This window comes from Delphinapterus leucas, chromosome 5, assembly GCF_059928025.1.
Source record: "Delphinapterus leucas isolate spDelLeu-1000000601 "Yukka" chromosome 5, BTC_Dleu_Yukka2, whole genome shotgun sequence".
NCBI classification, from domain to species: domain Eukaryota; kingdom Metazoa; phylum Chordata; class Mammalia; order Artiodactyla; family Monodontidae; genus Delphinapterus; species Delphinapterus leucas.
In genome coordinates, this window is record NC_143133.1 from 89,616,533 (window position 1) to 89,688,621 (window position 72,089).

The 72,089-nt window shown below is 40.4% G+C and overlaps 1 protein-coding gene across 1 annotated transcript; it reads right to left on the minus strand.

Annotated features, from left to right (window-relative positions):
* Positions 1 to 552: 552 nt before the first annotated feature.
* BTC (betacellulin) lies at positions 553 to 41,509 on the minus strand. Its single transcript, XM_022599543.2, has 6 exons — positions 41,200 to 41,509; positions 18,075 to 18,173; positions 11,107 to 11,224; positions 5,659 to 5,805; positions 3,780 to 3,890; positions 553 to 2,344 (listed from the first exon to the last, which is right to left on the minus strand). The coding sequence occupies exons 1-5, from the start codon at positions 41,261 to 41,263 to the stop codon at positions 3,782 to 3,784; spliced, it is 537 nt and encodes a 178-aa protein (XP_022455251.1). The 5' UTR covers positions 41,264 to 41,509; the 3' UTR covers positions 553 to 2,344; positions 3,780 to 3,781.
* Positions 41,510 to 72,089: the final 30,580 nt, after the last annotated feature.

Genomic DNA, 72,089 nt, shown 5'->3' on the forward strand with positions numbered 1-72,089 from the left:
TGAATCTAAACTTTGAGAATGCACGGGATACGAACTCAGACTATCGGGAAACTCACCTCTCACCTCTGTTCTTCTCTCACCAGCTTCTTTTGCTTTTCTGGTCCACACGGAGCAAAATATGACTGCCAAAAGTGTCAAAATGCACGTCTGTATACCCCACGAACCCAAAGAAGAGTAACTTTATTTCAAGTTCCCAGTTTCCCTGGGAATGACTCCAATTGGCCCAATTTCATCAAGTGCCCGCCTTAGACCAACCAAACGCAGCTGGAGGTGGGAGCTGAGGTTAAAAAATATGGCCAGGCTGTTGGACAGACAATCTCATAGGTGTCTACCACACCTCCAAATTCTTTAGTTTCGAAGGAAAACACGTGGTCAGAGTAGACTATTTCAAACGTATTAATGATAGTTGCTATAATATATAAGGTTTTTTAAGGCAATAGTGTTCAAATTTATTTCTATTAATAATTCATGGTAACAATAGAAAATTCCTAAGTAAACATATTTGCTTTGTTTTAAAAATAAATTTATTTTATTACATGATAATACTGACAGTTTACATAAACAAGGTCATTTAACGTAGGCAAAACAATTATAAAATACATTTTGAAAAGATACGAAAATCTCTGAAGTACTTTCTTGGTAGTTCGATCTACCAAATTTCAAGAGACACCATTAATATTTTAGCATCAAAAGAAAATTCCCAAGCTTGAATTGTCTTGAGAGAATCCACTGGTCAACCAACCTCTGTTTGTTTCAAGCACTCTTACTATCAGTGAAGACTGAGAAAGAGAAAGAGCGTGAAGGAGCTCAGAGGAGGCTTTTGAAAATAAAGTGTATACAACATGGATTGGTTGAAACTGATCCTATTTCAAGAGTGGTCACTCTCAGGAGAAAAAACGGATTTAGAAAATTATCAGTTGTCTCCGTTAGCTCTCATGGATATTTGAGCTATTTCTGTGTTCTACATAAGCACAGCCTCAGTCTCACTTGAAACATGACATGTGATAAAAGGTGATAGACAACTTCACCTTTTCTCTGAATTCTCTGATTCACTTTGGGTGTGGAGTCTACACTGCAAAGTAAAATTGACAAAGATTCTGGAAAAGCTGCTTTTCTGACAGGCACAACAGCCAAAGTGTAGCAATTTGAGGACATCTCATCATTTTTTATAAAAAGGTAGGAAATTCCATATTCTATGGAATATTGGCTCAATGTGCATTCTGCTTTTTCAGGTTTAAAAAGAATCTTTATTAACCGTAATCTGGAGTTGAAGGAGCATTTGGCAAGATGATCCCAAGTGATAGATGACTATGGTCATAATTTGATTGCACCAAAATTCACCTGAGAGCAATCACGGGTACTGTTTTCTTAGAAGAACAAATGAGGGTATGGTCACAGCCAGTGTCTGCTTGGGCTCTGCTGTACTGTCACTGACCATTTACCCCGGGATACATAGCCTCTTCCAGTGCTATTATCTATCCTTTAGCGAGCATAGACACTTACCTGGGGCTTAAAGACTTCAGGCATTTACTTCCCATCTCTGCTCATTACCCTAGCTATGGGGCAAATCTGTTTGCTTTAGAAATGTAAGAATGTATGCATATCACTGAGAATTTATAAAGGAGCAAAGAAGCATAATGAAAGTCAAGACTATGGAAAGCATGATGGTAACAATAACATATATCCAGGACTCTGCATTCTGAGTTTCTGCAGGAAAATGCACCAGTGTCTCAGAGTCATGGCAAAACACAGTTTAGTGTGAAGTCTTGGGTTATATTGTGAGTTAGGTTGCAACAACTCCAATGAAAAAAAATGATGGTTAAGAGCACAAACTTTGAACTTGGGTAAATCTTGGTTCCAGTTTCAGCTCTACTTATTCCTAACTCTGTAAAACTGGGTTAGATTACTTAACTTCTTAGGGCTTGTTTCTATACATGAGAAATGAGGATCATAGAACCTTAAAAGAATTAAGGAAATAATGTATTTCAAACTCTTAGCACATAGTAAGTTTTGGATAAATAGTAGCTTTATTATTAATTCAATTCCTCGGATCTAAACTCCTTCCTACTCTTCTTTTTTGTTTGACTAGTAATCCCGGTGACAAAACTTAAGTGGAAGTTTATTAAAATTTCCCTTCTTAACTGGGTGCTTTTCCCAAATACTATATAATAATAAAATTACTTATTATTATTATATAAACAACACAAATTAACATTACAAACAAAAAGTAAATACATTATTTAAAATTCATTTTGCTAGCTGTTTTCCTGAGACACAGTCTGTCCATTTTCAAATGAGTAAGGTATTTTGTAGCTTGCCACCAGCCTGGAGGTACCTTCATAGACTGCAGGAAAAAGGAAAAAAAGAGCAAGCCATTGAAAAGAAATGTACTACGTAATTACAAAAAATATCTAGAGCCAGCATTTTTGTTTTCAATTCATTCGTGTCATTCTGGTAATAAGTTAGGAGAATATTATAATTTCTTGATAAGCATTTACTATGCCCTATTAACCTGCTGGGCATTCCTGGGAAAGGAGATTCTTTGCACTGTGGGGCGAGCTATAGAAAGTCACCTTTCTCACTTGCTGGGTGGGAACAAGAAAGCATGTGGCCTTGATTGTTACCAGCCTCTTCTATGACCTAAGAGGAATTAGCCAAAGATGAAGCCAACTCTTCAACTGGTGAACAGAAGGACAGAAATAATTGTTCTCTGCATGGGAACTCTGGTACAAGCAAGTGTGAATGCTACCTTCCCTCTGGACTGCCAGTGCATGTGAGCCAATACACTTCCTTTATTTTAAACTAGTTTGGTTGTGCTTGATGCCTTACAGACAAAACTACCCTGTCTGACTGAGCTAGTTATGCTCCGTCTGCCCCCTTGAGTCTTCCTCTGCGCTGCTCCGCGCTCCGGGGTGGGGCTGACCTACAGATTGCATCACAAGGACTCCCTTGTCCTCTGGATTCTCATTGAGTTTGGCTAGTGGGAGGCACCTGCCAAAGATCTGAAGGCAAGAGGAGAGAAGGTTTGGGGGCATTTTTCTCCACTTCCTGCCTCCTTCATTGTTTAGGTGCCAGCTGTGGCTATTTCCATCCACAGCTACAGCTCCTGCCTGATGGGGTCTTCCAGCACAGCCAGATTCTCAATGCCAAGGTAACTCTTCCCCAGCATTACAGCCTCCTGCAATTGCTAGACTCTGGGAGCCTCAACGTTCCTATGGGTGCCCTCATCCCTGCACTCCCAGCCCCTTCATCGAAATGTCTTTTTTTGGATCATCCGAGAGGATTTGTGATTCCTGCTGAAATCCCAAATGATAGAATATTTAAAAGAGCTTAGAACAGTGCTTGGCATGTGGTAAATGCTCAATAAATGCAGTTATTAAAATATTGCTCTTGTTATTTCCTTTCAGTGTGAGATGTCTAAACTAAAATTCTTCTTTCTTGTGATATATTGGAAAAATATATCAAGTATCTTATAGTATTTTATAAGAATATAAAATAACGACCACAGCCATGCAGAACTAGAAAGCAGACTGATCTCAGTACGTTAGAAAAAGTATATAAAAGTCCACATTCTATCTCTGTGGTAGAGTGACATCCAAAAGAAAGATATGAGAAAGTCTTTTATTTGGCTTCAGATTCTATGAAAAAAAAAAGGCAATTTATTTTAGATGTTTTTAAACATAATCAAATTCCAAACAATGATTTACTTGATGTAGTTAAGCCCTACTTCACCAGGTAAATGTCACCTGTTCCCCATCCACCAAGTTTATCACACTTACCATTAAGCAATACTAGTCTCTTGAATGTCATCATTTATAGGAGTTATATCTTTACCTAGAGTTTCCATTTCTTCTTCCTTCTTTATTCTTTCTCGATGTTTCCGAAGAGGACTTGGAAAACAAAGCGTTAGAAATTAGTGTGGCCCTATTAGTTAATGCAATCACAAAATTAATCAAGAGAGCCTATGATCTTATTTCTAGACTGTTAAAAATGTATAGGTTCCTTTTTTTAAAAAATAAAATTTAGGTTCTCTCTTTATCCATCCCTTTCTCTAGGCTCACATGATAGCTACAATAGCATCAGTGTGGATAGGGTGTAGTTATAGATACATAGGAAGAATATGGTACCTAATTGTTGATAGATCTTGGTGAGCACAAGAAACTTTTTCAGGCCAAGCCATTTTACAAAACAGGCTGATAAGTATTATTTAATGTGTAAATAAGAAATAGTACAAAATGGAAACAGACATAAGAAAACCAAGAGAGTGAGGGTAGCCTCTGGATATGTTAATTAAGTTTCTAGATATACTAATTAAGAAGTGTGTTAGATATTCTGGGCTGCAGTCCAGTTTTCTTAAAGTAAAATTAATGTAATAAAACAGGGCATTTCCCAGCTCTGCCCCAAACTTGGCCTTATAAAAACTCCTTTTTGCCATAAAGTAGGTAAAATTTTAAAAAATACCTTTCAATTTTATACCTAGGAGGAATCCTACAGATTATTTGGTTTAATCCTCTGTCTTACAGAAAATAAAATTAGAGTTTAAAGAGGTTAAGAAACTTGTCCAAGGTCTCAAAGATGTCTAATGACAGAGCTGGGACAAAAATCACTCTAGACTGCCGATAGCTATGCTAATGCCTTTCTACCCAGAATGTTGTAAAGAAAGGAATCATGCAACACCCTCCTCTAATAAATACCACAGCCCGAGGGTAAGTGTAACAGTTTAGGAGGCTTCTCAAGACAAGAAGGTAGCATTTTAGAAAATGCCTTTTTAGCATGCTATGTGGGAGTCCTGGCCTGATAAAAAATTCGATGAGTTTCCAAAACTAACTTAAGAATTATACCAAGCCATTCTGTCTCAGAGAAAAAACAAGGTTTTTCTTAATTACCAAAGATGAGGTATATAATGAAAAATAAAGACAGGAGGAACAGTGCAGTCATCTTTCATAAATAAAATTCATTATTTTAATGTGACCAAGAAAAAAATATTTTTGTTTGTTTCCATCTTTCAAAGTTGTTGTGTCATGGTACAGTTTAAGAAAATAAAAGTATTGTTTAGCCTATTAATAAACCCACATAAAATATGTGGACTTTAGGACTAAATAATTGACTTAAATTGAGATATAACTGATATATAGCATTGTATTCATTTCGGGTATGACTTGATATTTGTTTATATTACAAAACGATCACCACAGTAAGTTTAGTTAACATCCATCACCACACATAGTTAGAAAAGTTTTCTTTCTTGTGATGAGAATTTTAAGATCGCCTCTCTAAGCAACTCTCAAATAAACAATACTGTGTTATTAACTATAGTCACCATTAGTACATTACATCCCCATGACCTATTTATCTTACAACTAGGAGTCTGTACATTTAGGTCGCCTTCATTCATTTTGCCCACCTCCTTTTTTTTTAATTAGGAGATTTACATAAATTTTTATTTTAAATTATAATAATTATGCTCAGAAAATGACAAAAAGTATATGTCCTGTGTTTATTATAAATGCTTCTAAATAAATGATGGCAAAGTGTGAAAAGTGATTTAAATCGAAGCAAAAAGGAAAGAGAAAAGGTAGGAAGGAGGGAAGGAAGGAAAGAAGATAGGAAAGATAAAAGTTTTCAGATTCCCTTAAAATTAAATTTAAAAGTACTTACTGACAGCACGTGCAGATGCCAACCACCAAAATGATAAAAATTACCATAACTGCTATCAAACAAATCACCAAAATCTGCCCTCTATCTCCTCTTAGGTAAAACAAGTCAACTCTCTCACATCTCGCCCCAGCGTAGCCTTCATCACAGCTATAAAAGTGAAACAAGAAGAGGGCAACAAGGTCAAAAGTGAAAGACTTTTAAGAATCTTTACTGTTTCTTTTTGGAAGAAACTAACACTGTATTCATAACTTGGAATTAAGAAAGGGTGTAGTTCCTTAAAAAATGTTAAGTTGTAAAACCACTGTGTTCATGAGAAATTTCATTCTTTGCTGAAAACCTGTCATCCCTTGAACACCATTAATAATATGCCTAATATCAATAAACAGGGATGATAACAATTTACTAAAATCTGTCTTGAAAGGAAGGGGGTGATAAAATTCCCTACACAGCACTCCCAAGTGTTTAAATACCCCCAGAACAGGGAATTCAAAAAGCCCCAGGATTTCCCATTTCATCATAGGACAATACAAAGCGTTTCAGTGTGCCCAAATTCTCCTATTATCAATTACTTTTAAAGTATATGGTCTTATATGATCAAACATGGAACACATAGAAAGCTCCATAAATGTTATTCTACAGGATTTCTCTCCCCCCAACCCCTAGCCCCCTGGCCTCTCTTTTTAACTTCCATGCATCCGTTCTGGTTCTACTGCGTTCAGGAGTAACAGCTAGGTAACACTCTTCCCTTCACCACCTTCCCAACTGCATCCCCTCAAAATACAATAGGTCTCGTCCTCTCCAGTTCCTTTATCTGACCCTCTGAGGCCACATATTCAGAACTGTACACCATGCCCTCCACTCTCCTCTAAATGCCCCTTTTTCCTATGGCCCAAGTAAAGTGCCGTGACCAGAAATCAACAGACTCTCCAAACGGCACTATTCCCCCTCGCATTCTTCCAACTCCGTCAACACAGTCCTGAATTCACCTCAACTTAGCATATGTCCCACTTCTGAAGGTGCAGATACAGAGCCATTTGACCAAGCCGAGATTTGTCCAAGCAACACTCAACCCCCTACAGCTCAGTGATTTAGGGACCATCCATAGTATTCTCTGAATTGTGTAAGATGCATAAAAGATGACTAAGAAGTTTGTCTGAGGCTACTTTAAAACCAAAATTATGTGTTGTAACATCAACACCTCTGCACTAACAAATATTCTCCCTTTTTCTTCTCCTCAGACTCATTCAAAACACAAAGAGACACTGGTCATATACATAATTATTGAAATCTCAGAAAGATGAAGCTCTACTTCTTACAAAGATTCCTGTGCAACCTCATTTTTGCTTGTGTTTGTTTCTTTTATGAAAGGATCTATTGCCAGGCCACTCAACAGTTTATGTTTGATAAGAGCTAAGGCAATTAATTCCCACAAAGCTTTATTTCTCAAGTAAGGAGATCCCTTACTAGCTGGCAATATTGTAGCTGATACAACGCTTAAAAAAAAAAAAGCCTCGCTCAGTCACAACCATCAATTGAAAGGTGAGGCTCAATGCAAGCAAAGGAGCAAAAACACCTAATGCCATCTATTGCAAAATGACCCCAGGATGTATGAGGGAAAATTGCTTCCTGCAAGATAGCTAGGCTGTTCATTGCAAGGTCAAAATAACAGGAAGAGAGCTTAGAAATATCTTGAAATATCAAAAATCTTTTGCACATAGGACTGGAACTGGGGGGAAAAAATCACTTTTAATTGCATGTGTGGGAGGGAGGTCTTTAGGGTTTTGTTTTTTTTTTAAGGTTATAATTAAAATCTACAAATAGAGTCTCTTCCAATTAGCAGAAATGTTTCTCTAACAAATTTACTAAATACAGCATTTTTAAACAAATAACTGTGCCCATAAAGTACATAGCAATTACTTGCTGCTTTTAGAATGTTTCTCTAATTATAAGTTCTGGGTTCAGTTGCTCACCCATGCTTTAAATGAAGTTCTCAGTAAGCAGTCCTTCCTGTAAGTTATAACCCAATGAAGCCATGTAGCTGGTCAGACTCTTACACAGCCAGTTACAGTGGCTCTCCCATTGTTTCACTGCTCATCAGATTAATAACATATCAGCTGATGGTCATTTCAATGGGAGAGGAAGAGGCAAAGGGTGAAAGATGCTAGTAGATGTTTAATAAATGCTGAGCAAATGAATAAATGAGTTTTTATGTAATAAACATCTTATAAATTAAAAATAACATTTAAAGATGCTATGACCCTTGAGGACTCTGAAAAATCAGGATTTGGGATCGCTATTCAGAAATAATCACCAGACACTGTTCTAATAGATGTATAAGTATTAACTCAATTGATCCTTATAACAACCTTTGAAGTAGGTGCTATTATGAACCCCATTTGACAGGTGGAGAAACTGAGGTAAAGAGAAAATAAGTGAGTGGGGTTGGATTCAAATACAGGAAGTCTGGCTCCCCAGTTCGTGCACCCACCCACATGTAACACTACCTAAATGAATTGTGCCATGTAAATAAATCAGAGTTATGTACCTGGAAACAAACCATCTCCATTCCACAAAAATACTGAGAAGACTAAGAAGGGACTTGAGTTATTTGAAACACACTTTGGTTTTTTATGTAAAGACAGGAGTCCACAAACTCCTATGATCCCAAGCAAAAGGAGATATTTATGGTTTCCCAAGATAGCGTAATCACCAATTACAAGACAGCTTTGCTTGACCTGTGCTACACCAAGTCACCTAAAAGGTCAGGCCTAAGATGTATACTTCCCATTCACTTGAATGGTACAATTTATGGAACATTTACTCTGTGCTGGGTATCACAATAAGTACTTTTGCCTGTTGTATTATTTTGCTTAATTTTCAACACTTGAAAGGAAGATGTTATCTTCTTTTATAGATGATAAAACACTCAGGGGCTTCCCTGGTGGTGCAGTGGTTAAGAATTCGCCTGCCAATGCAGGGGACACGGGTTCGAGCCCTGGTCTGGGAAGATCCTACATACCGTGGACCAACTAAGCCCGTGCACAACAACTACAGAGCCTGCGCTCTAGAGCCTGCATGCCACAACTACTGACCCCTCCTGCCACAACCACTGAAGCCCATGCACCTAGACCGCGTGCTCGGCAACAAGAGAAGCCACTGCAATGAGAAGCCCGCGCACCACAACGAAGAGTAGCCCCTGCTCGCAGCAACTAGAGAAAGCCCGTACGCAGGAACCAAGACCCAATGTGGCCAAAAATAAATGTAAATTAAATAAATAAATTTATTTAAAAAAAAAACATTCAGGAAAGGTGACTGACCCATTGTTAATGCTGCTTATAACTGGCGGAAACAAAATCTTGACTTAGGTCTGTCTTGCTCCAAAACCTGAGTCCTGATTCGCGTATTCTTCCTCCTCCCCTTGATTTTTGTATCATTCCACCACTAAGAAGGTGTTCCTGGTTCAGATTAAGGTCTTGGATTTGACATCTAGTACAGCACTAGATGAACCATGACAGAGGGACTTGTTCATTTATTCATCAGACATTTCTTGCGCACCTAGTAAATTCTAGGCACTGTGCTTGGCACTGGAATATGAAAATGAATAAGCCATCATCCCTGGCCTCTAGGAGCCCACAGCCACAGAAAGGATGTCCAGAGAAATCAACAGTGATGCTCCGGGGAAAAAAGCTTTCACAGAAGTGTGACTGAATCACAGAGGAAGGACATCGAACTCAAATCAACGCAGGGGTCCAGGAGGAGCTGATGTTTGAGTTGTATCTTAAAGTGTCAGTAAGAATAAACTCTCAGACTATGAGAAGAGCTTGTCTAATAAGTCATGCAAAGGAATGTAGGATTATGGAAGAACATTGGGGAATGTGGTGACAGACATGGCTAGAAAGTCAAGCCAGCATCAGAGAAGCTAGGGAGAAAATGGGTTTTAACGTCTGACTGAGGGGGACAGGCTGTGTATTGATCTCAGGCAGGTAGATTACACCCTGTGGTTTTCATTCTAGAAGGCAGCAATATTAAAGAACAGTACATCTACAGACATAGGGACCAGTTAAAGAAATGTACTGGGTTAAAGGGCATTAATCTTTTAAAAATTCATGATATTCTCCCAAGTCAGTGAGCAATTAAATGAATTTTTTTTAAAAAATCAACTCCTGGACTTCCCTGGTAGTGCAGTGGTTAAGAATCTGCCTGCCAATGTGGGGGACACAGGTTCAAACCCTGGTCTGGGAAGATACCACATGCCGCGGAGCAACTAAGCCCTGCACCACAACTACTGGGCCTGGGCTCTACAGCCTTTGAGCCACAACTACTGAGCCTGTGCGCCTAGAGCCCGTGCTCTGCAACAAGAGAAGCCATGACAGTGAGAAGCCCGCGCACCACAATGAAGAGTAGCCCCTGCTCGCCACAACTAGACAAAGCCCGCACGCAGCAACAAAGACCCAACGCAGCCAAAGATAAATAAATACATTTATAAAAAAACAAAAATCAGCTCTATCTTTCCCAACACATGCACATTTTCCTTATTTCCTTACATTAGTCTTTTTTCTTATTCCCCTCTAAGTATTATCTGTGTATATTGATTTTTTAATTAAATTTAATTATAATCAAACTTTGAAGAAGTCCATGACTCTTCAATGTTCCACTATATCAGGGCTTGGAATCACTGTTCTGAGATACTTGTGAAAAAAAAAAAAAAAAGAATACTAGGGCCACTACACAGAAGAACACCAGCGCTCTATGACTTGAGGTCAAAAATATACTTAAGAAATCACCTTGCTCCTCTACGAGGCAGGGTCTCAGGCAGCACTTTACAGAGACATCTTTAGAAGAAAATAAATATTTAAGATATGCAAAAAATTTGTTTGTGCCTGAGTAAAATTAAACTTGGACTCAATCTACCAAGAGTTGGAAAGAGAACTTTCCTCCCAGTTCCCTGCTGTACTAAACAAGCTTTGTGAATCTCTGAAAATAGGACTGATTTCCATGCACTTAATTGTCACCTGCAAAAGTAGCTTGTAATTTGGCAGAAATTCTTTCATATTTACATTCACCATGAACCACCTAACACACGCCAGAAGACTGTGTTTGCATTCGAGTGCAAGAAACCCCTGGGAGTTTATTTGAGCTGAAAAGCATCCTTAACACTGGACAGAAACAGTTTTGCTTGCGCAAGGCAGCAGAAGACACAGCCCTGCCTGGAAGGCGATCTGGACTCTCGCATGCTCATATTTCAGCAGGAAAGTGTGCGTCAGTTTCTCCATAAGTAGCTGTCCAACGGGGCCCCTAAACAAGCGGCGCAGGGAGCGGAGGGGGTAGGACCAGGGGGAACTGCATCCCCAACAGATGGCTGGATTAGCTCAGACTTTCCAGTCCTGTCACCCCCCAAACCGGCACCAGTCTGTACCCCTTTGCTTGTCGGCTCAGCGCTTCACTTACACGCAGGAGGGCGTCTGCTCGGCCACCACGAAGCGACATCTCCCTTTAATGCAGTAATGCTTGTACTGTTTGGGGCACCGAGAGAAGTGGCCTCTTCGCTTTGGCTGTGTGGTCGTAGCTGAAGAATGAGAAATGATTCAATAAATCAACTCACTTTAAATATACATTTGTAAGTAGAATCATATTCCTAACTGTGCTACCAGTTTTTCTGTGGAATATACTCCAATCTCTCATTTCTCCTTCTCCCCACACTGGCATATGTCGGACTTTTGTGACCCGAAACTAGCCCTAGAGATTGGCTAATGGGGATTGTGACAGGAACGTCTCATATTCTAACTAAGATTTCTGTCCAAACTACCTCTCAGAAACGTTAGTGTTGTTTAAAGCGTAAAGCATAATTGTGGTAAGAGAGAAGCCTCTTCTTTCCATGAAGATTGTCAGAGACATGGGGCTGATGGCATTGAAAAGAGAGGAGGGTTTTTTCCTTTCTTTTTCTTTTTTTAACTTAAACACAGCACTTAGTGCCAAATGCTGGTCTGTAGCTTTACAGAGAGAGTCATCCCTCGGTATCTGAGGGGGATTGGTTCCAGGACCGCAGGTGACACCAAGATCCGCAGATGCTCAAGTCCCTTGTATTAAATGGCATTTACAGTCGGCCCTCGGTATCCCCCAGTTGGGATCCGTGGTTGGTTGAATCTGCGGATGCAGAACCCGCAGATTCGGAGGGAGGGCTGTATTTACTCATTTCATACTCAAAAGAGGCTTGTGAGGGAAGCACTGTTCTAACTGCTATTTATGGATGAGCAAAGCACAACTCAAAGCGGCTAAATCACTTTCCCAGATCATGCAGCTAATATGTGGCAGACCTGGGACTCAAACCCAGGCAGTCCTGTCCCAGAGTCCATGCTTCTGCCTGCTCCACTCTGGTGCTCTGTCAGGCAGGTAGCTGTCATCTGCTCTCAGCCTGCGGCACCCAGAAGTCCTGCTTCTCTGAATGGGAGATTATCCCTCTCATCTGACCCCTGGAGGGTTTCTCTTGCCCTGAAGGAGGAAAACACTGTAAGCTTCATATCCAGGATTTCACTCCTATGCTGACTTCCTTGTCTTACCTTTCAGAATCTTAATTGCCTAATTTTTCAAAGTTAATTTTTCACCAGGGGGTGTAATATGGAGCGATTTCTCCATCGTTTACGTGTAGAAAGTTTCAAGAAACAAGGATTGTCAAGAGAAACAGTAAAGAAATTCTAACTAGCTGTTCCATGTGTTGCTTCACAACAGACACCCAGAGAAAACTGCTAACTAGCCAGCTCCAGCCCAGGGTCGGCCTTTCCATAGTCATGGTATGACCGACAGCTCGCAGGACTCAGACACCTGTGGACCCAGAAAGCCTACAGTGGTCACTTCAGAGGGCATTTCACACTAGGTTTGGTATGGCGCCTGGCACCCCAATGACGTTACACAATCCCTTTATAATTAGCGGTGACTACTAAACTTCTTAATTAATATTATGAAATGGGTATATATACATACGTATACCTATATAAAAAAATTGCAAAGGACTCTGGATGATCTACACACAGCAAATTTCTGTGATGCCAGGTCACAGACTTTCGGAGGGTGACAGAATGTTGTTGAGGCACTGGCTGACCTGGTTTTGGTTGGTGACTTGATTACCAGCCATGCGGACTGCCTGTACGTGCCAGACATTTGCTCCCACGCATGCCGATCAATGGGGCTCTTAGTGAAATTTCTCGCAGAAAGAACTGCAAAATGTCTCAAAGGCAAAGATCTGTGTACTTTGGCAAATAAATTGATCAAATGAAGGTCAGCTTCCATCCATCAAGTACTTCCTCTTTCCATAGCCCTGTAGTAGGCATTGGAAAACATCAAAGAAATAAGAGATATCCTATCTAACTATCTACATTGGTACAATAGAACAAATTTAAGTCAATAAAAAGCAACAAACCAGTAAAAACAACCATAGTAACCATGGAAACATGGAAACAGTGGAAAAAATACTGGCTTAGGAGGAAGGAAATTAGTGTTTCATTTTCAGCTCTGCCTTTCATGAGCCCTATGGGTCCAGGCAAGCTAATTAAGCTGTCTGAGCCTCAGTTTCGTCATCTGGAAATTGAAGATGATAACATCTACCTTAAAGGGCTGTTGAGAGGCTCAAGTAAAAACTACATGTGGAAATTCCTAGCAAAGTACCTGGGACAATAAAGTCCTCGGTAAATGAGTTGATTCTAGAATCTTGAAAATCTTGACAATTCTAAGAGAAATCTTGTGCCAGTACAAAGAGGGCTTATCTAATTAAAGAAAATTTCTAGGAAATGTAGACGTTTTTAGGAGGAGGTGAGCAAGCAGTTGAGTTGTGGATAATGTCAAGAGCAAAAGCTCGGGGTTGGGAATATGCCAGCCTTATGCAGGAGGTGGGTGGTAGATTTAATGGCTGTGGAAGAGACCTGAAGGAGAGTAGCCAAGGATGGCTGTGAATGGAAGTCAGAGACCACAAATGTCAGTGGGCTGAAGTGTTTACCCTTGAAATACAAGGTGGGAGAGAGCTGAAGAAGGTTCTTATGGATTAAATTACATGAAATATGTAAAACCTAAACTGTGAAGTGTTTTATCAATGTATTAGACAGGAAAGTGCACAACGGATTAAAGTAGGAAGATGCCAAAGGGAAAAAGAGGAATCCAAGGCATATCCGAGCCATGCAGACATACATGATATAGACCTGGGGCAGGGAAATGGAGGGCAAGGAGATGAATTTAAGAATACATGATCAATAAGGACCTACTGTATAGCACAGGGAACTCTACTCAATACGCTGTAATAACCTGTATGGGAAAAGAACCTGAAAAAGAATATGTATAACGGAATCACTTTGCTGTACAACTGAAACTAACACAACACTGTAAATCAACTATACTCCCATAAAGAAGCAGTAAGACGTACTGACTTACTTGCTCCAGAAAGGTCTTTTCTACTTTGCAAAGCACACCTGACTTTAAATATAAGCCATATGGCTCTGTATCCTGAACTTTACTAATTCCTCTGGCTGTCACGCCCCTTTAAACATAGCCAGTCTTTTAATAAACACCATACGGAGCAAGATACCAGAGAGCGCCTTAACCAGCAGCTGCTGGATGCGGTGATTTGATCAGCCATGGTTCATCCAAGCAACACAAATCCATGCCAGGGAAATGTTTGCCAGGCCCTGTTTTGATTGCTCACAGAGTTCTCTCCTTTGTAAATAAGCATGCCCTTAAATATTCCCAGCATTATTTGGATTTAAAAACCCTTCCATGCCACCAAGCAGAAAATGTCCTAAGATTTCTCTCTGGAACTTTAAAACCTGGAAGAAAAATTAATCACACATACCGCGTTCCCCCCCCCCCAAAAAAAAACCCAAATGGGATCCTCTCTCTTTCTCATGGTAATGAGAAGGTTTATCATCATTCCCCCTTTTGAAATGCACCAAAAATTCCAGTTGCTTTCATCTAATAGTCATCAAGGTCACATTATCTGAACATTGAACAGCTGTGAAATCTAACATTTTCTGACGATCATGAGACCTGATGACATAGGGCAGGGGATGGCAAAATCTACCCTTCCATTCCAGAGGTGTTTACCAAGAAAAAGGAAAAGTTAATCTTATGACAAAAGAATGATTAGTCCCATGTATTGTGTTTCTCTTTTGAGAAGTAAATGGTATGGTCTTGAAAATGTAACAGCCGTGAAGATTTCCCTGATACTGGGGGTGGTGGAACTTAACTGATCTTTTTCCCTCCCACCTTACTCTTTTCCAACCCACATTCCTCAAACCAGAGCCTTCCTCTGGGAGTGAGTTTGTCCCACAAAATTGCTGGAGAAAATTACAGGTACCAGAGGATCAGATCGCAGCACAATCTTATAAGCAGATGGGCACCACAGGTAACATATCGTAAACTCTTCATGAGACACTGTATTTCAGAGATTCTACAACCAATTAAATAAGAAACCACCAGGGCTACTGCAGGTCAGTGATGTCAAAATTTGATTCTAAGAGTTAGTAAAAGGGATCAGGAAAAAGAATAGCTTTCACTGATAGTATGGGCAGATACATAGGAAGTGGTCACCTTCTTAGGGTCATATGAATAATTAGATGACATGTGATGGATTCCCTTGGGCCAAACTAAAGTGGAGGAATACAGCAGACACCCAAATAATCTAGTTTAAATATGGAATTTTCCTCAATTTGATGGATGCTTTGATTAAACAGTGTGATTCCTTAGTCTTTCTGTACATGGTTCTTATCCTCAAGCCAAAACAGGCTTTGTGATTAAAACTCTTCACAATTGATACATTAGGTTTACTTTTCAGAAAACCTTCCCTTATTTATTCCAATAATGCTCATGAAAAATCTATTTAATGATTTTGCAAATGATATTAATATCAGCAACTCTTCTGAAATCAACTCTAAGGGTAATACACAATTACTATGACAATGCTTTTTTGGTAAATCTCATTACAATGTTTATAACCTCTTGTATCTCTAAACCTTTAGTTAGATACATAGTTCAATCTCTGTGTAAGAGATTTAAAAAGGGATACTAAATTTTGAGATAGAAGTCCCACAAGTGTTATCAAGGAGAGAGAGGAAGGAAAACAAATACCTATAAATTCATCTTCTCACACAGATATCTGACCTAAAAAATAGGGGGAACAACCAGTGCACAGGAGAGTTCAAGTGGTCACAGCAGAGTCTGGAGAAACACTTCCTCCTATTCTATGAAGTACAGCCTGAGGCTTTAATATTCTAAGCATCTTCCCAATAAGGGTTTCTTCATTTTACAACCTTCTTAAGCCAGGAGGGGAGGAAGAAAGTTTTATACTTTTTAAGCTAATTTTCCTTCTTATCTTGCCAACTATCTCTGTGGGACAGGGGAATGTAAATTCATGATGCTCTTGAAAAAGTGCAAAATTGGAAAATTTTTTGTAATTGAGGATTCCCATTTGTCTTCCATTCAATGCAGTTTCCTGTAAAACTGTGAATTGGTCTGTTTCTCCAGGAAAAGAAGAATAAATCTCACAGATGTACTTATTACCTTCCTGGTTTACTAGGATATGCTTACACGGGGGGCCAATCAGGTCTGATCAGCATGTCTTTTAACCAGAAGGACTGTGCCAACCATTTCTGAGCTTACAGGAGTGAACCTTCACTTAGAGCTGCCCTTTTCATTCCAGCCCTTTAAAGGAAGAAAAAAGAATCCAGTATTGAGATTTGAGTGTATTTCATGTATCTAAAATTATTCATGGCTAGGAGACAAAGAAGAATCGACAGGGAAAAAATTGTATTTCCTTTTGTTTTTCAAGAGTGCGTGTGGAAAAAACAAACAAAAAAAAGAATGCATGTGATACCTCCTTTGCTCATTCTCCCCTGCTGGTTTGACCTCAGCTCCCCTAACCTCTAAATTCTGCAATGCATTGAGGCTCAATGCTTTCTCATCTCTTCTCCTCTCTCCTCTTAAAGTTTCAGTTCTGTAAGATAAATAATTTCTAGAGATCTACTATACAACATCGGTTGCCATAATTAATAATATTGTACTGTACACTTAAAATTTTGTTAAAAGGGCGGATCCCATGTTAAATGTTTTTACTACAATAAAAAATATAAAAATACATTTAGGAGGATGAAGAGGAAGATTTTTTTTAACACTGTCAATCATCAGATTATGGAATAATCTCCCAAAGGAAATGTGAAAATGCTGTCATTTAAGACGTTTGAAACCAGACTGAAGAAAAGCACACAAACACATAAAGTTGGCTTTGTCCTTCTCACTACATGGGTGACAAGACCCGCACAAGCATGACCTAACACAGCGATGGACTCCACAGACTGTGGGCACTCTCCAGACCACCCACTAGTGGGAGGGAAAGAAAGATGAAGGTTGGGCTGGAACTGATGACTCACATCAGGATGACTTGCTCAGCGTGTTCCTGGCTCAGTTACAACATTCCCAGGGTGCTAGGAAAGGAGCACTTACACCACGTCACCATACTCCCAGCTCAGAGAAGTTTCCAGGGAATACAGGAGGCTCTTCTCCACTCTGCCCTACTTTTGGAATTGGCCTGTGTTGTGTTTTGTTTTGTTTTAAAATAAGAAACAACTCCTGTAGAACACCAGACCATGCAATTTATAAAGGACAGACAGACCTTAGACCAGGAGTCAGCCAACTATGGCCCCAAAGCCAAATCTGGCCCACGGCCTGTTTCTCTAAATAAAGGTTTATTGGAAGACATCCAAGGCCATTCATTTGCATAGGTCTATGGCTGCTTTCATAGTTCAATGGCAGAGCAGAATAGTTGCAACAAAGACCGCATGACCCACAAAACCTAAATTCTTATTATCTGACTCTTTACGAAGGCTGATCCCTGCCTCAGACTACTAAATTTGAGAATACTAATTCAGGAATCTTCAAGGTAAAATATGTTTTAAAATTGTTGCCTTCTTCCCTTCTTCTAAGTTATAAAATAGAAAAAAATAATTTTTTAATTTGAATAGAATATGCCAGCTTTCTATGAATCTAGTCCAAGACATCACATGCTAGAGGCTGAAGCACACACACATCTACGATGCCCAAAATAGTATAATGATGAAGAACGGAAGCACTAGAATGAGAAAGACCTGAGCGCGAATCCCAGATTTGTGATATATCAGCTGTGTGACCTTTGGCAAGTTACGTATTCTTTCTAGCTTCACCTTGAAATAAAGTAAAAAATATTATCCAGCTCATAGGGTTCTTGCAAGGAGTGAATGAATTACTGTATGTAAAGCCCAGAGCCTGGTACATTAACATGTGCTCAAAAAACTACCTAGTTTTATGATTATTATATTATCAACAACTTAAAATTTAGGGGGGTCAAGTTTCTGAGGCTGAATATGAAGCTGATAAAAACAAATGCATCGCTTGTTATGCGTTACCTGGGCAATTTTCTCCACGATCTCCACAGAGAAGGCCATCATTTTCAGGACTCCTGGTTGAATTCCCATCTGCCACAACACAGTGGAGGATCACTAGACCTTCAATTTTAAAACAGAACCAAAACAAACATGAAAACTTGTTCAATGAAAATGTGCTCAATGTGAAAGCTTCTATCAAAGTCATGACGATTTATGAAAATAACAAGCCTGTGGCTCCCATTTCCAAGTCATTCTCCCGCAGCAGGGGAGGGCTACACAGGCCAGCGTGTCTCATTTTTTAAGCTCAGGGCTCAAGACAGAATTTTCAAGCCAGCATCACTTACATCTGACAAGGCCTGGCCCCTTAAATGAGGAGACTTGACCATAGTTGTGATGGAGCCTTATCCTACAAGCAGAAGAACAGAGGGAGTTCTCATCCAGCGGGTGAATACACTGATGAATTTCCAGGCAGAAGGGATGATGAACCTGTGTAGCAATGTATTTTCTCCATGCCACACGGACCCAGTGTTTTTCAGGTATAAACTGTTGAGTGTGCTTCTTTCTGGGGAGATGCGAACTAGATATTCAATTCATAGGAATTATTTAAAAATTTCAAATTCCTCCAGCTAAGTACCTCTGTCTCTGACAAGGACAGGCTTCATAGAAAGGCATGGGGAAGAGAGGAACACTGTGTTGAGGTTAGGACAGCTTAGAATACAAAGTGTAGTCCTTGCGAGGGTCCTGATTCAAACAAAGCAACAGTAAAAATCACTTATGAGATAATTAAGGAAATCTGACATTGTCTGGACATTAGAGAATATGAAGAAATTGTTACAGTTTCAAGTGTGATAATGATATTGTGGTTTGGATACAAAAAACAGAGTCCATATCTCTTAGAGATATGTATTTAAATACTTATTAAAGAAATTAATGAATCTCTGATTTGCTTTAAAATAATCCAACCAGGGAAGAGGGCTGTGAGGTAGTGAGGGAAAGGCATAGATGAAACAAGATTGGCCACATATTGGTAACTGTTGAAGCCGGGTGGTAGGTATATCAAGGGTCACTCTGCTGTTCTCTCTACTTTTATATATATTTTTAAATATCTATAATAAGAAGTTGGAGAGGGGAGGGCAGTGGAGGAGAGATAAGACGGCTTGGTAGTTAACTTTTCCTGAGTTCACAACCTGCTTTTGCCACTTGACAGCCATGCACATTGGGCGAGTTTTATAACCTCTCAGTTTCCTCAGCAGCGAAGTGGAGATGATTATTAGCTCTTCTTGTGAGGAGCATTGTGAGGATTCATCCAGGTAAGTGTGCAAAGCACTTAATACACTGCTGGCACATAATCGATGTTCAATTAAATTCTCATTATTATGTAACTGGTAGGAACAGAGTAACCTGCCCACGGATTGTATTGACATTTATACATCTAGACAAGGTTCTAAACTATACATGTCCTCCGGTACAATTCAGTCCAACCAATGTCCACGAGCACCCAGAAACACACAGGTGGATAGGACATGCTCTACCCTCAAACTGCTCCAAAGCTACTAAGGCAGGTAAAGAGCCAACCAAGTAACCAAAACACAAAGTGATAGTATTGTACCAGAGAACAATAGTATTCAGAAAGGTCAAAGGCCAAAAGGTCTTCAAAAAGAGCTTTTCAAAACAGAGATTCTTTTCTATCTCTATTGAATTCGAAAAAAATTTTTTTTAAAAAAAGAGGTGGTAACTAGCATTGGAAACAGTGAAGAGAAATAGAAACTCATATCCATTGGGGATGGGTAAATTAGTATTACTTTTCTGGAGGACAATTTAGCACTATGTGTGCTAAAAGCTAAAAGCTTAAAATTGTACATGCACTCAAATCCAGTAATTTCATTTCTAGTAAGTTTGCCTAAGGAAATAATTTAACATACATAAAAAGACTTCGCTACAAAATTTCTCCACGTGACGTTGGTTATAAAAAATTAGAAATTACTTAAATATCTAACAATAGAGAATTGATTAAATATAGGGAATACTTCCATGCAATAAAATGCTATTCAGCCATAAAAAATGATTTTCAAACATTTCAAAATATTCCTCAGTAAGAGAAGCAGGCTACAGAATAGTGATGTAGTGGGATCTGAGTGTTTGCGTCTGTTTGTGATAAGTATAAAAATATCCATACAGATAAATAGTCAAAAAAGTTGGGTAAGTAAGTAGGTAGAGAGTTGCCCACAATGGTTAGAAGAAGACTTTTTCCTTAATTTTGTTTATTTGCACATTCTTATTTTTCTATCTGAATATTCTGTTGATTGCAACAAGAAAAAAGGAATAGCTCAAAATTTAAAAAAAACAACAACAAAAATTTGGCAACCAAATTTCCAGATTTTTCCTATCTTTTATCCCAATACCTGGCTCCCTCCTTTCACACTTAGAAGGAACCAGAAACAATCATTTATGACTTCTCAAGCACAGGATTGTATATTAATCTGTTTGGTAATCCTGGAATCTAACACAGAATACAATGGATATTCAACAAATGTTGAAAGATGGACCAATCTTAGGTCAGCCTATAAACAAACAAACTAAACAATCAATTTCTAGTGGAAAATTTTAACCATCTTCTTTTTTACTATAAAAACAGATTTAAATCATTTTTAAAATCCCATACATGGGCTTTCTTCATGGGCAGATTCAAGAGGCATTCATTCTGCAGTTGATCTGTTCTGATGATGGAAATTGAAAAATAAACTAAATCTCGTAGAGATTCAACATCTGAAGATGACAATATCTCTGCCTCAGGGCTATTGTAAAAACTAAGTTGAGTAACGTAAGAAAAGGCACACACAGGGCTTGGCACATAGTATACAATTTTTACTCTTCTTCTGCTCCTTCCCACTATCACTTATGATTTAACACATGATTCTTTATTTCCACATAACAGAGGAAGTCCTGATTCCATTGAAACCCTGCCTGGCCCTCCTAACCTTCTGGCAGGCTGAGCCCAGGCTCTCTTCTGCTAGGGTTCACTCCACATGCTGGCATCAGCTGGCAAAGGAATTCCACTGGGTAGAGCCCCTGTGGAGGACCCCTTGCGGTAGAGACATTCTCAGGCCAACCAGACGCCAAGCTCAAGGCTCTGGGACAGGGTCCACAGTCCCTCCTACTCCCACCTAATAATCTTCATCAGCTGGGGCTCATGAACCAAATCGAGCTTGAGCCTGAAGAACCATTTACTTAGTCTGCATAGTTTTAAAAACTTGAATCATGACAGTTCACATCAAGCCTGGATTTTCCTGTTTCTATTTAAAAAGCAGGAAGTCTGGCAACACAGATCTGAAACACCTTCATGGCAACAGCTGGCTAGAGCCTAGTAGCACGTGACCACTTTAAATGCCACAGACCCCCTCAGGCTTGCTGCGTTCATCTATTTTAACCGCGTAGACCCTGACAGGCGTTTGAGTGAGTGATCTGCATGGAGCGACTCAGGAATCAGAGAAATGCTCACAAAACCATCCACCCAATATTGAAGGCTGCTTCAAAGACGAAGGCCACTCCTGTTCCATCCATAATCCAACAGATATTTATTAAACATTTTGTGTTTGGCACCGGTGCACAACGCTGAAGGTTCAAAGATAACGTATTATCACTAACCTCGAGGAGCTCACATTTTGACAAGGAAGATAGACACACAGATCTCTAAGGTATAGTGTGATGAGTACGAAAGAGGTAATACAGGAATAACACAGAGCGGAGAATCAACTCTGCCTGCCAGCAAAGACTCACTGAGAAGGCGGGAATTATGGTGAGTTTTTAATGAGTAATAAATGATTTTTTAAAACATCAATTAATAACTTCTAGAAAATGAAAATTGTGTAAGCAAGTAATTATGTTATAATGTTCTGTGACATAATTATAGTACATTATTTGTTTCAGCAGTGGACAATATTTATATGGTAATGATAATGTAAATACTGATAATTTAACAAAATGTGTCGTAAAATCAGGACCAGTAATTAGCCAACACAGACCATGTGGGGAAAGTGGTTGTGATTAATCATAATTTGTGCTGTGCTAGTTCTTAAGTGTTTTGAGTATCACCCCTATAGTAACTATACTAGAATTAGAAGAGAATCTCAATAGGTCAAAGTCTAAACTTGACAAGTCAAGAAACAACATTATAAGCATACTGTTTAGCAATACAGAGATAAACACAGAAGAGGCACCTGAAGGAGTCAAAAGTGGTTGATTCTAGGGCGGTGAAGAGGCAGGAAGGCAGGTACAAAGATCTGCTATTCATCATTATAAACTTTTTAGTACTATTCGATTTTTTAAAATTTGTGTATATTTATTACTTTATTAAAAACAGAATTAATTTTTAAGAAAAGGATAAATAAAATTGTAATGAACCAGGTCATTCTAAATAAAAGGGACAACTTATAAAAAGACATGGCATGAATAACTTGTCTAGTTCGCTTGGAGGGTGATTGAGGCTTGTGATGGAAGAGGAGACTGGAGGGCTGGTAGGTCACAAATGGCCTAAGAGCCATGTTAGTTACTTTGAGTTCTGTTATTTCGCTAAAATGGGGTCATTGAAAAGTTTTAAGTGAGAAGCAACATGATCATCTTCTTTTCTTTCAGTTTGAAAAGTTTGCTTTAATACAAATACAGGTGATTTCAGACATACCTAAATGAGGTGGTAGCACACAAATCTGTATGGAGAAGAAGAAATTAATGCGAGAGATATTCACAAAGTGAAATACAAAAAAAGACTTGGTGACTAATGGGCTAGAGTGGGAGATAAGGAAAAGGGAGTCTAGGATGACTCCGGAGTTTGTAACTAGAGTGAATGTCTGGATTGTGGTACCAATCACAAATATAAGGTATACAAGAAGACAAACAGGTTGAGGATTACCGTAGACTGAATTTCTTGTTGAAACCTAATCCCTAATGGGATGTGACGGGCCTTTGGGAGGTGATTAGGCTGTGAGGGTGGAGACCTCGTGTACGGGATCAAAACCCTTGTAAAAGACACCTCACAGAGCTCCCTTGCCCCTTCTGCCATGTGAGGACACAGCAGAAAGATGGCTGTCTATGAACCAGGAAGCAGGCTCTCACCAGACATTGAATCTACTAGGCCCTTCATCTGGAACTCATCAGCCTCCAGCACTGTGAAAAATAAATGTTTGTTGTTTACAAGCCAATGTTGTTACAAGTCTATGTTATTTTATTAAAGCAGCCCAAACTGACTAAGACAGGCATGGAAAAAAATCAGTTTTAGACACTCTGAATTTGAGATGACTGTGTCTCATTTAGAGACAGTAAATGGATATTAGATCTGGAGCTGTGGAGTGAAGTCATAGCTACGAGTTCTACATTTCGGAGTTATGAGAAATAAACTGGTACTTAACGCCACACATATTGATCTGTTAGAAAGAGCCATGTGAAAAGAGAAAGCTGATTATGGATAGAATACTGAAAAAAATCAATATAATAGAGGGGCAGAAAGAGAAGAGTCCTCAAGGGATCAAGAAGAGCCACAGGGCTTCCCTGGTGGCGCAGTGGTTGAGAGTCCGCCTGCCGACGCAGTGGACACGGGTTCGTGCCCCGGTCCGGGAAGATCCCACATGCCGCGGAGCGGCTGGGCCTGTGAGCCATGACCGCTGAGCCTGCGCGTCCGGAGCCCGTGCTCCGCAACGGGAGAGGCCACAACAGTGAGAGGCCCGCATACCGCAAAAAAAAAAAAAAAAAAAAGAGCCACAGAACTAAGAAGAGAGGTTTTCTAGAAGCATTTGGTCAACTGTATAAAAACTGATGGAGAATTAAAGATAAGAACTGAAATATATGCAGTAGATTTGACAACCAAAAAGCACTAGCAATTTCTTGCTAAAGAAAGAGTAATGGTATGAAAGCTGTGCAAATAATTGGAGATTACTCTTCACAGATGTTGAACTGAGAAAGGGAGGGGGGTTAAGATTAGTCAATATGTACAGAAAAAAAAGAGAGTTATTTTGCTTTTGTTTTATTATGAAAGATCATTGACAGGAAGATGCCAAAGGTACAGGAGAGAGGCAAAGGATGAATTAATGACAGAGCAGAGAGGCTGGACAGTTTAGCCCAAAAGGCAGGGCCACTTCTGCAAGTGCGATGTAGTTCTTTGCAGTCAGAGTTAGTTATTCTGGCAAGTATAACTCTATTTTGAGTGAATGGAAGGTCTTTGGAAAATAAGAGCTTAAATGTATTTTATATTCAGTACATCTGACCTCATTGCTCAAGGAAATCCAAGTTCTGGTTAAAACGAGTGAGAAACATCTAACGTGTTTCTCAACTTCCACATTACTGGCATTTGGACTGGATAAATCTTTGCTGTGGGATGCTGTGCATTGTACTATGACTAGCAGTATCCCTGGCTTTTACCCACAAAATGCCAGTAGCATCCCCCTCCCTTCCTCCACCTACCACTGAGATGTTACAATCAAAACTGTCCCCAGACCTTGCCAAGCGCTTCCTTGGGGGAGAAATTACATTGGTTGAGAACCATTGCAATTCTCTCCAAACTTAGATACGGAAAACATAAGATCTTCATTCAAAAGAGTCACAAATTATATTAAATTTCAGAATTAGTAAGAACCTTAGAGGTATTCAAATCTCCTACCAACCCTCAGCTCCCCTAAAAACATCCCCTGGGAGAGTTCACCTTTAAAATTTCAGCACAGAGACTTCACTCCCTTCTAAGGCATCACATTTCAATGAGACCATTCACCCATTCTTTCACTCACAATCGTTCATTCATTCAAAAAAATTAAGCACCTATTTCTAAAGCTCTATAAATGCTTCTTTATGTTGAACTGGTTTTTGCCTTCCCATAATTTTACTCTGCTCATTGGAATCACCTAGAATAAGTCTAATCTCTCTTGCTCGTGACTGATCCTCGTATATTTGAAGCCAGAGATCAAGTCTTCCTGAAAGGATTTCTCCTCCTCAGGCTAAACATCCTGGTTCCTCCAACCGTATTTTACCTGACATCATCAAGACCTCTCATAACCCTTGACATCCTCCTTAAAAACAAGGTTAAAATACAGGGCCATTTTACATGGTTTGGCAAAGACAGAATAGGGTGGGGCTCTCAGCTCTCACATTGCGGGCACCATATTCCTGATAATGCAGCTCCATAGCATATCAGCCCTTTTTAACTATTCCATTAAATACAGGGGTTTTATTCTGCTTAGAATAAATAGAAGCTCTTAAACCACTTACACTGTCGGAAAGCAGTGTATTAGTGGCTTTTTTGTTCTTTTGGGTTTTGCTCTGTTTTGTTTCATTTTAACCTGAGAAATGATTTTGTACTTGTCCATTTTAAATGTTATTGTGTTAAATTTTACCTGTCATCCAAATATTTCACAATCTCTTTGTTTTCTTATTCTTTCATTCCGCCTATTATCCATGCCTCCCTGCTGCACATGACCTGCAGAATTCTCAGGTGCATTCAAGGAATAAAAACAAAATAAAACAAAATAATGTTAGATTAGCTGCATTTGCTAAGTGACTGGATATTGAGTTCCTATTTCTGGGGTTGTTTTTTCTTTTTTTTCTTTTTTTTTTTTAGTGGAACATTTTATTTTATTTTATTTTTTTGTAATAGATCTTTATTGGAGTATAATTGCTTCACAATACTGTGTTAGTTTCTGTTGCACAACAAAGCAAATCAGCCACATGCATACACATGTCCCCATATTCTCTGGGGTTGGTTTTTAAATACCAACTCCACTCATAAAATTAAAGACAAAAAGGAAAAGAAACCCAATTCTACTTTAGTGAGTCAAAGCTCCATTTACTTTTATGCACTTTGAGATTCTCAAATTAAAAATTACAGAATGTATTAAAAGTATTATCCCCATCAGCCATCACGGTGAATGAAGTCATTGGGAACAATACAAGCATTCAAAGAGACACAGCTTGACAAGGAGCATGACCCACTGTCTCAAAGTTACTGCTAACGCTGAGGTAAGTCATACATCAGCTGGATCAACTACTTACAAAGATCAAATGTGACCAACCTAAACAGTCATATATGTTGTATTTGCCTCATCTCTGAGCTGAACTTTCCATTTTTAGAGCCAAGTACATTTAATATTTTTTAAATAAACATAACATTATCTCAAAATGTCCATACAGTATATTCTGATAACTTAGGATATCTTCTTAGATACCCTAACTTCTACTTGTGTTTACTAAATCCAGTGATTTCCTATGACATCACATCAATCTTATTTTAGGAATCAAACCACACTCCATGTCCCGTTAGACAATTCAACTGTAAATCAACAGAGAATGTGTCAATTTATGAATATAAGCAGAAATTAGAAGAATATTTCACAGTCAGATCTCGATATTTCATTTATATTAGAGGGAAGCAGTATAGATTAATAGGAAAAAGATATTTGAAGTCAAATGGAGCTGTACTTGAATCCTGAATGTACCTTTTAATCACCAGCTTTGTGATAAGATTAAGTTACTCAGCATTGAACTTCAGGGTCCCCATCTGTAAACTGAGGCCCATAATATATAACTTACACGGTAACGATTTAACTATCAGTTTAAAGAAAGTGCAAAAAGTAAATTATGAATTATTAACCCCAGTAATGCCTGGCACAAGATAGGCACTCAACAGAATAGCAGCTCTAAGAGAACAGAAGTAAAAAAGAATTCTTATTACTCATATAGATTCTCAACTCTCATTAATGAATATTGACAAATTTCTACATTTATGATGTGATTTGACTTGTGTATAAAATATGCTTATGAAACAAACTACAAAACATAAATACACATACATACTATACTTCTATAGTACACTTATACATATGTGTTCAATGAGGAAAATCTGTATGTTGGTCTTCCCACATGCTGCTTTTTTCCAGTGTTTTTAAAAAGACATTTGACGTTAATGCACCTCAACTGCTTAATAGAAATATGCCATCTTCTGCATGTATGGTTCTTTGTATTTTCAGCACAGTTCTGCCAGTACTCAGCATGGTGTTTATGTCAGATGGGAGTTACTGATTCAGTTGGTTAGTTAAGTGATTCAGTGATACAAATATAACAGATAAAGTCAGATCTTAGATGATAATATTTAACAGTCAAATGGAATATATTTGACTAGAAATCTAATTTTAATTTCTGAAAAATAAAGTTAACAAAATTTAAAAATTTAAATCAACGTTAGGAGTGAAAACTATAAGCATCTGGGGAATTTCCCAATGTATCTTTATTGTCAAAAAGAAAATCAGAATCTTGAGTGTGCATACTATACACAAAAAGTATTTTCTATGTCCAAAAAGAGGACACGTCTAAAATGGAGTTGAAAAAATATATTAAGTGGTGGAAATGCTGTTTAACATTGAGCTTATGGGTGGCTGAGTAAAAAAGTGTGAAATAGATTAAGTTTGACATTGATGTTCTCCTTCATCTTTTTTTAACTCCTTTTCTGTCTTTTTTGTTTTTGTCTTTTCCCCTCCTATAAACCAGTATCCTCCTACTGCTTTAACATTTCCCCTAATAGAACATAATTTCTTCATAGATTTCCCTTTCTAAATGTATTTACTTTCAAAGAAGACCTGCAAGGAGAGAAATTGCTTAACTCAACAGAAATACTCTAGAATCAAGTGCCTCAACCTGGGTCTTCTGGAAAGCAGAGCCTGAGACACAGATTAAGGGGTTATCACTTTATTGGGGAGGTACAAGCTCTGGGCCATGAGAATGAGAAAAAGGGAAGCAAGCAGAGAAGGAGGCAAAGCAATGCAATGCGTGTACCCATCATGCTGGGTGCAGCTCCAGAGTGAGCCACAAAGACACCGAAATGAGTGACACATTCACTCATCCAAGGGCCAAGTAAAAGGTTCAGAAAGGAACTGCGTCTTGAAGCTGCTCACAGAAGAAAGAATGAAGGAGGAATTTCCCTGCCCCAGTCACTTCCATCACCCATTTCCTTTTGAACAAAATTTTCCCCACTGGGTGCTGCCTCCCCCAATCTCTGGCCCCTTGGTGAGTGAGAGGCCAGAACACATGCCCTGGGACATGGCCTCGAAGTCCCAAAAGAGGGGCAAGCTGGTATGAGTGGAGAGCTGATCAAGGGACAGGGGAGGTAGTTGAAAGGCCCTTAAGAAGTGCACGATTCTGTGTCCCAGTACAGTGAGGATTTGGGGCATCAGGACACCTTGGGGGAGCCTTGTTCCAGGACAAGGAGGGATTTTTCTAAGGTCTCTCAAATCACACCACCTGGAGGACTGCCTATTCTACAAAACTGAAAGACAGGTTTCCAGATTTTCAGAGCCAGGAGGGGAGGCCAAGACAAGGGTGGAGAAAAAATAAGAGAGTCTTCACAAATAGTTTATGTCCATTCAGAATCAGGAGAGTAGAATATGACCTCCTTCCTCCGCCTCCAAAAAAAATTCTATTCCAAATGGTATAAACAATATCTTGGTATTTAAGAAGGGCTTAGAATGATGGATAACATTTTTTAACTCATAAAAGAACTCCACACTCTTATATTTTTAAAGCCCAGAGAGGGAAGTAATTTAACAACCTGTCATACATAAATTAACTCATATATCTGAAAGTTGTCAACACCACGATAATGCCTTTGCCAGTAAATCCACCATTTTATTTTTGCCATGACTGTTATTAAATCTGTGACAACAATGACTAAATTGAATGGGAACCCTATAGCAACCTAGAGCTAGTTTCTTAGAAACCATCAGTTGTCAAAACTTGACATTTTGAATTCTATCCCTTTGTGATAAGGCCGGACCAGACAGTCAGACATTGTAGCGCTTTAAATGAAAAGCTCTGGGATCACTGAATTTCAATAATAGTTCAAAGAGAGGAGGCAAAAGGAACCATGGAAAAAGAACAATTTGTTATCAAGGAGGATTATCTGAGTGCAAAGTGAGGAGGAATAGTGGAGTTGGCTTCTGGATCCAGCGATAACACAGCCTCTGACCCATGAGGAAACACTCATCAAACTTTAATAATGGTAAAGAAAAGAACACAGGGTGTCAGAGTAGATGCTCTCCCAACCTGAAAAAGCCCCAGAATTTAAGCCCTTAAAATGAGTTAGGATAACTCAAGCCAACTTAACTTTAACCCATTATTATCTTTATTGATCAAACCATTTGCAGAGACCAGAAACATCAATCAATCAATATCAGACAGTATAATTGCCAGGTAGAAAGAAAATAAATTCTAATAGAATTCCAAAAAGAGGCAATGTCAAGCTGAAGAAATTATAGGGAAAACTTTCACAAAAGAAGTTGGAAACTAAACTGGACCGAAGGCAATGATGTAGAAATGAGCTGAGTGTGTTTTGGGGGACAATGAGTAAAGATGTCCAGCTGGAGTGAAGAATTATACAGAGAAGTATCAAGAAACAAGGGGCCTGGGAGATCAGCTCGGTGCTTTGTGACCACCTAGAGGGGTGGATTAGGGAGGGTGGGAGGGAGGGAGACGCAAGAGGGAAGAGATATGGGAACATATGTATATGTATAACTGATTCACTTTGTTATAAAGCAGAAACTAGCACACCATTGTAAAGCAATTATACTCCAATAAAGATGTCAAAAAGAAAAAAGAAACAAGGGCCTTCTTGATGTGTGTGGTGTGACTGTGAAATAATTCAATTGATTTTTCTTGTGTGACCTATGAAAATGACTCATTAAGAAATAGTCACACCACGTTTCCAGTTGAAATTTCAGTGTCTGTTCACCACATCCTGAATAAAGCAGCTGGCTAATCTAGAAATCAAGAAGTATTTAATAGTGGTGAATGCTGTTGGGTAGAAATCGTTAAGAAAGAACGGGGTGCATTTCTTTTGCTACCCTTCTGCGAAGGCAAATGGGAAGTGTATCGTTTCACCTGGCATCTAAATCACATTTTGTTCTTCTTACCCTCTATTACAGGATAATTATCATTTATCTAAAAACAAGTAGAGAATCTTCTCACAGAAGTTTCCTATCATAGGATGTTAGAAATTTGCAATGTTAGAAATTTGTCTCCTAATAACATTTGAAATTTTTGCAAAATAATTAATCAATTATAGTTACGCTAGGGGTTTTCCCCGTCACAACAGGATCCCAGGTTATAACTATTATCTTAATAGTTGGTAAAATATAAAGAGTGCAGCATCTTTAAGGCAAAAACTGAGCCTGGGGCAAGGGATTGATACTGTGTCCCAAGATGTCCTCTCATCTCATCATATGAGGGGTACATGATATCTACATGGCATTGTTGGTGATGTTAACCTTGATATTTCTATTCAGGAAAAGACATGGTGGAATACTGTTTGGGCCGGGTGGGAGTGAAGTCACTCAAGTGATTTTCTTTTTCAAAATTCTTTACCATTAGCTCCCCAGGTCTCCATCTGTCCTGCGTCTTCTCCTTGCAGAGAAGTCAGCTGACAGTACCAACCTCCAAAGTACCCCCAAAGTGAAGTAACGTTATAGTAGCGTCTATAATTCATGGAGTCATAAGAACCTTTGGTGGTCATTTGGTCCAACTCCTACCTCACCTAGGAATCACCTCTACACAGCTTCCCGTGAATGCAATCCAGACCACAGACATGCCCAACAATGGGAAGATCACCGCATCCCAAGGCAGCTGATTCCATCTTTTCAGAGCTCTACTTGGGAGAAAATTTCCTAAATTAATGTGAGAGCTGTCTTCCAGGAATGTTAGTTCATTAATCCAAGTTGTACACTCTGAACTACACAGAGGAAACCTTTGCTGGGTCACCTTTTCAACGATTTGAAATTGACTCTCATAACCAAAACTTTCTCTTTTCTACCCACCACCCTGACCTCTATCCTTCTATCCTTTCAGTTATGTGTGTGTGTGTGTGTGTGTGTGTGTGTATGCGTGTGTGTGTGTGTCTTTGGCTTCCCCATCAATCTCCTGTCTCTTGTCTTTCCAGAGCATCAATGATTTCCTCAGAGCTCACTCACCAGTGACCTCCTCCTGAGCCTCAGCCTCGTCCCTCTCCACAGTATTTGATATGGTTGATCTTCCCAAATCTTCCATCTAAAAATCACCCTCCTCTTGGCTTCTTGACTTATCCTTTCCTTTTCACTCAGCTCTGCCAGTTACTTTTCTGACACCTACACCATATATGGGTGCCATCAACACTCTACTTTCAGTCCTCTTTTTCTTCTGATCATTTTTATTGTGGTAAAATATATATAACATAAAACTTACTATCTTAACCATTTATAAATATACCGTTCAATGATATTAAGTACATTTATATTGTTGTACAGCCATAACCACCTGATCTCCAGAATTCTTTTTATCTCACAAAACTGAGACCCCATACCCACTAACTCCCCATTTCCCGCTCCCCCAATCCCTGGCAACCACCATTCTACTTTCTATCTATGATGTTGCCTTGGTCTTCTTTTTTATAATGCCATTTGATCTCACGAAATACCCATAGACTTAGTGTTGGAACAAATATATACTGAGGGTTTACTGTGTGCTAGGCACTGTGCTAGAGCCTGAAATTATAATCAGCTAAATGATTCATTTATATTTTCAGCCCTATTTTCTAACCAGATGATTGTCCAAACTGGGTGGCCATTAAAATTCCTTTAGAGTCTTTTTTGTAATTTTTTCTTATTTTGTAATAATTTGAGATTTACAGAAAAGTTGCAAAGTACACAGCATTCCTGTACACCCCTCACCCACTTTCATTTCCTCTAATATTATCATCTTTCACTACTGTGGTACATTTATCAAAATTAAGAACAAGCATTGGTAAATTACTATTGACTAAACTCAAGACTACATTCTGACTTCATCAATTTTCCACTAATGTCCTTTTTATGTGTCAAAACTCTTAGGAATTTGGCATCTTTGATGACATTTACGCTGACCACTTGGTTAAGGTAGTGTTCACCAGATTTTTACACTGTAAGGTTATTTATTTTTTTTCCTTTTCATACTCTATTCTCTGGAAGCAAGTCACAAATCCAGCCTACACTCAACGAGGTCAAGGAATTAAGCTCTACCTCTTAGAGGGGGGAGTATCCACCTCTATTATTTGTAGTTATTCCATAAGGAAAATTTGTTTCTTCTCCTGAAAAGTCTTTAAAAATTTAGATTCATAGGGACATGTCAACCAGACTTTAGTAGGTCTGCGGAGAGGCCTAATAATCTGTACTTTTTGCTTTTCTTGGAAAAACAATCAGACCTGGGGCCCACTGCTCTAATTTGAAGTCAACATCCATATTTCCAAATGCTCATAAGACTTTTGAATGTCTCAAAAGCAGTTCACATCCTTGCCAGAAAAAGGAAGTTCTCTTTCACATATGGCACCATAAATTCTTGTTCTCTCCCAGGTTAACAGTGTTGGAAACAGCTTTAATACTTTTTTTGTTACTTAGACAAGTCATTCATATAAATTGTTGCTTAGAAATATTTATTGAATTTATTCCTTTCTCTCCATTGCCTGGTCCAGGCTTTCTGGGCTAGGTAAAACCAATCTTAAAACCACGGGACTCCCTGTATAATTCCCCTATTGAAAATATCACAGTAGCTACCCATTAACCATTATTATTGCACTCCCGAGAAGGAGTCCTTCTAACATGAATTAGGGACAAAATGATGCCCTTAATGGTAGAGAATGGAGCTGTCATAGAATAAAGTGAGGTCTTCTGTGAGAAAAATAAAGTTCATTCCCATTTAGTTTCCTCTCTCTCTAAGTGTTATGTGGTCATGAGCCAGTTCCCTGAATCTGTCCTCTTGTATACGTCTCTTTCTCCAGGTGACACTGCTACTCTAAGATGGGTGTGGGGCTACCCCCTGGTTATGAGCCACCTCCAGCCTCAGAAAACCTAGCAGTACATGGTTAGGAACCTTGAAGCAAACCACTCAGGTCAGCCTCTGATCTGTACTTAGCTCTTCACCAAGCTATAGGGCCTCCAGTAAAAATGGAGTCTAGACATTTCCACAGAATTAAAACAGGCTCCTCAGGTAGGAGACCATATAATATTTTAAAATAAGGTCTTGACATATAATTAAAAGCATAAATGTATGTAAATTAGAAAACCTCCTAGCTCCAATTCCTAGGAAATCCTGCAAAGACGTCACTGCATTAAGAATTCAGGATCCTGGGGGAGGGTGTAGGTTACACTGCCTGTGGGATAGGGGTGTTGGTGGCCAGGGATGAGTTGTTTTCTCCAGCAAACCCTTCAGGACCGAAGAGCCAAAGGCATGACAACCAGGACACTCATCGGCAAAAAAAAATTTAAAAATTCAAAATTTCAGGATCCTGCCTAATGTCCTCATCCTGAAAAACAAGTCCTTATCCAGTCAATATTTCCCTCAGTACCACACAAAATCAACTCTTTGTTCTGTGCTTTGAGTCTGCTCACTCCCTGCTTCACCAAAAAAAGAAAAATAATTAATTTATCCACCTTCTAATTTTTCTCCCATTTTTTTCCCTCTACCACCATCGTGGAAAAGCTAAGTCAATTCCCTGTTCCCTTGGTGATATTTTTTTCACAATCACTTCAGCCCATAATAAATTCTCCTTCTCTGAGATGTTTAGTCTGTACTAGGTAATTTAAACTCCGTTAAGTATTGAACTACTTACTATACGGTGTTTCATTTCTGATGAACATTCATACCCAATATAATACAAACTCTTTTTGGAAAGACAGTGACTTGGACAGCTCTCCTTAATGCTAAACACAGTATTAGACACACTTTATAATAGTATTAGACACACTTTAAAATGGTACAAATACTTAGCTATGTCTTCCTCATTATTACCTGTTTTAGAAATAAAGACTGTACTTCCCAACAACCGACCCAACACTATGCCACAGTGGTTCGGGACAAATTCTTGCTTTTGGATAAGTTGCCGTTTTGCCGATGGTGGTAGTCAATATCTCAATGTCATGAGCAAATCTCATTCTATCAGGTCAGCCTACTCCGGAATAGGAGGTACAGCCGCCATCTCAGTGAGGAACTGTCTAAAATAAGTCATTGTTAGCAAATTCGAAGACATTAAAGATGGAATATAAACAGATGCTGGAAAACAGTTCTAGTTTCTGATTGTGGCAGCTAGGAAAGCATGCGCATGGGCACATGCTGAAATTACAAGGTTTACGTCAAGATCTTTGCGACGCGCTATGAGAAGCTACAGGTCTAGGAGAATTTCCTGGGCTGTGCGCATTCAGATTTATTCTTTTTTTTTTTTTTTTTTTTTTGAGGTACGTGGGCCTCTCACTGTTGTGGCCTCTCCCGTTGCAGAGCACAGGCTCCGGACGCGCAGGCTCAGCGGCCATGGCTCACGGGCCCAGCCGCTCCGCGGCATGTGGGATCCTCCCGGACCGGGGCACGAACCCGTGTCCCCTGCATCGGCAGGCGGACTCTCAACCACTGCGCCACCAGGGAAGCCCCAGATTTATTCTTTGAACAAATATATATTGAGCACCTACTATGCACAATAATCCTCTAGGCACTGGGAATATAGCTGTGAACAAATCAGACCAAAATCCCTGCCATCGTGGTACTTACATTCTAATGGAACTGTTTAAAGAACTGTTGAAAGCATGGTTATGATGGGGGCAGATTTCTATTTTTTTTTTTCCTTTGCTTGCTTCTAGTGGTGAATATTACAGCAATTTCCTTTGATCAAAGTACAAACACACTCCAGCTGGCTTAAATGAACACAATGATTCTATTTCTCCTTTTTAGACACACCTATGAAATACTTTAAAAGTTATCTACATATTCACAAAGTTAAGAATAGTCATAAATATTGAGCATTTTCTAGCCAACTATTCTACTAAAATCTTTTCCTGCATTATCCCATTTTATCCTCAAAACACTCCTTGTGTCCCTAGATGATAGGTACTATTATCACTATTATCATTCTATACATAAGAAAATGCAGCACAGGGAGAGTAAGTAACTTTCTCAATGTTACAAGACAATTATTATGGAAAAACTGAATATTTATGCATGGCTGTCTGCTCCTTAAAATCTAAAAAAATATATTTTGTCATTAGACAACTTTTCTAAAACAACTTGTTTATTTTCCATTTGTCTGACATTTAGAAATGAACTTTGACATTGCATCATCATTCATTCTTCCAAAATGACAGTTTATTTCTTTTTAGTTAAGGCAATTATTTGCATAACCCCAATAAATGAGACAACCCCATTTTGATGAGATTAAAAGTATTAAAATTATCTTGTAAATATTTCATTTTTCTCTGCTAGTGAAGGCTCACTTTTTATCTGATTCACCTTAAGATGTTGGGTTTTGGTATCAACGTCAGGAAAGTGCTGGAAAGCTTTTCACTGCATAAAACTAGGATCAAAATTGGCAGTTGAAGAAGAATCTATAGACTTTTTTTTAGAAACAGATAAGCACTTTGCTTTTGCAGTGGCATTTCTTACATTTGTTCCTTCCTATCAAAGCCAGCCAAAAGAGAACTCTTGAGAATTTTTATCTATTGCCTATTTCATAACTAGTGGGAGCTGGAATTTGAGAAATAAAGGCAAGGGGAAGTTTTTCCACCAGTTGGTAGACCCTGATTACATTTCAGAAGTACCCAGAATTTAAAAATCCAAATTTTTTAAATTAATGATTTCTTCTGTGCTTTCCAATTATCCATTATAACAGCTCATGTTAATCCAGAACTTAACTATGCTCCGGACACAGTTTAAGTGCTTTATGTAGTAACTCACTTAGTCCACATAATAGTCTTGGTTCTATTGCTGTCAGCTTTTACAGATGAAGAAACTGAGGCCAAGAGGGTTTAAGAGATTTGTCCAAGATTGAGGAGTTGGTAAATCACAGCAACAGGGGAGTCATGCCTAGATGGTCTGGCTCAGAGTCTACACTCTTGACTACAACATCACGTTGATGCAGGATATGCTCTTTTTACTCCTCAGGAATAGGCCTACAGGTCCAATCAGGGGGAATGTAAAGCCAGGTCACCTCTCTCCATTTGCCCTAAGGAGTGTGCCCTAAGTGTCACAGTGTTGCAAGCAGTCCAGGAAAGTGCAGGAGTCACCCACAGGTTCAGGTTCATTTAAGGATAGGGTCAGAGTAGGATGGCCAAAGTGATTCTAGGCACAGACCAAAGGAAAACACCTGGTCTGATCAATGCCAACTGTTCACTACCAGCTGGGACGGCCTGGGCCTGGGATATGAGTAGGCAGGTTTACTGGCTGGAATGAAGAGCCAAGAGTCCAAGAACATGAGGTATAGCCAGTGCCTGGGGTGCCACAGATGTATGGGTAGGCAGCAGAGAAAGCAAAGACGGTAGGAGACTGCTAGAATGAACTTAAATGCTTTTAAAATAAGTCAGGAGAACTGGGTTCCTCTTAAATACAGTGATATGTCATTGTACTATAGTGTCCTATCTGCCACTGTCTCCCCCATTCAAATATGGGGGAGAACCCAATATATGAACCAAATATATGAGAGATAGGTAGCATTACCGAACATGAGAAACAGAAGTAGACTTACTACTTGCCAAACAAAAGTCCGTCTGTGAAAGGATCTCTATCAAGATGGGAAGCAAGTCCCAAGTAAGAAGAGATGAAGAAACACATCCTTCTACATCATCTCTGAGTAGTGGGCATGTTTTGCCAATAAGAAATAGAACTGTTTTCTTTACTGAACCTGCTGTTCCTTTAATGCCTGGGCATTGTCACAGTCACTTGCATTCACTCATTCAATTAACTAATATGTTTTCAGCTCCCACTATGTGCCAGGAACTCTTTATACATCTCAACATCTCAAACATAAGGCTAATGGAATGAGTAAATCCATGGTGTTGCAAAGAGAGAAATGCTATATTAGTAACTCATCCTGTTATACAACCAACGGAGACACTTTGAAATAAGAAGGCTGAACACAAACATTGTTATACATTTTGTCACTGTTTCGGAATCAGTGTTTCTGGTCTACAGGTCAAGTAAATAATACACTACGTATCCTCAAAAAAATGTAAAGAATGAATAAAAGTTCTTCTTTGCTGTTTGACTTGATCTTGCTGATAATCGAAGTAGGTTACTACCTAACTGATGTAAATTAAGATTAAATACCCAATCTCTCTCCAACCATCTAAAAAATCTCCTCATTTCTTTAAAATCTAGCAATTATAGGTTCATTTGGGCTACCAAGATTCCTCTTTTAAGACACAGATATGGCTGGGCAAACTGCAGTCATTAGCAGTACAAAGCATAGTCGTTTTAATCAGATGACCTTCCTCTTAAATTTTACTTTGGCGGACTCTTGACCAACTGGAATATGGATTCTTTGTGGATCCAGGGGTTCGTCTGCAGTTTTAGAAGTGTATCAGGATCATGGCTTAAGCCTAAACTGCATGCAGCCCAGATTCTGGCTTATTTGGACCCTCCTGGGAAGACACTAATTCTAGAGGAGAAGTTGACAAGCGTGGTTCATGGATTAGAAGAGTGACCCGGACAACAGTTTGGTGCTGTTTCTCTGACTGTCCCCTCAGCCTCCTAGTGACATTCATGAGTTGATTACTATTAGAGGGTGAGAAAAAAACAAGATGAGGCTTTCCCACTGGGCTCTCCATGGATTTCAGGAGCACAGGGTACTGGGGTGAGCAGTCTCAACAGAGATGGGGCAGTGCCAGGGGTGTGGACAGACACATGGACTCTCTGTCCTGGGCACCTTTGAGCTCAGCACAGATATTTGCAAGCCAAGTCTCAGCAGGGCCACCTTCAGTGGGCACTACAAAGCTTGTCTGCATTATTGGGATCTTTCTTCCAGAATTATTTGGGAATTTCCACACAACAACTGAGAATGGAGCAATAGCAAAATTTGATTTGTAACACTTGGTAATATGCAAGTGTGGCCTGCGAAACCTGGGATTTTTGAAGAGGAAAAAAACTCCTAATGCTCTTCTAAGCCCAAAAGCATATCTGAAGAGGCACATTCTAAAATCTTCACTGTGTGGGGCTTCAGCTACTTCCTTTGTACAATGAGAATTTTACCTGCTGCCGCCTACTTGCTTTACAACTTGAAACCTAGATATTACATCATGAATACATTCATATTCTCAAGAAGAACTTAAAAAACCAACTTACATATATTAATGGTTTAGATTTTAATAAGGAGGGGAACATATTTTTGGCCTTAAAACTCACTCATTTTTTTTTAAACAAAGTTATTGCCCCTTTACCATATTTATCAAACAAGCAAGCACCCATGGTTCTCTTTGTTAAGGTAAAGTTTACAGGAAACAAAGACCCATTACAAGTAAATGGAAGTTAAATATTACTGTAAAAAAATTTTCTCTTAAATTCCCAGTAGAAATGTTCATTAAAGATCAGCAGACTGTCAAGTTGGTAAGCACCTTAGTCTCATCTAAAGCAACTCGTTTATTTTATAAATGAGAAAAACAATGCCCAGAGAATTGTAACTTACAGACATCTCAAGTCACAGAATGGCAGAAGCTGGAACCAGGTCTCAACGTCTGCTCAGTACCAGCTCTCAAGGCACTTTCACTGTGACATACATACACACGCACGCGCACACACACCTAGAACATCACACAGCCATTGCTCACATTCTTTTCAAGAAGTAAATAAGATAACATGTGACTTAAATTAGGAATGAGACTTAAAAGTAAATAGGACCATTTAATGGAAACACTGAGGTCAACAAATTACATCCTTTGGCATTTTGCAAGGAGTGGACCATCTTAGGGAGTCTAGAGACTGAATTCAATTCCCTAAACCAAACATTCAACAAGGCAGTTGCACACTTAAGTTACCCTGAGTTACAACAGCGCTGGATTAGAATTGTTTTGTTTTTTTTTCATTTCTGCCTTTTGACAAGTTTTGAGGAAAAAAATAAAGTACCGTGTGACGGTAAATAGGGAAGAATGTCCATCAACCTGAAATAGTCATTTCTACCATAACAATTCTGCTGGCACATCACCCTAATCTTGTCCTGTATTAGCTTGTGCCTGGATTATACCTGAGACAATCAGGTCCTCTGGCCCTCTCCCCTCCTCCCAGACTGCACCCCACTGCCAGGTTTATCTCCTTAAATCATTGCTTGTATTATATCACTCTGTATTCAAGGCCTATGATGGTGTGTGATTAACTGTTTATTGATTTATATCAAAATATTTTAATCTGGCTTTTTTGGCTCTTCATAATTTGTCTGCCTCTCATCAGTTCTACTTTCTGGCAGGCTGACTGCCTGTCTCCCCAGGAAATTAATCTCATTCCCATCACCAGTGCTTTACTAAATGCTTTTACCGCCTTTCGTCCCCCTCTCTCCCCTACTACTGATATTTCAAATCCTGCCAAGTTTCAATCCTACCCACTCAGGTCCTCCATGCAAACTCCCCACTGCTCCATTCCTCCCTGTTGAGCTCTCCTTTTGCCGGTTTCATGACTTTTTCTCCTATTGTTTCATATCTGTTAGTCCTGCATTCCCAACTTCAACATAACATCTTTTAGGGCAAGAAGCATGTCTTAGGACTCTCTTGAGCCCTCCTCCCACCCCCATTCCCATATACTCTAGCATCTTGCTGACTGCAGCAGATTTTCAGTAAACACTTTGACAGTAGGACAGACCAGATAAAATGGAGGAAGAGAATGCCAGCTTCATCCAAGTGATGCTGGCAAAGCATAGTCTCTAGGCCTAACTCTCAGGCCCATTGCCCTTCTTCAGGCTCCGCTTCACTCCAAATTGTTTCTGACCTCTTCCTCTGCGGGGTTTGTAAATCAGTCCTTTCTCTCTAACCATGATCTAAGTCTGATCCACTCCTGACCAAGGTCGTGACACCTTTCAGGCACCTCTCTTATTCCAAGGACACAGCCAAATGGAGGTTTCCATTTAGATCCCACCTCTTTTCCTCCATAAGAGAAAGCCTGGCCCTTTCCAGGCTGGAAGGTAATGTCCTCATCACATAGACACTTCAGCTGTGGAGACGCCCCTCCTCTCGCATTGATGCCCCAAGCCCAGATGTCCCTACCCCTCATCCCAGCTAGGACTACAAAATATTGCCAGTTTCCCTTCCCTCTGCCTGCACCCCGCACAAATGATCATGATGCAGAGGGGATGCCTTGCAGTAGTAGGATTTTCCCACTTAAGTATCTACCTGCTACCTTCCCATACTAGAGAGTGAGGGGAACGCTGCTTCCAGCAGTATAAACTTGCCCCAGCATCCGAAGTTCCAGCTCTTTCTCTGCCAGCACTGACTCCCAAGGAGGTGAGGAGAGCCTCCGGGAGGGCCAGGCATCCTACCACTTCTCCCACTAGCCACTGTCCCCTCACACCAGGTGACCGACCACACCCAGTAGTCCTTAACCTAACCACCCAAGTTTCACCTTCGAAGTGAAGAAAAGTTTTCTCTCTGCAACTTCTCCTTAAAACAGGAAATAATATACTCCAAGTAAAGCAGCTACGTGTTTCATCAATACTGCCCTCAGTAAAAATATGTCATCTCCCTTTCCTTTTGTTTCCCTATCAGGAACAGGAGATCCAGGTCTCAAAAGTTGAATCTTTTCTCCCTCCTCCTACCCCTCCCAACTTCGCCAGCAAGAAAGGGGTGGAATAATTCATTTTCGGGCCTTCCTCAGCTCTCGTCTCTCCGGGGTCGTCCCCTTCCTCCCTCTGGCACGCGCCCAAGCAAACTGCTCTCCACCCTGCTCCGCACTCCCGGAGGCCTGCATCTCAAGCCAAGGAGTTCCCTTTCCTCTTCTTCCCAGGGGATGTCTTTTCGGTCTAGTCTCCCAGGCTCCCACTTTGGTGGATTTCCCAAAATCCTCCACCTGCCACACCTCCTCGCTCGCGGGCACCGCGCCGCAACGCCCAAGAGCACCGGCGCCCAGGCCCTCCGCTCTGCGCCCGCCCACGGGATCCCTTCCGCCCTCGGACCGCCCCCTGCGCCCAGGGCCGCCGCAACAGGTGCAGCCCCAGGTGCCCAAGTGCCGGATTCTTAACCTCGTGCTACCCCAGTCGTCCAAGTTCTTCGACCCGCCCCTGCCAACCCCAGGGCCCCCTCGGGTCCAAATGCCAGCGCGGAAGGCTCGCCCTCCCTGCGACTCCACCCTAGACTTTCCTCCTGGGTTTCCAGCGACCACTTACCCAGGGCGAGGGCCAGGAGCAGTGGCAGGGAGCTGGCGCCGCTGCCCGGGACGGCCCGGGCCATCAACCCCGCTGCCGGGCCTAGCAGCCCCGAGACGAGTCTCCCGCCTCCTCCTGCGCCCCCTTCCCGGGCCACGGGCGCCCGACGGGGTGCCTGGAAACGAATCCCGGAGCTAGCAGGAAGCAAAACTACTCCCCAGGCTGGCACCCGGCTACCGGGCGGGCGGACACCCCGGGCGGGCGGCCGACCGGCTACGCGAGTGTCGCCGGGAAGAGGAAGCCTCCTATTTATCCGCGCTCTTTCTGCACACACCCCATCGACGAGGCGCAGGACTTCGTCGTGGTGGCCTCCACGCCGTTCCCACCCAAGTTACCCCACACCCACACAACGGGACACTTGCGGGCTGCCCTCGGGTCAGCTCACCCACGCCCCCTGCTGGGTCGCACCTGAAGGTTCATTTCCCTCCCCTTGGGGAGTCGAGGAGGTGGGGAGGGAGCGAAGAGAGAGCACGTGGAGGGGCCCGAGGTGCGGGGCCTGCGGGCCGCCGTGGAGCAAGCCGGCTCTAAACTCCCTCCCCGAGCCCACTGAGCGAGAACGGCAGACCCGGACTGCTCTGGAATTCCAGCTCCCCTTATTTCAGCCAACTGCTGGTGTCCTGGAGGGACCAGAGCCAACACTCACTGTGGTTAACCTCAGGCATTTGACAATTTCCAAGCTTCTCTTTTCCATACGTAATTTGTTGAATATCTGGGAGTGTGGGCTCACCAAGAGCTACTTTAAGTATGTCACTTATATTTTTTATTTCTCCATTTACTCGTCTATCCATTGTATTTTCATTTATTTATTTAATTCATCAACTCTGTTGGATCTACAAGAATAAGGAGAATCCTTTTTGCCTGGGGCTTCCCAAGCACTATCTCTACCTCAACACATCTCTTCTTTGAGGAGACGTGGAATCTGATGGTTCTGCACCAAGCATTTCCTGGAACACAAAGGCATCCGCACAGCTTTCAAAGACAGAAAGCAGCATCCAGTTTTACCTTACATGATTTGTCTCCAAAATAACTAAAGGGTACAGCAGTTTTCTTACTGATCTATATTCCTCTTGCGTGATCAATATGTGTAATCATGCCTCCTCAGTACAGAAGTTGTATTTCTATAGCATCCGAAAGTCCAATAAGCATTCATTTACATAAGAAATGCAGTTCAGATGTCTTCCCCTTCCTCCCCAATGTTTAAATTAAACAAATTATTATGTGCTTTTCTTCAACAAGTGACATTTCATTTCAAAACCAATTCACATTATTTTAGCACACCAGGCAACCAATATACCCAGAGGAATAAAAATCAGTTGGTAATTTCCAGAATCCCGTTCTAGCACCCACATGACAGCTCAGAAAGCATCTATGAGAAGACAGACATGAGGTTTAGAGAATTCAAGGTTGTGAGATAGGCGGTTACTGCACCCCAGATAAAAAGGGCAAGAGCACACGAAGCCAAGGGGATTTGACATCATCTCCCCCCTTTCCATCTCCATCCTTCCCTTTTCCTTTCTGATATTGTCTCCTTCCCTCAGGATCAGGGCCCTAGGTGAAGGCATCTTTCACTCTGAGACGGCACCCTAGCCAACAACTGTCCTGGTATCCTCAACAGAACATTATTATTTTTATTTTCCTTCTCCATAAATATTAATAAAAACTAAAGCAAACCTAAGCAAAAAATACCAGATGTTTGTCGAATATTGTAAAGTGCCAAGACTTGGCGTAAATGTTCACCATTCATGCCATTCAAAGGGTAAATTAACTGTTTCAGGCCACTGGAGTATGAAATAGGGTACTTGAATATGTTAAATAAGCTGGATAAATTAATAACCTTCCCTAAGGGCTTTATTTACTGCCAGAAGTAAAATAAATACTCCAGAGAATATGTCTTCCAAATTTCCTGGCCCCGAAGGTTCAATCTTCAGCAAGAAAGAGGTGGAATAATTCATTTTCGGGCCTTCCTCAGCTCTCGTCTCTCCGGGGTCATCCCCTTCCTCTCTCTAGCACTCACCCAGGCAAACTGCTCTTCAAGACCAAGCAACGTTCTCTTTCCTTTCTTTCTTCCTACCCTCCTTACTGCCTGCGTTCCTTCCTTCTTTCTCTCCCTTCTTCTCTTCCTCCTCCTTCTTTTTTCTCACTCTCAATTCATTCACTAAGGGGGAAAGCCAAACTGGGTTCCAACCACTAACTTTGGAAGAGTAGGAGGCAAGAATTGACTTTCATGAGGCCTCATTCATGTAACTGAGGTGTGTCTCAATGCTTTAGATTATAAACTGAGCTGTTACTAAGAGATAAATTGGTCAAATCTGTAACAGAGTCACAAGGTAGAACTTATATTCCCAGAATCCCCAAGCCAAGGATTGCTTGAATCGTGTCTTTCCTGTGCCAGCTTTAAGTCGATATAACCAGCCCTCCTGAACCTGGTATGAGGCTTAAGTGGACGCCTTTGGAGGCCTTTAAGCATCAATGTTTTCTCTTCTCACACAGAGCAGCCTCCAGCAGGGACACTCCTCCCCCTCCACTGGACAGGACAAAACAAGCTTGTGGTTATTTGTGGGGCACAACACCTAAACAGACACACATGTGGTGGTAGAAAGGAAAATTCTAGAATGTATCCATTCAAGGTCAGCATGTAATCTCCAAATTATGACTTTAAGGTATTCAGTAGCATAGGAAGATTTCCTAGTAGTCAGTAACATTATTTAATTCAATAAGAGTAGATGAATAAAAAGAAATATGAATGGTGAATATAATGTTTTTATAGTAATGATAAACACTATGCATTGTAGATTACTAAAAATTAGTAGTATATAGAGAGGGTTTTCAAAGGTTCTTAAAACTATTGAATTAGCCTCTATGGAAAACCAGTGAAAAATCAATGCTCAAAAGCTGTATTCAGGTGATTTTGCTTTACACCCTAGTTTTTCTGGGGAAAGGGGATTAGTAGTGACTTTTTTTTCTTACATATTTTATCATACCTCCTTCTTCAGTCCTTCAGGTACCCATTTTTTATACGTAAGACTCAATCTGTTTGACTTGCTATCTTTTTTCAATGGCAGCTTAATATTGATACAAGTTTAGTAAATCTCAAATATAATCATCTATGTGATATCTGTCAGTTTCAGCTCTCTGTTATGACCTTTTCCTGTGACCATATTCATACATACCTGATAAAGATACTTCTGATTTTTTAAAAAATCTGGGCTTTTGTGCAGGCCCTAGTTGTAGACTAAGTAGGCAAGCACTTAAGTGGCATCATTTTAATGTTGTAGTACGGCCAGGCCCTAGACATCCCTCCCTAACACACCTGGCACAGTGGCTTCATCCCTTCCTACATGGTCATAGTTTCCCATCAGTGTCAACACTCCTCCATGTGGGACCACAGAGTAGTATACTATGTACAATTGGTTCTGGAGTTTTTTTAGTCTGTTCAAATTGGACTTTGTCACTGAATGCCTGGATCACAAATTACTCATCTCCCTGAGCCTCAGTTTTCTCATCTATAAAATGTGATGGTAATGATTGGCACAGTTTTTATGATTCACAATGATATATATCTCTAAGGCAAAAATCTGGCATATTAGAAATTATTCAGTGTATTATGGTTATTATATTATTTTACAATCTATTTATAGGTTACATAAGGGAAAAGAGTAGGGACTAGCTTCCTTCATTAACCCTCTCTTACTAATATTCCTAGTGGAGGGAAGGAAAGAGCACAGAGCAAATCTCTGATGGGAGGGCTTCCCCAGCGGCGCATTGGTTAAGAATCCGACTACCAATGCAGGCGACACGGGTTCAAGCCCTGGTCCGGGAAGATCCTACATGCTGTAGAGCAACTAAGCCCATGCGCCACAACTACTGAGCCTGCGCTCTAGAGCCTGCAAGCCACAACTACTGAGCCCTCGTGCCACCACTGAAGTCCACGCGCCTAGAGCCTGTGCTCCACAGCAAGAGAAGCCATTGCACCCATAGTCAACAATAATGTCATGGGCACTAACAATTTTGTTATGAGGGTAGATCTCACGTGTTTTATTCTTACCACAATAAAACAAAATGTAAAAATAAAAAACCCAAGATGAATATAGACATCTTACGAGAGTTTGCAAATCTTCTGATGAATTCAAGTGTCTTGATTCATATGAGTTATATTCCAAGACACTGGGGAGGAGGTGGAGCTACTAGTAATCTATGTGAAATCAATCCCAAAAGACTGAAGATAAGGAAATATATTTTTAGTGTTCCCCAAAGGGAAGAACGTATAGCTCCTAAATGATAAGTTGCTAAACTTAACCAGACTGGTAAGGGTTCTTGCCTCTGTTTCACAAATAACAGTTCTTTCTGGGTTGTTTAGCCTTAAGCAGAGAGGACAGAGGCAAGGAGCGGGGGAAGGAAGGTGGCTTGCATGATAGATTTCTTCAAATATTTGAAGAATTGTCACATGGAAAATTAATTATATTCATACCGCTCAGTCCCAGTGGTTGCAACAAGGACCTAAGGGTTAGAGGCAGATGCATTTGGATTCAATATAAAGATCCATCTAAAATTCTAATGAGAAAATAGATTCCCTGGGGAAATAATACATTCCCTGGCACTGGAAATGCACATGCTATGTACTGTAAAGGCAATTCCAATAATTTCATCTCATTCCTAACATGGAGATGCTGAGATTCCAAGGCTAGATGACTTTAAACAGCCTTTTTCAACCATAAAATGCTAATACAACACTGCAAGTTTTCTTCCTTCAATACTGTTTTAAAGTAACCAGAAGATCACTGAGAAAACATTTATCCTCAAATCTGCCATGAAACTACACATTTAAAAAATAATTTTGAAAACTTATTAACATACAAATGGCTAAGAATTCTCCATATTCTAATCTATCTTCAAATTGCAACTTAAGTTAAAATTTAATTTAAAACCAGTACTTTTAGTTTATGGTCCATAATATTTATGTGCTCACCGGCTCCCATAGAAATGAAAAATAAGTAATAAAATATATTTATTACAAATCATGGTCTATTGGTCTCACAAATGATACAGTTTAACAATTTCTGCATTTTTAGTCTATCAACAAGTTCAAGGTTATGTCAATTATCAAATTATTTAAATGTGAGTTGCATAAGGTTAAATTTTGACACAGCTCAAATCACAATCTTTAAGCTATATAGATTATATTTTTTAATGTATTCCTGAGGGCACAAAATGGAGATTTAACTTAGGGGTATGGACATAAATTGCATTTAAACAGAGTAAATATTCCCATGAACAAAGAAATCTAAAGGAAGGATTCTTTTTAACTACAGTTGATGCCCCGAAAGATGAAGGCTGAGACTTGCAATGTAGTCTAGACTGAAAAGCTGTTATTGAGACTTCCAGCTGTGATGACAAATGACGTTTGTAAATCTTAATGACTTCTAACTGCTGTATCCCTTTCTTTGGGCAAACTGTCAAAATGGTAAATTCAACAGAAAAATTCCCTAGAGTGAGTAAATAACCTTAACCTTCTCCCTTTAAATGTTCATAATTTGAGAATTTAGTTTTTCATGATGTTCTTTTCATTTGTACTTTCTTCATCCTTAAAAAGCCTTGGAGCATCCATTCTTATGGCTATCTCTTATTGTCTTTGTTTTATAAATAAGACATAAAGAAGTTTTATAACACAAGTCTCAGCATTAGAACTAGAATCAAGGACTTTTACAACTGAATCCAATACATAATCTAGCACACTATATCCTTCTGCCACCCTAGTGCGGACAACTTCATTAATAAAACGCATTTCAGGTCATTCCAGACTTGCAAATTGTCATTGCCTGTCATCCCACAGGTAAGATCGAAATTATGCCCCTCCTTTAGAAATTTACTTAGCAGAAGATGGTGTGCTAAAGAAATTAAAACATTTATTATACAAACATTCCCTCAATCCTCTCAATTTTTATATTTCCACCATTCCCCTCCGTTTAAGGATATATTTACACTGCAGTTATTTTCAACTATCTCCTTTATTATCATCTGAAATACCTTTCCCCATGAATCAAAATGATAGCTCTACAAACAATCAATGGTTGTGGAAAATAAATGATTGGATACATAGAAAATATTCAGACTAGTATCTGGCACACAGTAAGCACTGAATAAACGTTAAGTAAAATTTTACCCTTTACACTGCAACACTGGTAATTCCACAATGAAAATCTGACTATATCCAGAATCTACCCTTTCTTATCTCTTCCACTGCTATCATCTTGGTTAAAACCACCATCAGTTCTTGCCTAGATTATTATAAGAGCCTCCTTACCGGCCTTTCTGCTTCTGCTCTGGACTGTCTGTGCTTAGCTCAGTAGCTGAATGATCGTTTTGATTTTTTTTTTAACATCTTTATTAGAGTATAATTGCTTTACAATGGTGTGTCAGTTTCTGCTTTATAACAAAGTGAATCAGTTATGCATATACATATGTTCCCATATCTCTTCCCTCTTGCATCTTCCTCCTTCCCACACTCCTAATCCCACCCCTCTAGGTGGTCACAAAGCACCCAGCTGATCTCCCTGTGCTATGCAGCTGCATCCCACTACCAATCTATTTTATGTTTGGTAGTGTATATATGTCCATGCCACTCTCTCACTTTGTCGCAGCTTACCCTTCCTCCTCCCCGTATCCTCAAGTCCATTCTCTAGTAGGTCTGCATCTTTATTCCCATCTTGCCCTTAGGTTCTCTGACCATTTTCTTTTTTTTTTTTTAATTCCATATATATGTGTTAGCATACAGTATTTGTTCTTCTCTTTCTGACTTACTTTACTCTGTACGACAGTCTCTAAGTCCATCCACCTCACTACAAATAACTCAGTTTCCTTCCTTTTTATTGCTGAGTAGTATTCCATTGTATATATGTGACACATCTTCTTTATCCATGCATCTCTTCATGGACAATTAGGTTGCTTCCATGTCCTGGCTATTTTAAATAGAGCTGCAATTAACATTTTGGTACATAACTCTTATTGAATTATGGTTTTCTCAGGATATATACCAAGTAGTGGGATTGCTGTGTCATATGGTAGTTCTATTTTTAGTTTTTTAAGAAACCTCCATACTGTTCTCCATAGTGGCTGTATCAATTTACATTCCCATCAACAGTGCAAGAGGGTTCCCTTTTCTCCACACCCTCTCCAGCATTTATTGTTTGTAGATTTTTTGATGATGGCCATTCTGACTGGTGTGAGATTTGCATTTCTCTAATGATTAATGATGTTGAGCATTCTTTCATGTGTTTGTTGGCAATCTGTATATCTTCTTTGGAGAAATGTCTATTTAGGTATTCTGCCCATTTTTGGATTCAGTTGCTTTTTTGATATTGAGCTGCATGAGTTGCTTGTATGTTTTGGAGATTAATCCTTTGTCAGTTGATTCATTTGCAAATATTTTCACCCATTCTGAGGGTTGTCTTTTGGTCTTGTTTATGGTTTCCTTTGCTGTGCAAAAGCTTTCAAGTTTCATTAAGTCCCATTTGTTTATTTTTGCTTATATTTCCATTTCTCTAGGAGGTGGGTCAAAAAGGATCTTGGAGTGATTTATGTCATAGAGTGTTCTGCCTACGTTTTCCTCTAAGAGTTTGATAATTTCTGGCCTTACATTTAGGTCTTTAAACAATTTTGAGTTTATTTTTGTGTATGGTGTTAGGGAGTGTTCTAATTTCATTCTTTTACATGTAGCTGTCCAGTTTTCCCAGCACCACTTATTGAAGAGGCTGTCTTTTCTCCACTGTATACTCTTGCCTGCTTTATCAAAGATAAGGTGACCATATGTGCATGGGTTTATCTCTGGGCTTTCTCTCCTCTTCCATCGATCTATATTTCTGTTTTTGTGCCAGTACCATACTGTCTTGATAACTGTAGCTTTGTAGTATAGTCTGAAGTCAGGGAGCCTGATTCCTCCAGCTCCGTTTTTCTCTCTCAAGATTGCTTTGGCTATTCAGGGTCTTTTGTGTTGCCATACAAATTGTGAAATTTTTTGTTTGAGTTCTGTGAAAAATGCCAGTGGTAGTTTGAAAAGGATTGCATTGAATCCATAGATAGCTTTGGGTTGTAAAGTCATTTTCACAATGTTTATTCTTCCAATCCAAGAACATGGTATATCTCTCCATCTATTTGTATCATCTTTAATTTCTTTCATCAGTGTCTTATAATTTTATGCATACAGGTCTTTTGCCTCCTTGGTAGGTTTATTCCTAGATATTTTATTCTTTTTGTTGCAGTGGTAAATGGGAGTGTTTTCTTAATTTCTCTTTCAGATTTTTCACCATTAGTGTATAGGAATGCAAGAGATTTCTGTGCATTAATTTTGTATCCTGCTACTTTACCAAATTCATTGATTAGCTCTTGTAGTTTCCTGGTGGCATCTTTAGGATTCTCTATGTATAGTATCATGTCATCTGCAAACAGTGACAGCTTTACTTCTTCTTTTCCCATTTGTATTCCTTTTATTTCCTTTTCTTCTCTGATTGCTGTGGCTAAAACTTCCAAAACTATGTTGAATAATAGTGGTGAGAGTGGGAACCTTGTCTTGTTCCTGATCTTAGTGGAAATGGCTTCAATTTTTCACCATTGAGGATGATGTTGGCTGTGGGTTTGTCATATATGGCCTTTATTATGTAGAGGAAATTTCCCTCTGTGCCTACTTTCTGGAGGGTTTTTATCATAAACGGGTGCTGAATTTTGTCAAAAGTCTTCTCTGCATGTATTGAGATAATCATGTTTTTTCTCTTTCAATTTGTTAATATGGTGTATCACGTTGATTGATTTGCGTATATTGAAGAATCCTCGCATTCCTGGGATAAACCCCACTTGATCATAGTGTATGATCCTTTTAAGGTGCTGTTGGATTCTGTTTGCTTTTGTTGAGGTTTTTTGCATCTATGTTCATCAGTGAAATTGGCCTGTAGTTTTCTTTCTTTTTGACAACTTTGTCTGATTTTGGTATCAGAGTGATGGTGGCCTCGTAGAATGAGTTTGGGAGTGTTCCTTCCTCTGCTATATGTTGGAAGAGTTTGAGAAGGATAGGTGTTAGTTTTTCTCTAAATGTTTGATAGAATTCGTCTGGGAAGCCATCTGGTCCTGGGCTTGTTAGTTGGAAGATTTTTAATCACAGTTTCAATTTCAGTGCTTGTGATTGGTCTGTTCGTATTTTCTATTTCTTCCTGGTTCAGTCTCGGAAGGTTGTGCATTTCTAAGAATTTGTCCACTTCTTCCAGGTTGTCCATTTTATTGGCATACAGTTGCTTGTAGTAATCTCTCATGATCCTTTGTATTTCTGCAGTGTCAGTTGTTACTTCTCCTTTTTCATTTCAAATTCTAATGATGAGTCTTCTCCCTTTTTTTCTTGATGAGTTTGACTAATGGTTTATCAATTTTGTTTATCTTCTCAAAGAATCAGCTTTTAGTTTTATTGATCTTTGCTATTGTTTCCTTCATTTCTTTTTCATTTATTTCTGATCTGATCTTTATGATTTCTTTCCTTCTGCTAACTTTGGGGGTTTTTTGTTCTTCTTTCTCTAATTGCTTTATGTGTAAGGTTAGGTTGTTTATTTGAGATGTTTCTTATTTCTTGAGGTAGGACTGTATTGTTATAAACTTCCCTCTCAGAACTGCTTTTGCTGCATCCCATAGGTTTTGGGTCCCCGTGTTTTCATTGTCATGTGTTTCTAGGTAGTTTTTGAACTCCTCTTTGATTTCTTCAGTGATCTCTTGGTTATTTAGTAGTGTATTGTTCAGTCTCCATAGCGTTGTGGTCAGAAAAATACTTGATACGATTTCAATGTTCTTAAATTTACCAAGGCTTGATTTGTGACCCAAGATACGATCTATACTGGAGATTGTTCCATGAGCATTTCAGAAGAAAGTCTATTCTGTTGTTTTTGGATGGAATGTCCTATAAATATAAATTAAGTCCATCTTGTTTAATGTATCATTTAAAGCTTGTGTTTCCTTATTTATTTTCATTTTGGATGATCTGTCCATTGGGGAGTTAAAGTCCCCTACTATGATTGTGTTACTGTCAATTTCCCCTTTTATGGCTGTTAGTATTTGCCTTATGTATTGAAGTGCTCCTATGTTGGGTGCATAAATATTTACAATTGTTACATCTTCTTCTTGGATTGATCCTTTAATCAATATGTAGTGTCCTTCTTTGTCTCTTGTAATAGTCTTTGTTGTAAAGTCTATTTTGTCTGATATGAGAACTGCTACTCCTGCTTTCTTTTGATTTCCATTTGCATGGAATATCTTTTTCCACCCCTTCACTTTCAGTCTGTCTGTATGTGTCCCTAGGTCTGAAGTGGGTCTCTTGTAGACAGCATATATACGGGTCTTGTTTTTGTATCCATTCAGCCAGTCTGTGTCTTTTGGTTGGAGCATTTAATCCATTTACATTTAAGGTAATTATCGATATGTATGTTCCTATTACCCTTTTCTTAATTGTTTTGGGTTTATTATTGTAGGTCTTTTCCTTCTCTTGTGTTTCCTGCCTAGGGAAGTTCCTTTAGCATTTGTTGTAAAGCTGGTTTGGTGGTGCTCAATTCTCTTGGCTTTTGCTTGTCTGCAAAGCTTTTAATTTCTCCATCAAATCTGAGTGAGATCCTTGCTGGATAGAATAATTTTGATTGTAGGTTTTTCTCTTTCATCACCTTAAATATGTCCTGCCACTCCCTTCTGGCTTGCAGAGTTTCTGTTGAAAGATCAGCTGTTAAACTTATGGGGATTTCCTTATGTGTTACTTGTTGTTTTTCCCTTGATGCTTTTAACACTTGTTCTTTGTGTTTAATATTTGATAGTTTGATTAATATGTGTCTTGGTATGTTTCTCCTTGGATTTATCCTGCATGGGACTCTGTGCACTTCCTGGACTTGATTAACTAGTTCCTTTCGCATATTAGAGAAGTTTTCAACTATAATCTCTTCAGATATGTTCTCAGTCCCTTTCTTTTTCTCTTCTTCTTCTGGGACCCCTATAATTCGAATGTTGGTGCATTTAATGTTGTCCCAGAGGGCTCTGAGACTGTCCTCAATTCTTTTCATTCTTTTTTCTTTATTCTGCTCTGCAGTAGTTATTTCCACTATTTTATTTTCCAGGTCATTTATCTGTTCTTCTGCATCAGTTATTCTGCTATTGATCCCTTCTAGAGAATTTTTAATTTCATTTATTGTGTTTTTCATCATTGTTTGTTTGCTCTTTAGTTCTTCTAGATCCTCGTTAAATGTTTCTTATATTTCCTCCATTCTATTTCCAAGATTTTGGATCATCTTTACTATCATTATTCTGAATTCGTTTTCAGGTAGACTGCCTATTTCCTCTTCATTTGTTAGGTCTGGTGGGTTTTTATCTTGCTCCTTCATCTGCTGTGTGTTTCTCTGTCTTCTCATTTTGCTAAACTTACTGTGTTTGGGGTCTCCTTTTTGTAGGCTGCATGTTCGTAGTTTCCATTGTTTTTGGTGTCTGTCCCCAGTGGGTAAGGTTGGTTCAGTGGGTTGTGTAGGCTTCCTGGAGGAGGGGACTAGTGCCTGTGTTCTGGTGGATGAGGCTGGATCTTGTCTTTCTGGTGGGCAGGTCCACGTCTGGTGTTGTGTTTTGGGGTGTCTGTGGCCTTATGATTTTAGGCAGCCTCTGTGCTAATGGATGGGGTTGTGTTCCTGTCTTGCTAGTTGTTTGGCATAGGGTGTCCTGCACTGTAGCTTGCTGGTCATTGAGTGAAGCTGGGTGTTGGTGTTGAGATGGAGATCTCTGGGAGATTTTCGCCGCTTGATATTACGTGGAGCTGAGAGGTCTCTTGTTGACCAGTGTCCTGAACTTGGCTCTCCCACCTCAGTGGCACAGCCCTGACGCCTGGCTGGAGCATCAAGAGCCTGTCCTCCACACGGCTCAGAATAAAAGGGAGAAAAAATAGAAAGAAAGAAAAAGGATAAGATAAAATAAAGTAAGATAAAATTTAAAAAGTTATTAAAATAAAAAAATAATTATTAAGAAAAAAAAATTTTTAAGTATTAAAAAAAAAAAAGGACAGAACCGTAGGACAAATGGTAAAAGCCAAGCTATACAGACAAAATCACACACAGAAGCATACACATACACACTCACAAAAAGAGAAAAAGGGAAAAAAAATATATATATATCTTTGCTCCCAAAGTCCACCTCCTCAATTTGGGATGATTCGTTGTCTATTCAGGTATTCCACAGATGCAGGGTACATCAAGTTGATTGTGGATATTTAATCCGCTGCTCCTGAGGCTGCTGGGAGAGAGATTTCCCTTTCTCTTCTTTGTTCGCACAGCTCCCAGGGGCTCAGCTTTGGATTTGGACCCACCTCTGCGTGTAGGTCACCAGAGGGCATCTGTTCTTTGCTCAGACAGGACGGGGTTAAAGGAGCAGCTGATTCGGGGGCTCTGGCTCACTCAGGCCGGGGGGAGGGAGGGGTACGGATGCGGAGTGAGCCTGCGGCGGCAGAGGCCGGCGTGACGTTGCTTTCTCCCGGTGAAGTTGTCCCTGGATCACGGGACCCTGGCAGTGGCGGGAAGGGGTGTGGATAGTGACCTGTGCTCGCACACAGGCTTCTTGGTGGCGGCAGCAGCACCCTTAGCGTCACATGCCCGTCTCTGGGGTCCGGGCTGATAGCCGCGGCTCGCGCCAGTCTCTGGAGCTCCTTTAAGTGGCGCTCTGAATCCCCTCTCTTCGCGCACCCGGAAACAAAGCTAGCCGTGGCTGTGTTCACGCCGCCAACCCCAGTCCTCTCCCTGTGCTCCCAGCCCCGCCCGCTGGTGAGTGCCGATCCTCTGTGCGGCAATCTCTCCGCTTTGCCCCCCACACCCCTGTTGCTGCGCTCTCCTCCGCCACCCGCAGTCTCCGCCCACGAAGGGTCTTCTACTTTCCTCCTTCACGGCTCCCTCCCACTGGTGCAGGTCCCGTCCCTATCCTTTTGTCTCTGTTTATTCTTTTTTCTTTTGCCCTACCCAGGTACGTGGGGAGTTTCTTGCCTTTTGGGAGGTCTGAGGTCTTCTGCCAGCGTTCAGTAGGTGTTCTGTAGGAGTTGTTCCAGGTGTAGATGTATTTCTGATGTATCTGTGGGGAGGAAGGTGATCTCTGCATCTTACTCTTCCGCCATCTTGAAGCTCCTCCCAAACTTCTTGATTTTTAAAATGATGTGTTGGATCTATTACTCCTCTGCTTCTCTATCTCTCTTTCTCTTTCTCTCCCTGATCGCTGTTCATCTCAGTACAAATATAAACCAAAGTCTTAAAGGATCTATAGGGCCCTGCACAGCCCATAGCCCCCTTTCCATTAGTTCCCTGACTTCATCCGCCCGTCCTACTTGACTTAACTCCAGCCCTTAGGTTTCTTCAGGATTCCGCATACTGGCCAGGCCCGCTCCCACCTTAGGGCCTTTGGACCAGAGCTTCCTTCTGCCTGTGACATCTCCCTTCTCCCCACATGCTGCATCATTCACCCTTGGCTCCTTCAGATCTCTGGTCACCCTCTTTCAAACTGTACTCTTCCCTTCCCAGTGCCGTTAATGCACCTTAACCTGCACTATGTTTTCACATGGCACATATACCTATTAACATACTATATAATTGATAATATGTATTGTTTCCCACAAGTAGGAAAAAAACCCCACAGGGGCAGAGATTTTTATCTGTTAGTACACTGATGTGGCCCTAATGCCTGGAAGTGTGTCTGGCATGAAATACCTTATTCTCTAAAACACTGAATGAATAAATGTGTTGCCACCCTGCCGAATACCCTTCAGTACTTCCCCATGGCTGGAGGTCAGAATCCTCGGCCAGCATATAAAACTCTGACCATCTGGCCTCTTCCAGTTCCTTCAACTCTGCTCTCTGACCGATGCCTCCCCATGCTGCAGTCCCAATGAACTCTTTGAACTATATGCCGTTTCCTGGCCATAAGCTGAACATCTCCTGCTGACCCGAATGCCTGTGCTCTCTTGTCTACCTGGAAAATACTTCTCACTTTTCAGGATATCACCTTGACTGTGAAGCTCTTCTTGACTTTCCAGTTCCTGGTAGAATATATCCGCCTCTGTTTTGTGACCCTAGTGTAACCTGAAGAGAGTTCTAACTCAGCAAGAAAGTCACCACAATGACCTCCTTTGTTTCTGCGCCTGTCTTCCCTGACAACATCATAGGCCACATGAGGGCAGAGACCTTATTCAGACACTCAGCATCTTACACAGTGCAGACAGGGTCATAGAGGTCACAGACAATCAATATATATTCTTGTATATTCATAGGAATGAGTGAAAGATGTCAAGTGCATACTGCTAGTTCCGGTTCTGTCTAACAGCCGTGGCTAGGTTAGAAAGTGAAACTCCTCCAGGTCCAAGATTCTGCCTGTGTCATTCAGAAGAACTCAAGACACGCGCTAAGAGAGAGAGAGGTGAAGCAGAGACGACTGAATGTGGAGAAAGGGCAGAAGTCTGACCAGCAGCACGCAGAGGTCTAGGGCTCCGTCTTCACACCTGTTGGAGGCATGGCCGTCAAGGGAGTGTCCTATCCAGACCACCTGGATCTCTGGATCTTTGCTGAATTACATTAACTCCAAGGGAGACTCTCTCGAGGTGTGGAGGGCAGGGGAAGGACAACCACTTACGGGAGGATGGCTCTAAAGAGCTTCCAATAGTGGAAGCTGGATAAAATGTCGAGGCAGGAATAAGTAGAGAAGCCAGAGAGAAAAAGGAGAAGAAGAAGGAGAAAAGGAAGGGGGGAAGGAAAGGAAAGGAAAGGAAAGGAAAGGAACTGCTACTTTTTTCTCTACCAAAATTGCCCTTGCAATGTCCTGCTTGTCATTAGCCCAAATTTCAACCCACATCCTTTCTATGGGGACAGTCCCTGAGTACTAGTCCCATATAGCTCTTTTCTATCACTGCCCTTTAAGCATGGCTTTCAAGTATCTTCCCCTTTTCCCGTTGATCATAAACCCTCTTCTTGATCCAGGCATTTTTCCTTGTTTTTTAATCTGTTCTTTGGGCCGGGGTCACATAACATGCTGACTAAGGTTAATTACCTCATTAATTCCTCCACTTTCCTGATGTGCAGTATTATTTTATCACCTTCTGTTCAAAAATGAGTTGAATTCATTACTAGGATTTTGTGCATGAAGGTCAGTTAAACTTCAAATTGTAGGCTAAGAGACAAGGAATTTTTAAAAAGCCCACAGTGCTACTGCTGAAAATTGTCTCCCAAATGTACCAACTGTGCCCTCAGGTTGCCTTGTTGGAAATATCAGGACACATCCTGGGCCTCAGCTCTGTTTCCCCCACTTCAACCTTTCCAGCAAGATACACATCTGTAGCATAAAGAGGCCAGAGAGTCTCCTGCCCTTTCTTCCCAAGGTGCCTCTTTCACACTCACATTCCTTCAACTAATTCACTCAATAGCCAGGTGAAAAGCACCCCCTCTGTGTCAGGTACATTGCAAGCCTCCGGGCACATCAGATTAAATAAGACTAGTCTCTGCTCTCAGAATGTGCAGTGCAATTAAAGAACAGAAAACCAAATCAAAGGTTGTTGCAAAGTATGATAAATAGAATAATAATAACAATAATAATAATAATAGTCACTGAAATTTATTGAATTTGTACTATGTGCCAGCCGCACATTACTTTTCATGTATTAACTCATGTATTTAACTCATTCATGTATTTAGTCAAACAACCCTATGAAGACAGATAATTTTACTATTCTCTATTTTGCAGGTGAGAAAAATGAAACAGAGAGATTAAATGATTTGTCCAGCTGGCTGATGAAGGGCCAAGCCCTGATTTGACTCCAGATACGCACTCTGAAGCATTTAAATCAGACCACGTGACCCAAGACCCCATATCTACCTGTAGTCTCTGTTCCTGACTTGTCATGCCTGTTCCTGTGGAGACACTCCCATATGCTAGCCTCTGCATACTTGATGTGCTAACCAAGGACATACATATGCCAAGGAAATACAGGAAAAAAGCCGATCAGAATAATATTGTAATTGTCTGGGTTCTCCAGAGAAACAGAACCAATAGTATTTATTATAAGGAATTGGCTCACATGATTACGTAATTGTTCAAATTCCAAATTAGGTTAAGATGTTGAACCAGCCTTCTACACTGGCAGCTGGCTCATTCAGTGACACACTAAGAGAGCAAGCTTCTGTTTTACAGAGATTTTCTGAGTTTGCCCTGGTATTCTTCAGTGTTACTTCACTTCCCATCAGTCAAAACACAAGTTAAGAAAATGGATAAAAGAAAATTATGTTCTTTGCTATCTTCTAAGCCAGTAATTCTCAAACTTCATTGTGTATATGAATGTCCTGTGAAAAAAGAAAAAAAAATTTTTTAACGCATATCTCCAGGCCCTAATCTCAGAGCTTCTGCTTCAGTAAATCTCAGTTGAGGCCCAGGAATCAAGGATATGACAAACAACCAGGTGATTCTAATACGAGTGTTTGATTTTCAGATCATATTAGGAGAAAAATTTTCTCAGTTCACTCTCACATCTTGTCCTTTCCTAGGTAGGAACCGCAAATTATGATGTGATTATTGTTTACAGCATAATCATCCCATTACATTTCCTCCAGACCCAGGAATGGTGTCCCCTGGTAAACTAATTAGCTCCTCACTGGAGTCAGAACCACTAGGGGGACAATGTAATGAAGCTTCTCCAACCACCTGCTTTGTAGCTTGTCTCTTGATTCTGTTTTTCTCCTGAACTCTTTTTCTCACCTTACTTTATCTCCCTTCTCCCTATTTCTTCTTATGAAGCAAACTGGAACTATAAATTATTAAGGAGAGAGTGTAGGGATTTCCATTCATTATTAACTGCCTTTAATTCCTATTGATACAATTCTGAACCCTGAGCCACTGCCCAGAACTGCCTGTTAGGTTTTCGTTATCAAAGGACATTTGGACTCATGAGGCAATAGCTAACTTGGCCAATTGATTGAGAGGGTTTCACCTCATCAGGAAGCTTAGCCTGAAGTAGACAGAGGAGACGGCCAAATGGGGTCAGAGTTTCATAAAGCAGTGTAAAACCGTCTTAATGAATCTGACTAAGATTTGGCTAAAAAATTCTGATTTGTCCATTAAAGATAATTGGTTCACATTTACCCTGTAAGCTAAAGAAACTATGACTCTGCATATCTGCAGTTCTCAAAGTGTGCTTCCCATGACTACTGATGAAGAGATGGTTCTCTTTTTGATGATCCTCAGGACCCTATGCTCACCATCATTTGTCTCTTGTTGAAATTTTAAGACCAAGACCCATCAGTTATCAGTTTGTACACATGTTCATCTTATTTCCACTTATTCCTTCAAAATATCTCCTCTTCATTTCCCTTTTTTTTTTTGTGGTACGTGGGCCTCTCACTGTTGTGGCGTCTCCCGTTGCGGAGCACAGGCTCCGGACGTGCAGGCTCAGTAGTTGTGGCTCACGGGCCCAGCCGCTCCATGGCATGTGGGATCTTCCTGGACCGGGGCACAAACCCGTGTCCCCTGCACCAGCAGGCGGACTCTCTACCACTGCACCACCAGGGAAGCCCTCCCTTTCTTTATTCCTACCATTTTTTCCATGCTCATCCCCATCTCAACACAGACTTGTGCACGCACACGCACACACACACACATACACACAGTGGCCCCAACAAAATCCTCTTGGGCCTCAGCCCTTTGAGATGAAGCCTTGCAACTCTGCAGCGGCAGCAGTGCTCAGAGGGCAAGCCTCACCTAACAGAGGAGTGTGGGAAGCTGCCAGAGGTAGAAGAAATCGACCCAGTGCTAGACTTGTCAAAATGGCTTCCTGCTGTCAGATAAACAGAAGGTGCTAATAGGAATACAGGGAGATGGAAAGGGAAGCGCTGACACATATTTGGAGAAACATAAGGGTTGAAACCAGGGGTCCTCTAGAGATGGGAATAAGCTCCAGCTCTGCTGCCCAAGACAACTGTGATGTCTAGGGCAAGAGTAGAAATGGAGGCCTGTAGAGCACATGGCTAAATGCTGTAAAATATACCCCAAGCTAAGAGCCAATAGAGTATCTTTATCGTCCCTTCTTAATAAATATGCATTCATAACAACAAAATTAAAATGTGTGTGAAGCTATGCTTTGTATCTGACTGAGGATGACTGAATCAAATTGTTATTGCACAAGTCTAGGTGTCCTGTTCAGAGTGTTCCAGTCTGGTGGCCTTGTGATGGGTAGTTGAGTTATAAAATAGACATCCATAATTTATAAGTTATTAATATCTATTCTTTAAGATTATTCTTCCTTGTTGGGCTTCATTTCAGCAAAACCACTAATAATGTTGTTACTATAAAGAGTATCCACATAATTTAATGGGAAACAATATGGAGCTTCCTCAAGAAATTAAAAAGCTCTACCAACCACATGATCCAGCAACTTCACCTTTGAGAGCCAAAGGAAATGAAAACAGAATTTTGAAGAAATATATGCCCTCCCACGTTTATTGAAGCATTATTCACAACAGCCCAGGTATGGAAACAGCCTAAGTGTCCATCGACAGATGAATGGACCTTCTGAAATATATACAATGGAATATTATTCAGCCATGAGAAAGGAGGACATCCCGCCATTTGCAACAAAACGGATGGACGTTGAAAACATTATGCTAAGTAAGATAAGTCAGAGAAAGTCCGGTACTGTATGATATTTTATATGTGGAATCTGAAAAAGAAAAACTCAAAACAACAGAGAGTAGAATGGTGGTTACCAGGGGATGGAGGTGGGAGGACTGGACACGTGTTGTTTAATGCACAGTATAATGAATATAGACAACGATATTGTACTATAATCATCAAACTTGCTAAGAAACTAGAGCTTTTATTACAGCCAACAAAAAGAAAGGATAATTATGTAACATGATAGAGGTGATAATTATCATTACGGTGGCAATCATATTAAAATATATAAATGTACCAAATTAACATATTGTATACCTTATATTTAAAGAATGGCATATGTCAAACATATTTTAATTTTAAAAAAGGTTATCCACACAGTTTGGGTTCTATTGACAGTGATGATCTAAAGGCTTAAAAAGTAAAACATAATTGTAAAAAGGCCAGGGATTGGACTTCTACTGACCTGACTTTAGTCCCATGTTTACCCTGAAGCTATCACAGTGGCCCAAGGGATGGAATGCTCTGGTTGGTCAGTTCTGTTTCATTTCAACAATCGTAGAACCAATGAGAACGTCTGCGCTCCCTTTACCCTTTGCCCTTCCCCCTTCAATCTCACACACACAAACTACATAGACTCAAGGGAGAATTTTCATAGAAGATAATCATAGTTAAAAACATGCAGCATTGCTTTTGTTCTTTTTCTTCCAATTTACACTTAATGGAAGCATCAGAAGGGAAAATTGGGGGAAATGAGGTGTCTTTGAAGTATTCTTTTTAAAATTATATCTGTGGCAACATTCTGAAATGGGACATGTAATCACAGTAAATAGCCAAAGAAAATCTTGCTTTCTATTTATATACAGTTCAAAAAGTACAAAACTAAAAATATATGACTGTAGGTTATATACATACGTGGTAAAATCTATAAAGAAAAGCAAGAACATGGAAAAGAACACAAAAATCCAGCCAGTGGGTACTTTTAAGGAGAGCATGGCCAGGGATAGGATCAGAAAAGGCACAGAAGACGTGCTGTTAATATTCCATTTCTCAAGCTGGGGTCAAGTATATGGGTGTTCATTTTATTATTATTCTTTATTTCTCATATATGTTATAAATATTATCTTATGTGTAGTTAACATTTAATTTTAATTTTAATAAAAGAAAATCTAACCTAAGTTTAATTTGAGACTTTTTAAAGTAGCAGTTACAGGGATTGTGGTTTGTCCAGAATAATTATATCATTTGTAAGAGGTATCTGAGAGGCCTTTCTTTACCTTTTGCCTTCTGTGTAGCTGCTAGAACCTGTCCTGATTCCGTGAATAAAGCTGCAATTGAGTTAGACTGTGATGCCATCACCTCCTGCCCAGCAGTCTTATCACCATCCATGGCAGTATGACTGCTATGAAATATGAAAGGCCCCAACTAAACCAGGCACAGCTCCAGGGTCTGTGGAACTGTGCAGTTTCTTTGAACTTAGGAACAAGAGAGCTCAGAGCGCATTCTCTTCTGCAGGCTTCTTGCCAATGTCCCTAAGTGTAAAACAGTCCACAATCCCAGATGCTTCATCAGAGATGAGACTATGTGCTATGCACTGAATGTTTGTGTCCCCCCCCCAAATTTATATGTTGAAACCCTAACCTGCACTGTGATAGTATTTGGAGATGGAGCCTTTGGGGGTAATTAAGGTTAGATGAAATAGATCATGAGGGTAACCTCTAGTGACGGGTGGTTACCCATACACAACTATACTCCAATAAAATGTTTTTAATGAGATGGTAATTCTACTCTCACTCCCTCCTAACTCACTCCCAACCTCAAATAAAAATCAGGTAATTTTGACATATTGGTAAAACCAGTAGGCAGAAATCTAAATATTGTATGAAATAAGGTGCACGGAAATCCCACTTATAGATTAACTTTGGGAAAATGGTTATATTCACAATATAGATTGTCTAATCCATGAACATCGCTTTTCTCCACATTTTATTTCCTAAGGATTTTCTAGGGATGTTTTAAAATAGCTACGTTAAACTGTTATAGTACCTACTGTTATATTAAAGAGAAATACACTAGTGTAAATGAAATGCTTTGTGGGAAAGATACAAACAAAAATTGGTCTGTGTAAATTGTAAGGGGGAATTGTGCCTGTCTGTGGCTTAGAGAGCATAGGGGTGGTGAAATATAGTCTTCTCTCACCCCCAGAGTGAGGAAATAAAATTTATTTTGGTCTTAAAAGAAACCAAAGACTGATGTCTCTCCTTCCTTGTCTGGCCATGAACACAAATGACCATGATTTGAACCAGACATGTGTAATATACAAATACAAAAGTCCCTTTCTTCTCCACCACAGAGAGAAGTCTCTGAGTATGCCGTAGTATTAATCATACATGTAATCATATTCCATGTGTCATGTACATTTCAGGTATCCTTTATCACTTTGTTCTGTTTAATTCTTGCATGTATTTTTCAAGTCACAATTATGTATTCATGTCAGTTTATGCATTTGTGTCTCCCTCCTCCACTAGCCTATTAGCTCATGAAAAAGGGGACTCTAGTTGTTTCATTCATCATACTATACCCAAGACCTGCCCCCTGCCCAGAGCATATATTCAATAAATGTGGGTTGAATGAATGAATGAGTTTTTTGATTGATTATCTATGTCTAAGAACCAATTTATTGTCGACCAGATAAAGAATTTTCTTCATTTGCAGACCTTATAAATTGACTTACATTGTTTCTGCATATCCACATTACTAAATCAGACCCTTTGTTTTTTTAAGGTAGAGATTTTTAATGATGAAACTGTACCAGGAAACACTAGATACCACAGCTTCAGTCAAAATTAATTCTCCTCTCATACCATTTTTTCATAAACAAGATCTAACCAGAAAGTAAAACTTTATACACAGAATGGGTATTCAGTAATTCTTGTTAAACAAGTTAATTAAATTATTATTAAAGTTTAGACACAAAGTCAAAACTGTTGCAAGGGAGTAACAGCAGAGCATAAAGAGAAAGCACTTTGGACTTCTGGTAACTAACTGTATACCGAGTAAACCGTTACGATTTTAGGAAATGTAGATGAGATAGGATGCATGGGTTGTGTTCTGCCTTGTGAGACATTAATACAAATATAAAATTTTCATCACATTTTCATAACATACACACATACACATATGTGCGCACACCTACAAAAGCTCTCCCATTAAAGTTCACATGGCTGTTGCATGTGCATACCAGGGGACAAGATTTTTAGAGATCTTAATTGGTACAACTTGTATTCAAAAGCCTGGGAATGCCAGATTACAAGGGCCTGGTGAGAGGAACTGCAGAGTTCCCCTGGGAACCCCTAAATTCCCACACCCTCTGAGTTATGGAGGTCACCATAGCAACATCTGTGCACACCACTGCTTCAGTGTGGATGGGCCACAGCTGCTAAGCCCTACTGGGGATCCATCACACCCTGTCTGGCTGCATATTAAGTCACAGTCTTATTCCAAGATTTCTGAGATTCTCTGAGACCTTGAGCTCATCCCAAGAGAAATAATTAAAGTCACACTAACTTGAGTAGCATATGGGTTAGCAGTATGCCATTAGCTATTTTATGGTTCTAGGATGACAGTCATTTCAGAAGACAGCTGACTGCACCTGAGAGGTGTGGCCCCTCTGAGTGGTTCAGAGAAAAATGCACTCAGCAATGACGTCCCAGACTAAGTTATCTCAGCCAAGGAGGCTGGGCAAAGACCATGGTGCCAGGTCCCTAACCACAGTTTTTGTTAGGGGTGATAAGCCTTTTCTGATTGCTATGACTTCCATTAAGAAATGCAGACTCTTCCACAGGTGCTGGGGTAAATGCCTCTGGGATTGTTGAGTGTGTTGAACGGGTTGAAAAACCAGCCACCGCTTCCAGTACTATGTTTAGTGTGTACTGCACAATTATGCCACATCTAAGGGGCCTCTGTTTACATTATGTACACATATTAACATTTGAGAGCATGTAGGCCAATGTAGAGACCCAGCCAATCAAGACCTCTCTACATAAACCCACACCAGAAACCACAGTCATGCACACACTTGGGAGAGCTTGTGTTACCGAGTCCAAGCTCGTACTACTCACTGCACAACAGGTCAGTAAATTGAGAGACAAGTTGTTGGGGCAAGAAATATCAACCTTATTCAGAAAGCCAGCAGACCGAGAAGATGGTGGACTAGTGTCCCAAAGAACAATCTTGCCCAGGTTTGTATGCTAGTTTCTTTTATAGAACAAAGAAGGGGAGGTGGGGAGGTAAAGTAAAAAGGGATATAAATTGTTGCAAATGTTTCTGGGTTCTAGCCAGACTCCAGAGGGGATGTGTTAATTTCTTCTTTCCTGTGGCAGTTCACATGTGGGCCTGGTCAGGATGTTTCCTGTGAGCTAAACAAAGGTATTTTAGTTTAACACTCAGCCATGGGAGGCAGGTTTCCCAGAAATGGGCCATTATGTATACTTTACGCTACAGGCAATATCCCTTTAGTATTAACTTGTAACAAAAGCAGTAGAATACAAAGGTTAAAGTAAAAGAAGCAGATCCAATGTGGAGTCAGATTTGTTCTTTCCTATTACACTTGCATGTACACATTCATCAGCACACGTGTATGTGCCCAGCTGTGACCTATCATGAGCTCACGTTGGGTATTCCCTGAGGTCACCTCTCTTGCCCCTCTTGCCCACTACACTCAGACCCCTCATTTCCTACCCAACACCATCCCAACCTGACCTGCGGAGAAGAGGAAGCATGCAAATTGCTGGTGTCTACCAGTGTCTAAGACACATGAGCCATCCAGAGAGTGGGAAAGTATGCATGAAGCCAGGACTGCAGGATGCTGAGGTTCTAGAGGGCACGTATCAACAAGGTCCAAAAAATTAAAGAAATGAACGGAGACCAGGTATTCTAGAGTGTAGCATCAAAAAGGAAATTCTAAAAAATGCTGTTCTAAGCATTTAATTACAAAGTATCCTTATGAAGAAAGAATGGGAAGGCTTGGTAAGAAAGCCATGTGACTCTGACAGCATGTCAGTGAGCCTGGATTTAAAGAGAGAAGAAATGTGATGGGTGCTCAGGATGGGGGAGAATATGAAACATGAGCAAAAGCTTGTACTAACAGAGTCAGGAATGCAGGTTGAGGCTGGTAAAGATTAGGAAAGGGAACAAGGAAAGGATGATCCACTGAGGGGTATAAAGGTAAGTCACTTGCCTAAGATGTCATAGACACAGGTAGTAAGTGGCCGAGTCAGGATTTGAACCCAGCTCCATGATACACTGCCTCGATACTGCTCTTCACATGCAGGCAGCTGGCAAGGTCTCCTGATGGTGTGATCTCTGCTCTCGCTCAGACTCTCATCCAGATAATTGCAATTTCTCCCAACCCATCTCTGCTCATCTTACTCTATTGGAATTCACTCCACAGGATTCTCCTAGATTAAAGCCATCTTCCTAAAATCTGACCATGTCATTCTTCCTCCAAAACACTTCCAGGACCTTCCTTTCACTCCTGAAATGGCATGCCTGGCTCTCCTTGATTTGACCCCTACAGCCTTGGGAGTCTCATTACCCCTCTCCACAACAGAAGGGAAACGCTAATACTGAACATGTAAAAGTTCTTCCAACTCTTTCATGTTTCCTGGCCTTTGTTCACATTGTTCCAGCTGCCAGGAATATCCTGTCCCCCACCTCCCACGACAATGTCCTTCAGACCTTAGCAAAAACTCCACCTCCCACCCCAGGACCCTTCTCCGACTTCCCAGACTCGGCAAGCCCTGCTCTGAGTGCCCGTGGTACCTTGTACTCTCACCACACTTATAGTGTATGGAACCTTCCTCCGCTATTTATGAGCCTGTCCCCACCCCAAGATTTTGAGCTCCTTATAGCAGGGGACATTCCTGACACATTTTTTTTCTCCCCAACATCTATACACTGCCCGCTCCAGATATATCTGCTGAACTCTAAATTACATCAAGTATAAATTCTTCAGATGGCCTATAGGGCTTTCTGTTATCTGGCCATCAAATCCATGCAAGCCTTCCTGCTCTTCCCAGAACACACAAAGCACATTCACACCACAGGGCTTCTGTTCTCTCTGTTCCGTCTGCCTGGAATGCCCTTTCCCCAGAGAGCTGCAGTACTAACTCCCTCTACCCCTTCAAGTTTTTCATAAACTATCTCCTTCTCAGTGGGTCCTGCATTGACCTCTCTGTTTAAAACAGCAACTGTCCACAGCACCCCCATGTCTTCCTCCATCACCTGCTTTTTTATTCTCCATAGCATTATCACAATCTGACATTCTATGCATTCAATCTTCTATTCCATTTATTTTCCACCTTTGCTCAAAATATAAGTCAATGAAGACAGAGACTTAATTTTGTTCACTGATAAGAACAGTGCTTAGCACAAAGTAGGGGTACAATAAATGTTGCCTGGATAAATGAATACATGAGGGAATGAACAACCCCACTCCCCAAGAATTCAAGTTAGAAAAATCTGTCACATAGAACAGGGTGGCCCTGACCAAGACCTGTCTACAGATGGAGACCCCATTGAGATGTATGCAGAACTTGCCAGGAGGGAGGGGTGAGTCTGGCCTGGTGATCCAGCATCAACATAAGACCCTAAGGCTTTGTGGGAGAAGCTGATTCCAGCACAGTGTGTGGCTGGACCTAGATACCTCTCCAAATCAGGCTCTCTAGCTTTCCTGACAAGCTACTGTAACATAAGGAACCCTGGCCAACTACGTGAGTGTGGACAGAGCCCTATAGAACAAGTATGGGCAAGACCACAGGCTGAACATGCCCTGGGTCAACAAGAGCTCGGCCACAGGATGGATGCCTGCACAAGGTACCGTTCAGGACCTGTATTCAACAAAATAGGCACCATAGGGGTTGGAACAAAAACAAGGCTTGGCAATTTTCCCTTTCTGCTTGGTCTATGAGAATAGCACAGGCCTTTTTTAAACTCAGTAAGCCCTCAGGATTCTGGGACAATTTTAAGGGGTGGTAGGCCATGGGGATGGAGAGTCAAAGGATCAAAAGTGAGCTTCCTGATGCCTGGGTGCTCCGGTGATTAATTTGGAAAACAAAAAAGAGATTTGACTCATTATTTCTATGAAGCTGGTGGAACAGACCATACTGGCTAAAGTACTGAGGATTTAACGGAATAATGGTGAATATTACCTGTCCTTTACACTTTGATTTTTCATTATCAAGCACCTGGCAGCATCCAGCACACTTAAGTGCTCAAAACATGGGTACTAGTGCCATTACTGGACAAGTAGTAGGGCACCCAAAAAATTGGTTATATTTGAAAGTCCATACCGCTAAAAATTAGGTCAGTACGATTTTCTCAGTTACTCCTCAGTGGCAAATTTAAAAGTTGGACATCTTCCATCTAGGCGCCGAAGCTATGTCACTAGCATTATATAGGGGAAAGGTTACATCAGCTTCAAGGAAATTAATATTCGTCACTTAATAGCTTTGCCTTGCAAAATAATATAGGCTTTTATTCCAGTGACTTTTTAACTACATTTCTCCCATTTTGATTTCAATTCCCTCGCCTGTAGAAAGGAAGTAATGCCTACCTCACAAGCGTCTTATGAGGATCAAATGAGATTATGTTTGTCAGCAACATATAACTGTAAGGCTTTGTCATTATTGTCATTGTCACCCATTCCCTTCTGAGCACACACTCACTTTGTGCTTTGAAAAGATACGCTTTCCACAGTCCATGAAAAATGTGCTTGGAAGCCTGTAAGGGGATAGCTTAAGCCAGACATCTATGCTCCCCTTCTGACTCCTTGGACCCTCTGCCATGTGCAAAATGGAAATGATTTATCTGAATGTTCCATTCATAAGACACTGGAAAGATTTCATATGAAAGACGCTGTGTGGTGGCAGTAGGACATTTTACTTATTCTACTTATCCTTGGAATTCCTGGGAGGCATTACTAAATCTAAATTGATTGTACAAGGCAACCACACTGACAATGTAACCACCAATATTTCCACAGTATGCTACTCAGATGTATAGTAACAAAATTTCCTATGTATGTAATTCAATAGGATGAATATGAAGTCTTTGATGCATAATCAAATAATCTTGGGCTCTCTGAGGCTGGAATTTTTGTGATAGATTCGTATGGGGTTTTTTGTTAGTGTGTTTGCTTTTTGTTTTTTACGAATTCTTCAAGGGTTTCCTTCCTGCTCTTGCCTTCAAGGTAGAGTTGCCAGATTTGACAAACAAAAAATATAGGACACACATGGTTAAATTTGAACTTCAGATAAATAATAAATAATTTTTAAGCTTTTCTGAAGTGTTGATCACTGATTTCTGTTTTAATCCAAAGCAAATAATTCTCTAAAGTCGTTTTGGTGAAAGAAGAATGACATATTTTAAAGCAGCAAGAAAACTGCATTTTCTACTTAGATTTTTTTCTTAATATAACCTGCAAGTAGAAGAAACTGAATGTTTTTAAACATAGGAGTCAGATAATCAGAACTTCACTTTAGGACAAGAGTTCTAGCACGTAGTATGTACAACAGACGTGGATCAGCAAAACCAGTCAAGATCTCATTGTTCAGGGAAGGAGAGAGGACTGAAACTCAGAGATGGAAATACAAATAGAAAAGGAGGAAATTGCGTGGGAGACACTGGGGTGACGCGCCTACACAGCGAGGTATTAATTAAATGAGGAGGAAAAGAGAACATTAAATGCCAAACATAATTCTAGAGTTCTAAGTATAGAAGAATAGGTCTCACTCAAGGAAAATAGGGAAATCAAGAGAAAAGGCTGATTTTGAGGACAAAGATTGTAAAATATCTTTAGGACTTGTAGAATTATAAATGTTCTATTAATTAGAACATTAGAGCTAAGGCATGTCTAGAGCTAAGGCATCTAAATCTATATGGGAATATAGAATGCACTAAAGTAACCTTCCAATAAAATCAGAAAACAAGCACATGCTCGCATGCACACACACACACACACACACACACACACACAGCCTCAAACATAACAAAAAATTTATATAATCTTCCTGGCATGACAAGTTCTGATTGTAATTTTACCCATTTAATTACTCTTTCTTCTCAGAAAGGAAAGCAGTCATTAGTATTATGTAATTTGCTTAATCTAACCACTACTTATCAAGTACTGACAGGTCAGTACTGGTTCACCTACTGGTGATACAGAGATGCACTGCACTGGTTCACCTACTGGTGATACAGAGATGGAGCTCAACGAGGCTCCTGACACCACGGAAAAGGGCAGGTACACAGGTAGATCGGTAGATAATACGGTAGATCGGTTCATGGGGAGGTGAGCGCTAAGAATGAAAATAGAGCAGGATAAGTATTATAGAATGACTGGGTTTCTGGGTTTCTATCTCAGGGGAGATCAAGGAAGGTCCCTCTGATGAGGTAACATTTGAACAAAGACCTGGATAAAGTGAAGAAATGAAATCTGGTGGAAAAGTAGCCCAGGCGAAGTTGCAGCAGCAGCAAAGTCCCTGAGGCCAACAGGTAGAGAGTTTTATGTGTTACACATCTCCTTCCCTGCCCAGCCATGCCATGGCCTTGCGCAGTTTCTCCCCTCACCAACCTCAGGCTCTGGTGTGTGTAGGGCTTTGGGCCCAACGGTATGGGAGTGGATGTCATAAAATCACATCTGTCCAAAAGTTTTGAGTGTCCTTGTATGGTTTTGCTTGGTCCCCACTGTCCCTGCCATCTGTCATCTGAAGCACATGTTGTGGTGGCCACCGCTTCCAGGATGAAAGACCAGTGGGGCACACCTGACCCTGACCCCAGCCTGAAGCAGAGCTGTCCCAACAGTGCACACAGCCATGAGCAAAAGAAAAGTTTTCATTTTAAGCCACTAAGATCTGGGGAGATGGGGGATTATACAGCATAATTGCAGCAGAAATGTGACTGATGCCATGCAACAGATAGGAACTTGAATGTTGGTGGAATAAGTAAAAGCAAGAACGGCTAGAGCAGAATAGGTGGCAGGGAGAATACCTAGACACAAGGTGAGAAAAATGGTAAATTATAGAAGCCCCTTGGGGCCCTCCCTGTCCCTCCCAGGACCTCTTGTTGATACTAACATTCCCTGTTTTCAAAACAAAAATGTTTTTATCTTTGAGAAGAGGCCACTCAAAGGGGTTCAAGTTTGAAATGTCTTCTAAGTGTGATGGACAGGATTTTAAGGTTTATGTTTTTAAAACATCCTTCTGGAAGCTGTGTGAAGAATAGAATTAAAGGTGACAAGGGTGGAGAGGGTTACCAGGAAGAGATGTTTCGAGTCGTCTAGGCAAGAGACAGTGGTGATTAAACCCTGAGTGCAGCAGTGCAGAGGGGAGATGGGATTCTATTTGCCATGTCTTTGAAGGGTGAGCTGGCCGGACCTGCCGTGTTTTGGAGGTGGAGTTGCCTGTCCAGAGACATGGAGGGGGATTCCCTAGAGTTTGGGCCTGAGTAATTCCCTAGAATATACCCAGCACCTGCCATGTGCTCTATGGGAGACAAGAAGCATAAGACATAATTTCCATCTACTGAAACCTTACAAAACAACACATAAATTTTGAATTAAAATAGTCTTTGCTTAAGAACAAAAGAAAGTTCGAATCATAATAAATGTTGAAGATTTCAAGGAACATGTTGCATAAGAAATAGCACGGCTTATATATACAGTACATACACGGATTGTACGCCTGTATTTGTGCTCCGCACACACACAGGACTTTAACCATGATTTATAATTAGCTGAAGGAGTACAGACACTCTGAGTCCTGTATGAATTGCCAGTGACATTCTAATTTGAATTAGGACGTGTAGTAGCAGGAGCTAACAGGAAAGGACAAGTGGAAAAGAGTTTACAGGGAATTTGCTGATGTATTCAGACAAGCAGGAAGTTAAGCACGGCTTTAAGGTTTTAAGTAAGGCTGCCGGGGAAAAGATGCACTCTAAGGAAAAGAGAGAGAGAGAAGCCAGTTGGTGGAGGGAGGTAAAGTTGGGTTTTAGAAGTGTCATGTTCAAGGTAACAGCAGAGTGTTCTGTGGAAATGAGAAGCGGTGCCTGAGAGAAAAGACTGGAATAATAATGGTAATCACCCGCTAACACTTTCTGAGCACTTACTTGTTGCTTGGCACTGTCTAAGCACTTTACATGTATTATCTTATTTGACCCACATAAAACCCTTAAAAGCCAGATTCCAGTGAGGAAACTGGCTGGGAGAGTCACTCAGCTTCCCAGGTAGCACGACCAGGCTGTGGAGCCAGCCAATCTGGTTCCAGAGCAGATACTGTGCTGTGGAGGCCAGAGGGAGGGGACAGGTGTAGAGAGCTTTATGAATTAAATATATCCTCGGCACCTCCTTGAGTCACACTCAGACTGGTTTTCATTAGCACTGCTGCAGGATATCTGCTTCAGGCTCGTCTTTCCTCCCCATCCAGGCTTTTAAACTCCTGGAGAAACCCCATGGTTTTGTTCCTCCCCTTCACTGATCAGTGCGGTGTTGGATATCTTCATTCTTTCATTCATGCAACAAATTTGCATTGGGCATCAGTGACGGACCAGGCACTGTGCTAGGAGAGGGGGCAGATCCAAAGGACGACCAGGATCTTTACCCTTGAAGAGACACCCCCTAGTAGAAAAGAGAGAGATGTGAGCTTGTCGTTATAGTGCAGCACGATGACAACTGTAGCCCAGGTGAAGTGCTGTGGCCTCCATTAGGTACTCAGAAAAGCAAGAGATGCTTTTGTTCTCTTTGACCAGATACTAGAAGAGTCATTAATTTCTGAGGACTGTCATCATGAATTACCACAGATGGGTGGCTTAAAGCAACACGGATTCATTCTCTCACATTCAGGAGGCCAGAAGTCTGAGATCAAGGTGACAGCAGGGCCTCCAAAGGCTCTAAGCAGACCCTTCCTTGCTTCTTCCAGCTTCTGGTAGCTTCTGAATTCCCTTGGCTTGTGGTAGCATCACTCCAATCTCTGCCTCCATCTTCACATGGCCTTCTCTGTGTGTCCTCCAAGGAGAGGACGTTTTATAAGGACATCAGTCACTGGATTTAGGGTCCACTCAAAATCCTGGATGGTTTCTTCTCCAGGTTCTTAACTAATTACATTTGTAAAGACCCT

Coding starts and splice junctions, on each gene's coding strand:
- BTC (XM_022599543.2), bottom strand. CDS start 41,263: ATGGCCCGGGCCGTCCCGGGCAGCGGCGCCAGCTCCCTGCCACTGCTC. Junction 18,174..41,199: donor GCTCCTGGCCCTCGCCCTGG/GTAAGTGGTCGC, acceptor TTAAAATTGAAG/GTCTAGTGATCCTCCACTGT. Junction 5,806..11,106: donor GAGCAGACGCCCTCCTGCGT/GTAAGTGAAGCG, acceptor TCACTTTTATAG/CTGTGATGAAGGCTACGCTG.